General features: G+C 47.8%; 1 protein-coding gene across 2 annotated transcripts; it reads left to right on the top strand.

Annotated features, from left to right (window-relative positions):
- The first annotated feature begins 26,396 nt into the window (after nt 1-26,396).
- Wbp2 (WW domain binding protein 2) lies at nt 26,397-68,187 on the top strand. Of its 2 annotated transcripts, none has more exons than XM_077671081.1 (8): nt 26,397-26,625; nt 33,236-33,338; nt 35,076-35,214; nt 41,227-41,319; nt 43,746-43,895; nt 48,805-49,068; nt 52,339-52,457; nt 67,630-68,187. In XM_077671081.1, the coding sequence occupies exons 1-8, from the start codon at nt 26,570-26,572 to the stop codon at nt 67,678-67,680; spliced, it is 975 nt and encodes a 324-aa protein (XP_077527207.1). In that variant the 5' UTR covers nt 26,397-26,569; the 3' UTR covers nt 67,681-68,187. The 2 variants fall into 2 exon arrangements, with proteins under 2 accessions (XP_077527207.1, XP_077527206.1); XM_077671080.1 differs by having other exon boundaries at nt 26,399-26,625; nt 67,627-68,187.
- The last annotated feature ends 3,425 nt before the right edge of the window (nt 68,188-71,612 follow it).

Below are 71,612 nucleotides of genomic sequence, written 5' to 3'. Positions count from 1 at the left end.
GGCTGCTTTGAAGAGGGGATGGAAGTAGTGTGAGTGTTCTTTGGGGGCGCTATAAATATTGAGGATGTACAGAATGGGCTGTGGGGATTTTGGGTGGATAAACGGCGATTAGCACAAGCGGAATAGGAGAGGTGGGAAGGGTGATGAGAGCTGTGCGGAGGTTGCGGTGTACCAGAGTGCCAATAGATGGGAAATCGGGTGATTGAAATGACTGAAACCCAGGAAGTTTGACTTTAGCAGAAGGACCTGTTTCTTGGAGCGCGATGACTACTGGGGGCATAGGCAGGGTGGCTATGACGGTCTGTAGGACTGCTCTTTTGGGGGCGAAGCCCCTGCAGTTCCATTGCCATATGTGGCACGCTTCACATATCTTCTTCCAAGTCATCGTCGCCAGGGAGAAGGGCGGAGTGCGTGGGGTCAGAGAGTGATGGAGCGAATTTAGAAGGTTGTAGTTCCTTCATGCATATAAGCAATTCCGTATGGAGGGCAGTAATTGAGTCTTGCATTGCTGTTTGGGTGGCTAGGATGGTTTGGAGGAGGTTTAGGTACTCTTGCCGTTGTGTCTCAAAAGCTTGTGCTAGATGGAACGGGGGATTTTGTCTTATTTGTGATAACCCTCTTCTGACGAAGGGGCTTTGCGTTTGACAGGTGGCGTTTGGGTCAGGATGGTGGTTGGATTGAGGTTGGGCTGGTGGTGGGGGGGAGGGAGAGTGGAGTGGGTTGCGATTGGCTGTGTTGCTGCTGGTGGAGTTGTGGGTTTTCTTGTCGAAGGCGGGCTACCTCTGCTCGAAGTGACTGGATTTCCTTAACGTGATGGTGGGTGTTGTAGCTGTGTTTGCGTCAGGGAGGGTTGAGGGAGGGAGCAGACCCCGGGAGCTCACCTGAGTTGAAGTGCAGCTGCTGGTGGGTCCTGCTGTTGACGTGAGGACTTGGCTGTAGGTATTCGATGAGTGGTAAGGGGGAAATGGTTTCGTGCCGGATGCAGTTGGGGTTTTTTTTACCCGGTCCGACATGGAGTTCCGGACAGGAGGTGGTGTCTGGGTGCGTCGCGGCTGGAACCTTTTGGCGCAGCCTGCTGTTCCCGTGATGTGGCCTTCTCCGCAGAGAACGCATGATGGCTTGCAGGGGTGTTGTTCGGCCGGGTTTGTGGTGCCGCAAGTGGTGCAGCGTGTGGTAGGTGGCAGGTTTGGACAAACGTCTCTCCTTTGCCCGGGGGTCCAGCGGTTGAAACATGCTTCAGAATCGCGTTTGAAGGGGTAGCAGCGGTGGAGAGCGGCTCTGTAGCGTACCCAGTAAGGAACCAGGTTGCCGTTGGAAAGTATTTGAACAAGTTTAGTGTTGTGCGGGCGTTTGACGTCGAGAATTCGCAGAGCCGGCTTGTAGTCTACAAGACCGCGTAGGGTGGTGTCGGGTTCGTCAGAAGGCGCTACGTTAAAGAGTACGCCGACGGTGGTGTTGGCGGGGTGAGGTATATGGTTGGCCAGGGCGTACGAGGCGTCTTGATAGCGCAGGGAGGAGAAGGCAAGGTATTTATGGGCTATTTCTTCTGAAGGGGTGCTGAGTATGATGAAGTTGGAACGGTGGTGTATTCGGAGTTGGTCTTCCGGTGTACAGGGTACCTGCGCCTGTTCTTGGATTAGGTCAGCGAGGTATGGTGTGGAGCGCCAGGCCTCCTTGAGGGCGGAGTATGATCTTTATGTCGTCTGCAGGAAGGGACTCAGCTGGTTGCGGGTTGCTTTGGGGCGGGTCGGCGTTTGCGGGGACGTGGCGGCGGCACAGTGCCGCTAGTGACGTTGGGGCTTTGCGTGGTGGGGAGTTAGGGGCGGGCTGGCATTGGTGCGCGAGCTGTTTTGCGGCGGATGCGTACCCAGCCCAGCTCGTCGAGGACGGCGGGGTCGATGGGCTGGCCTTCTACGACGCATTCCATAGCGGATGTCATGGCTGCGCTTGTCGGGGAGACGAGCGGGTGCGCCAGGCGACGCGGGGCGATTAGGTGTTTGGCGAGCGCAGCTGACGCGGCAGACGCCGCCGCTGCGAGCGAGCCGGGGTCTTTCCAGGGAGTGTTTGGCTGAGCGTCCGGCGAAAATGTGGTCCCACAAGAATCGGCTCGAATCTTGGACGTGGGTGATCGGCGCTCACCTTGAATGGTATATCTGAGGTGAAAGTGGACGTCTACAATAAGGTCATGGGGAAGGATTTGGGTGGCTGGCACGCTGCCGTAGGCTCATAGAGCTTCCGAAGCAGGAGCGTAGCGAAACCGAGTCCGCACAGGTTGGCCACCTGGTGGCCAGCACGCCGCGAGAACGCGCCGTTGCCACGCCGCCAGGCAGGGCAACGCATTCGAAGGTGCCCATTCAAAATTCAAATGCAATTATCTCGATCACGGCTTCGGCGTGAGTTGCGAAGTGTGCGATAGACTCTGGTTCGGCGACGACGTCCGCATAATCGGAAATGTTAAAGATTCGGACGGAAAGGAGGCCGCGCTTCGGGTGCTCGCCGCAAACGCCCCGCAGGGGGCTTTGAATGTTCAGGAGTTTATGGAGTGCGGAACGTGCAAGGAGTCCCTACTAAAGAGTGTCATGCCCAAGTACGTGACCACCTTCGGCTACGTATACCCGCTGCACCTGTCTTATCTCCATCGCCAGAACGCGGTCGAGGAGCGCCTAAACACACCCCGTTTGCCGTTAATGCGCACAACGCGGCTCTCTCACTACTGCGGTCACTACAGCATCCGAGGCCAGATAGTGAACGTTCCAATATATGTGCAGGGAGCCCTGCGGTCCCGACCTCGCCACAGCTTAGACGACAGAACGGTGGATGTTCACATCAAGAGCCGGCGCATGCACAAGCCGACTTACAATCCGGAGTGCATGGGTTGAGAGTGGAAAGAGGCGGTAGGGGGCGCCCTTACTGTTGACATATCCGTTGTGCTGGCGGGAGGTTGAAACGAGGAGGTCAAACGGCCTAACGCGGCCAGCACGGATTCGGTTGGCGTGTTACACAGACATAAGATGCCTATAAGACGCGGAACGGAAGCTGTCAGCCCCATGTTTGTCCTCTAGAATAAAGCTCGTCCTTCTAAGTTGCATTCAGCTAACTGGCTTGGAAGTACGCTCTATAGCAAATTACAAACAAACGTGTTTTATTTCATCCACTTGGTGGGCTCCGTCCAGCTTCGCATGTCATCTTTGTTCACAGAGTGGAAGGGCGCTAATTTTTTAGTACGCATTACGTTCTAGCTCGAGGCGTAAACTGGTTTACCGGTGTTTTAGTACCGTGGCTACGTGAGACGATCAACGATTCCGGCGACGAGGACGACGACAGGAGACACCAACAGCCTCAGCCCTGAGGGCCTTCGCCCATAAAAAAATGGAGCAAACAATTTTAACCGCGCAGTCCCCTACACTTACTTGTTTGGCACCTCGACACAGCCGTGCGCAAGACCGACGCGACACAAAAGCATGCTGAGTGCCTTTGCTAAGTACTAGCCCGGGTCCTACCAGAGCAAACCTGGTGGCGTCGGTTGCATTGGTAGCAAAAGAAGGTTACACGCTGGTCCTAAGTGTACTACTACTAGCAGTAGTAGTAGCAGTAGTAGTGGTAGTAGTTGCTATTGTTGTTGTACTGTGCCCAATGGAAAAGGGCGCGAATAGCAAGTGACACGGCGGAGAGTAGTCTCACTCGAGTAACGGCGAAACAAGGGACCCTTAACTGGAGGAATGCACAACACCACCCCCTCACCTGGCTGCAGCAAGCATGATCCTTTCTTTGCGGGAGTTCGATGCCGAGGCAGACCTGACCGGACAAGTGTGAGGGCGATCCCACGCCCCTTCATGTTTCCCCTTTTCCTCAAATAGGCTGCTAAGCCTCCTAAATCACGAATTAAGTTTCATTCATTCGTTGGCTGTCGTGGGGTTTTATCATGGATGAATGAAAATTATAAACAGTGGGCGCGGGGTTAGTTGTACAAAATCGAAAAAGTAAGGTTTCCAGCCCGCAATCGCAACCCGCTAGCTATGATAGATAGCTTCCAACTATGATAGACTAATAATTTTGCAGAAAAAAGTATCACGCATGTGCGAGAACTATCGGGGGATAAGCGCAAACTCCGAACGCAGCCTCTTTTCAATAAATATAATATGCTGAAGGCGGACCAAATATACTACTTTAAACTTTTGCAGTGGATCCAAAAATCTGGAATTTATAACAAACCACCCCACGATGGCTCTAGGGCGGAAAATATAAGATATCATAAGCACAGGCTCCCGGCAACACGAACAAATTACCGCAGGCAGACGCTATACTTTCATACCTTTAGCATGTTGAACACACCTGATATTTGCATTGATTTTAATCAGTCTTTTCAAAGTTTCAAACGTGCAGGCAGGAGGTTTATGGTTGGAAATGGTGTTGTGTATTCCCCGGCATAGAACTGTGAAATTAATTTGCTTTGTTTGCAATGTTCCTGTATCTACACAAATTTCCGCATTGTGTGACATGTGTGAATTTTAAAGGTATATTTTAAAGGCTATGTAACGCGCACCTTTTGTTATGTACTTGGAATGTACTCTTTGTATTTGTGCATGACATGGCATCGTTTGGGTGTTTTCAATTATATTTTGAGTTCTATTCAACTTTATGTTAAAAGTTTGGATGTTCTATTTTAAGCACTATTTATCACGTATCTTTTGTTGCGTGCTTGAGAACACGTTTTTCTGTGTTACCTGCTACGCTGAACTGTAGGTGGCAGAGGCTTTGTCAGGCATTCCGCCTTTACCTCTGCCCCCTCACGGATACCATCCCTGGAAACAATTCTGAACAAAAAAAGGATGTGTAGTAGAACGTGTGGGAGGGGGGGGGGCGTGTCACGGTACACGGCCAAGTACTCCACAATAGTAGGCTGGATGGATCGGCCTTCCAAGGCAGAAAACTGGAGGAAGTCCTTCAGGCTTCGATTGAACCATTCAATCGATCCATTTGCCTAGAGGTTATACATCGAGGAGCCACAGTGCTTAATGCCCCTCTCCTTCAAAAACATTTCAAAGACTTCAAATTTATACTATAGGGTTCATTTTCCAAAACGAGTTGTCAGGGTAGCCTTCACGGCAGAAGACATCAAGCATCAGTCGATGACAACTACACACGTAATCATATTGACGAAGTGATACTCTGTGAATGTCATTATGTTACTCCGGAATGATACTCTGTGAGAGTCATTATGAACTTCAGTCAGGCCTGGTGTAAGTTCAGAGGGCCTACAATGTCCATAGCCAGCTTTTGCTACGGTAACTCCGGGAATGTTACATTTCACAAAGGCGCAATAGCTGGTTTGGCCTACCTATCAGCTGCCTAGCACATGTGGCAACTTCTCACTGTCTGTTCAGCCTTCACATTCATTCTTATCCACCAAAATTTCCTTCGAAGCCTTTGCTTCGTACTCGAAATTCCTGGGTGTCTGTTATGCGCGAACAACACCAACTCAGATATCAGGGTCGTGGGCAACACAATTTTGTCCCCTCTAAGGACAATGTTGGCCCGTCCTCAGCGGCCGCGGCTTAAACTGTTCATTGTTATGGGTAGTACCATAGGCACTACTTCTTAGTGCAACTGAGGGTCAAATGCAGATGCGACTGCTAGCCTGGATAAGGCATCCGCAACGACGTTATCACTCCCCTTCTGGTATACAATGTCAAAGTTGTAGCACAAAAGTCTGGCAGGCCCCCTTGCACTTCTACCGACTCGTACCGACGACAGCAATACCACCAATGCCTGATGGTTTTGTTTGTAGAAGGAGCCGTTTCTCCACAAGTAACTATACCAGTGTTTACGCACAAAAAGGCACGCGAGGGCCTTTTTCTCCGCGTATACTCGCGTTCAGCAGCTGTCAATGACTGGGATGCAATTGCCACTATTCTTAACTGGTTCCCAGCCTGATGCTACAGCACAGCTCCTTGCTTTGTATCGGACGCGTCTGTAGTCATGTTATCCGGCAGTTCTGGACCAGACATGGGAATTTACGCTGCATGACCCCAGCGTTACTTTGACTGCTCAAAGCTATGTTCTGCTGTTTTGTCCCAGACAAATGCCTGATCTTCGCGCAAGAGGTTTCTCGGTGGTTCTACAACTTCCGCATAGTTCCGCACGAAACGTGAGTAATATCCCGCAAGTCCCGAAAACGGCTCTATCTCTGACGCACCACTTGGGACTTCTGTCGAGTAACGGTTTCCAGCTTTGAGTTCATGGGTACAACGTCTTCACTACTGGCCCCGTGTTCCAAAAAGGAGATTAGGACCACATAAAAAGTACACTTCTCATTCAATGTATAAGGGCAGCCTCAGAGAGCCTTTACAGAACTTTTTGCAAGTTCTTGTCGTGATCCCTGGTCTTTCCCTAGAAAATTACATCATCTATGCAACTCAGTGCAACTTGGCACTTCTTCAGTATGGCCGACATCAACTTCCAAGAAGCTACAGGTGCAGATTCAAGGCTCACCAATCTCTTCTAACCCTTAAGAGGCCTTCCTGCGTCCCACATGTTATCAGCTCACGGCTTTCAGTTATCATTTCCAGCTGATGGTACGCGTTGTTCAAGTCCAGTTTTAAAAATCTGGTCGCACCTATCAGCTGATGCTGCATTTTTTCAGTGTGGAGAAGGAGGAATCCATCCACTACGACGGCCTTGTTCACCTCTCGGAGGAGACGTATCTTCCCATTGGTTTTTGGCAGAATGATGACAGGAGACACCCATTCTGCCGCATCCACTCGTTCTATGATGCACGACGTAGCTCAGCCGACACACGCTTCCGCAGAGCAAGCGGCAACCTTCGAAGCTTGTCAGCCACGGGTTCTACCGAAAAACGAAAATTAACTTGGTGCACAAAACCCTTGGCTGGCCATGTTCACCGGAAAACAGGCGAAAACTCCCGACGCAGGCGAGCTGGTAGCAGCGACAAACGCCGTGAATCTGCACATACGACAGTGCATCCCATTCAATGCAGAGCTGGGGATTTTGTATGGCATTTAGTCCTAGAAGTGATGTCCAACGTACCACGACATGAAAGAGAGCACATGTTCGGACTTGCTTGTATGATACGTTCGCCAGGAAGCAACCTTCACGGCGATCCGTTGCTTCGAGTAGTCAAACAGCCTTACTTTCGCATCCGTCAGTGGTCAGGCGGAGAAAGTTCTTGAAATCTTGCTTCGCTCAGCAGGGAGACAGATGATCCGGTGTCAACGAGCAGGCTCAATGTGGCATTATTGACATCGACATTGATGTAAATACCTTTCGCCGTATGCCGTCAGGACTAAGGTTTAGAACGGAAATTTTATTCGTATCTCCAGAGCTTCAGACATGTCCTTGTTCTCCCGGCTACTTGGAGACTCCCTTTTGCCTTGTGACCGGAACACACGCAAAGTATCTTGCTGTGTCGCAGTTTCGAGATTTAGCCTTCCTAGCACGAAATTCCTTTGCATTTGCCCGATGACCAGTTGACCCGCAACAATAGCACACCGAAAATCCAGTAACGCTCTCACGCGCAGGCTTGTCAACTACTCTTTGTATGAATGAGTGAGCTTAGAACTCGATGAGTTCCTGTCGAGACTATTCAACATGTTTTCCCAACTCCATAGCTCGGCTCATAAAGGCGTGTTCCTTCGAAATGCAGACGCTCATGTATGCTTTGCGACGCTTCCCTTTCAAGAGCTGGTCCCATGCGGTTTTCGCAGCTTGCTGCCTGAAACCACCTTAAAGTGCGAGCTTGCTGTCGGCGAGCTCGTGCAGCGCAGCGGCAAACGCCTCGAAGGGCTTCCCCGGTAGCTGTTGACGCTGACAAAAGTGGTGTCGCTCCACCAGCTCGTTCACGCTTGTAGCGAAATAGAAAATCGGATTTTGTCGCTTGTCGCTGTCGCTTGTCGCATCGCTAGCAAAAATCGCTCCATGTGGTTACGCCTTAAGTGCAAATGCCTCGTCGAAAACAGCGGTGTCGACCTCAGTTTCGACATTTACGTTGATGAGTACCGACGCAGTAAGTGGCGACAAACTGTGGTATATTCGCTTTCTCTCAAAGCCAAGCACATTCATTAGGACAACTTTCTTTCGACGCTGCAAGAGGTATTCGCCTCCGATAGCCTCGAAGTAGTTGAAGAACGCAAGCTTTCACGCTTCCACGGTATCGACGCATCGACGCAAGACCCGGCGTGGCAAGAAACGGGGGCGGCGGCGGATTACAGTTGACACAGGGCATGCCATGGCTTACTGGTGTAGGTTGAAGCGCAAATATCCAGCGAGCGGCGGATACAGACAGCGTAGCGAGGTTTCTTGCGGCGCCGCGTCCCGAACGACGGAAATTCCCGTAAAGGAAAACGTAATTCGAGCTGTATTACGAAGTTAAAGATGAAACGTCTCGGTGTAACGGCAGGCGTTCGCCCTGAACGCTCGTGCTTACCTCGTCGCCATGTTACGTTGTGTGGAGCCCAAAGAAAAATGGCGCAAACAGAAAGAGACATGTGGAACTCTCCATGGAACTAAAAACGTTTCCACTCCGAAATGTGAGCACAGAACATGAAAATTATAGGAACATATGCGGTGGCATTACCTATTTTAACTCTCGTAATCATTTGCGTGGTTATTTGGTGGGGCGACCATTAGTCTTCTGAAAAACCCTAAAAAGGACAACAGACACCTCTCGCGGCTAATTTGATTGATTGTATATGGTTTAACGCACCGACGCCACGCAGGCGATGAGGCGCGCCGTAGTGCAGAGCTCCGGATTAATTTTGGCCACCTGAAGATCTTTAACGTGCGCTGAAATCTCGCACACACGGGCGTTTTTTGCTTTTCGCCTCCATCAGAAAAGCGGCCGCCGCAGCCGGGTATCGAAACCGCGACCTCATTCTCAGCAGCGGCCTTAGCCACTGAGCCACCGCGGCGGGTACGGCTAATTTGGCAACTACCATAGTTACTACGCAGTGAGATATAGTTCCCGAAACCGGCTGCTTCCACGCGAAGACGTCTCATATATTTATAATATAAGCAGTGTCAAAGAGTTAATTTGAAAATGTTTTTTGGATGTCTTGGAGAGGACTTACTTGATAATGTGGACTATGATGTCCTGACTACGTCCTAAACCCTGTTGTTTGAGTTCTTATATCTTTTTTTCTACCGGAGACATTTACTATGCCTTTATCGCGAGCACCTTACTTGAATTGCATTTAAAACACATTCCTTAAGCACGTGCACTGTGCTGAATTTAGGGGCACCAATGGCCCTAAATTGTGGTTAGACATAAAATTAGTATTAATATTCGCTTGTTGATGGTTAATGTTGGATTTGTGTTTCTTAATGCATACAGGTCAAACGTGCTCAGCACTTAAAAGTGAATATAGCGCTTCCGAATTGCATCTGTGTCGCCGCGGCCAACATCACTGTTGTATTGGGAGTGCAGGGGTTCTAGGACAGGCCCTGACGACAGTACCCGCTGGTATTATGTCACGCTCTTTCTGGAGCAGGTTTTTCCGCCCAGAAAGACCGGCTCCCAGCATACAAGACAATTATAAAAAAGCTCCTTGCCTTCAAGAGAGGATATATATAGTCCCTGAAAAAACGGATTTCTGTTTAGAGGTGACACCTACTCTGAGAAGATCGGTGTACTCTTGGTCTCTGTAAGCTGGCTTTCCGCAATTGTGTGTGGAAAAGTGAAGCATGGCCATGTGTCGCGAAATTCATGTCCCTCCTTGACGGGTTTTCTTGCCGCTCGCCATTTTTGGGCCGAGAGGAGGCATTCCGTGCAGCGAGGGAATGTTTTCGCCGCCATTGTCGCACCCGGGTCGGCTGGCCATGTGTTTCGGGGAGAGAGGTGGCCAGAGTGCCGCGGGCTACGGAAGACTGCGCCCCGCGAATTCTTGGAAGACGCGCGGCCCAGTGGACTGTGTGCGTGGTGCAGCGCGGGGTTTGCGGGGAGAATGGGCTGAGAACTGGCGATGGCCGTACGGGCGGCCGGGACGCGGCGTCGGCCTTGAGGGCTGTGCTGGGGAGGCCGAGCGACGACGGCGGTGAACCCGGGGTCCCCGAAGATCCCCTCGAGGAGGTGAAAGTACGCGGCCGAGGTTCGCCCAAATTGCGTCGCTGATCAGCGGTGCCCCACCACAGACGACCGACAGCCTCCGCCACCCCGGCGAGACCATCAGCCGGACTGCAGCTAAGATGTTCTCCCCTTCTCCACCCTTCTTCGGACTCTTTCTACTCGTCTTCGCTGTTGTATTTCTCTAAGTTGACTGCACGGGCTTCTTATCCGCCTCCTTCAGTGCACCACGCTGTATGTGTTCTTCGCGGGCCTTTGTTAGCAGTTGGGGGAAGCCTCCAACCCCGCCTATTGTACGCTCTACTATCCCCTTCATTTACTATCGCCTCCTTCTTGGGCTCGTAACGGCGAATACCGTTTCGTCCATTCTCATCAATGTGTTCAATGTCGGTCTCTTGGCAGCTCTGACCCCGACGGGGTGTCAACTGCAGTATGTTATTAAGTTGTCAAACCTTCTGTCTGCTCTGGAATTCCTGTCTATTTGGATAAAGTAAATCTGCCTTGTTTTGAGGCTGTTATCCCGTGCCCTGTATCGTGCCTCATGCCTGCGGCCAATCAGGCGTGGACCTATCGCCGGTTAACAGGTCCGAACCACATTCTCGAATTCGCACGTAAGGGGGAGTTGTTTGTCGCTCCTCCCGTCCGAGACATCGGCCACTAAATTACTTTTCAATTCTGTGACACCATGTACGGAAGGACTATGATATATGCAGAAAACGAATTCAACTCCTATGTTATCGAAATTATCCCTAAACAAATTACATCACAATTAGCCGCCGAGACGACTCTGCCATTAGCGCGAGTTTCATTTACTTGTCATAATTACTTCACAGTGAAGTTGTGAAAGTTACAGAACTACTGCCTGCTGCCAATACATGGCCATGTAACGTAAGGAGTATGGTTGCAGAAAACGGCTGCAACTGTTGTTTTACCGGAACTATCCCGAAACAAAATATATAGCAATTAGCCGAAGGCGCCCGAGAAAAAAGCCGGAGCTAAACGAAATCTTCGTTAAAAGAACCCACAGCTTCGTTGTTTCAGGAGATGTCGCACTGGGTGGAACTGGGTTTTCTTTTGTTGTTATTGTGAACAGTGAGGTAGCACGAACGCCAAAAAGTGGGAATCATCGGCGCCTTACGTAAACAGATTCAACCTGCCTTTACTTTATGCACCACGTCAGGAGGCCGTTTCCTGTCAGCCGACACTTTGCGATCACCGTGAGTGCCTTTAGTGAAAGTGGTTGTTTTACCCTGAAGGCAGCGAAGCTACAGTGTTTACGAGCCGTGACGTGCGGGGTCGTTGCATTCTGTTGTGTGTTAAATATTTCCTTTTAGTAAGAGAAACCACTTTTATTTGGAACTCCGGTTCTAGGATTAGGGAGTAGCGGTGAACCCAGCGGGGCGCCGCGACGTCGAGGCTGTTACGAGTCAGCTGGCCGCAATGCTTTGGGCTTTGTGCAACACTCATAGGCTGTGTGGCGAAGCCTCCACTACGTGCGCCTTTCGAGCAGGCCTCCCTGTCGGTGACTCACGCTTGCAGCCGACGGATTCAAACAAGCTGCTAGATGTCTGGATAGCTGGCGCCTCGCTATTGGCGTGATTCGAACTTCGGCGGTGGTAGACGAGGCATGCTTGAACTTATCCGAAGGACGCGTAAGCCGCTGCGGTGACCTGCTCTCTCCCCTCTCTCAGACTCAGCGTACGCCGCTACTACCGACAGCTCACGAACTCTGGAAAGAGCGTTGTGTGTGTCTGTGCCGTCCGTGCCGTGTGCACAATCTAGAGGGAACGCTTGTTTGACTGTTAGCGCTTTGGGTATAAATAAGGCCCACCCAAGCGCCGTAGTTCATTCCTGTTTGAGCAGTGAATCAATGCTGTCACTCTGCTCGAGTCCTGTAATGTAACCTCGCCCGTCGGGGCATTGTTCTTTGACATTGGCTCATCTCTCCCAATGAAGTAAACAAGTTAAGTTTGCCTTCGACTTCTGGTCTTCTTCAAGGCAGCAACATTGGCTGGCCGCTCGCTTCACCGCGCTACCACGCGCATGCCGGAGGCGACGGAGCTCGACTCGGGTACACCTTGCCGTATGCAACAACGTGTCAGCGGTGGGATGACAACGTCTCAACAACTGGTTGGCAGCGGTCGGATGGCAACTTCGTAACACCTGGAGCCAGCGATGTGAGATCCAACACCACGGACGTCAAGGCGGCTTCAGACTTCGCAGAATTCACGGCGGTCAATGGTGAATGCGGGACATTTCTCCAGTGCGTTTTACCAGGCTTCTGAGGATAGCTGGTAGGGCGTGTGTTTTTGTCGCGTGGGTTATTCGCGAAAAACAATTTTGGAGCTGTGGGAAAGCAGTACTCTAGACCGGCCATGAATTTGAAGGTGTTGAAAAAACCGCAGTTATTAAAGCTTGCAAAACAGTTGCGCTTGGATGTCTCGGGCGCGCTGAGGAAGCCAGAGCTGTTACAGGCCATACTCGCTGTTAGGGCTGACGATGATGAGCTGTCAGATAGCATTGAGCTAATCAATGACAGGGAGACCGCGAAACGTCAGGCTGCAGAGGCAAAGGCTGAGCGCAAGCGACAACAGGAGCTCGAGAGTCAGAAACAGGAACAATAGGAGGAAAAGGGACGAGAGCATGAGAAACTCCTACTCGAGCAAGAGGAGAGCAAGCGACAGCACGAGCTGGAAATGAAGCGTCGAGAGATAGAGGCATCTTGCTTTAGGCGTGAGAGTGACAGCAGCGAGCAGTCTGCGGCGACTGAGCGACCTACGCTGCAAATGAGTGACCTAATGTGACCCTACAAGGTAGGAGAAAACATCGGTCTTTTTTTGGTCAATATCGAGCGTACGTGCGAGAGGGCCCAGTTTAGCCGAGACTGATGGCCGCACAAGCTGCTTACGCTTTTGCCAGGTGAGGCATCCGACGCGATGGCCCGCTTGCCAATAGAGGAGGCGTAGGACTAACAGAAAGTCAAGTCGAGCCTCCTGCATAAGCACAGGCTGTCAGCAGAGGCGTTTCGCCAGAAGTTCCCTGAAGCCGAGAAAGCTAAGGGCGAGTCGTACTCGGAGTTCGCCTACAAGCTGAGGGCAACCATGGAAGAGTGGCTCAAAGAGGCAAAGACTTTCGGAAAGCACGATAAGGTAGTTGAGTGCTTCGGTCTTGAGCAGTTTTACTGCCAACTACCGGAGAACCTGAGACTCTGGGTGCAAGATAGGCCAAGGGTAAATGCTGTGGGTCATGCAGCTCAGCTAGCCGACGAGTTCGTCGCACGTCGAGGTGCGCAGAGGCCGAAAGACGGCCAAAAAGAGTTCAGGCCAAGGCCTGATAAGTCAGGGACAAAAGGCAGAGCTCCCCAGGAAGACGGTGGAGCTAACAAAGTCGTTTTCTCGGATAGTTAAACTGGCCGCAAAACGAAAAGAGCGCAGACGCCGAGGAGCAGCGGCGAATGAAAGCTTTTGAAGCGCGCAAACAGGCTGCGGGTTACAACTGCGGCGAGACGGGGCATTTCGCTGCGAGTTGCAAGAAGGGAAAACTCGTCTTTCACGTGCTAGATCAGAGTGAGGACAGCAGGCAGTTTCTGGAGCCGTACGCACGTGAGCTCGTGGTCAACGGTAAACCGTGCCGAGTTCTTCGCGACTCCGCGGCGACGGTAGACATGGTCCCCCCTTCGTACGTCGAACCAGATCAGCTGACAGGACAGAGTGCTTGGGTGAAGCAGTCCGTAGCAGCACGGAACGTGCGCCTGCCGATTGCTAAAGTCAGCATCGCAGGTCCGTTTGGTGAACATGTCACGGAGGCGGTATCCCGACAACTTCTTCCGAAATACAGGTACCTATTCTCGAACAGGTCTGATCAGCTGTTACGCGAACAGGGTCAGATTTTCGAAGCGCTTTCACGCAAACTATCAGCTGAGCTCGCTGCGAAGGGCTCAAGTAAGGATAGTATCGCCACCTGCAGGAGAGGAACGCCGAGACTCAGAGAGATAGCAAAGATGGGGCATTTCCGGAGGCTCACGACAGACGGCAGCGTAAGTACACTGTAAGACCCCTGCTGAGAGCGGACATGTTTCAACGTCGTGTTCGGAGTGCTCAGGTTCACAGGAGGCCTTGAAAAAGGTTGCTGACCCGAACGCGCACAGTTCGCAGGCTAACGACGTTCCACGGGAAAGCCTAAATCGTGACGTTAGCGAAAGGAGGCAACAAGAGTCCATTGAAACGAATGGTGTTTCTCCGGACGTGAGTTCAGAACCGAGCTACGCTAGGGAAGAGCCGGCAGTCGAGACACTGAACAGTTTTCACGGTGGAGTTAAAGGAGCCATGAAGACAAAACACAAGTTAGGTTTATTAAAACGACGGTTTAGTCCCGGTAACAATGATACCAATATCATCGCAATATTCGAGAAAATAACGGAGATATTAAAGAAAACATGTGAAGCAGTCACGACCCCTTAGCTAATTTCCCGCAACTTTTCTATGACGTCACGGAACCTTGTTTGTGCGATTGGCGGCCGCCTAACTGACCTGTCGCGACGACACATGACTGGACGTCTGTAATGGGGCCTCTAGTTCCATTTGACTGCATCACTTGAATGCTAACGTGCAGTTAACGCATTGAAAATTATGTTTTATTGTTGGCCCGTATGACGTCATTCTTGCTCATAACACGTCACTGTGGCGCAAAATTTGAAAGATTTTAAATACTTCTTGCTTTTTTTTCGTTAAAAAAACATCTTTTGTGGCTGTAATGGAGCTGAGTGAGATACTGAATCCTAGTTCTTTCAAATTAGACAAAGTTGTATTTTCTCTAGCTAGCGACGGAGCAAGTCGCTAGCGTTCCACCTGCAACTCAGATACTCGATGTCGAGCAACGGCCAGCCGAGCACGTAGCGATTCCGGTGTCATCTGGGGTTGACCCGTCTGTTGAGACCGGGCCGCCCGTACCTAGATTGGCCTTGACAGCCGGAAACGAGAGCGAGACCACCCTTCGGTGTTCACTTGCCGACGGTGTCAAAAAAAAGTGTGGCAAGAGCTCCTACGCGGGCCTGCCGACTGGCAGCGCCGCACGCACGCTTTGCGCTGGGTCTCAGCGGACCTCGGAGCGCCCAAGAACGAAAGCGCACGCCTTGCTCGAGCGGCGGAAATTAGAGCAGTTTTCTCGGCGCGCTTGAGATTCGTCTAGGAAGAAGGCCGATGTCCTCTCGACCAGTGGCAGCAGCTTTCAGAGAACGGGCGCACCTAAGGTGCGATTCAAAAAGGGGAAAGCTCAGGGAAATGACGAGAGCTAAAATCGCGGCTTTCAGCGCGAGAAGTGGCCTGTAGACGCCCGACTTTCTCAATTTCATTGTTTTTCCTGGAGCAAGTTTCGCCCTTTACAATGACATTTCTTTTTGTGTGGGACATTTCCAATCACGCGAAATGTCACCTTTCAAGTTTTTGTGCTTGGCTAAAGTACTGCTGGGCTAAAACATAACTAGTGTAGTTAGTTTTTCGCGTATTTTATCGCAACTAAAAGCCTGGTGGAGCTTCAGTGTGGATTTGTCTTTGCACTTCCGGCGATGCGGTTGTGTCTTCCTGTGTTGTTCTCTTGCTTGCCTGACCAAGCCAGAGACGTTCTTGGCGAGCCACTATTCGTCCAGTGACCGGCCCGGTGAAGCTCCAGCACGGTGTCGTACAGCCCAGGCCTGGAGTCCAACATCTGCCGAGCACTTCTTTTTGAAAGCATCCCTCTGGACAACGGTTGAAGACCCTTATTCATCGGGATCTCGGACCCGCCGCGGAGAAGCTGTTACGAATCAGCGGGCCGCAATGCTGTGGGCTTTGTGCAACACTCGTCTGCGGTGCGGCGAAGCCTCTACTACGTGCGCCTTTCGAGCATACCTCCCTGTTTGTGACTCACGCTTGCAGCCGACGGATTCAAACAAGCTGCTACATGACTGTATGGCTGGCGTGATTCAAACTTCGGCGGTGGCAGATGAGGCAAGCATCAACTTGTCCGAAGGACGCGGAAGCCGCTGCGGAGTCCTCTCTCCCTTCTCGGACTCAGCGTGCGCCGCTACTACCGATCGCTCACTAACTCTGGAAAGAGTGTTGTGTGTGTCTGTGCCGTTCGTGTCGTGTGCACAGTCTAGAGTGAACGCTTGTTTGACCGTTAGCGCTTTGGGTATAAATAAGACCTTCCCCACGCGCTGTAGTTCATTCCTGTTTGAGGAGTGAATCAATTCTGTCACTCTGCTCGAGTCGTGTACTGTAAGCTCGCCCGTCGGGGCATTGTTCTTGTCTGGCTTCGTCCATCTCTCGCCATGAAGTAAACAAGTTTGCCTTCGGCTTCTGGTTTCAAGACAGGAACATTGGCTGCAAGCTCGCTTCACCACGCTACCACACGCATGTCGGAGGCGACGGAGCTCGTCTCGAGTACGCCTCCCCGTATGCAGCAAGGAGTTGTCAGCGGTGGGATGACAACGTCGCAACAAGGCCCAGCCGGTGCCCAGATCTTGGCGGTCGTGGTCCGATCACCCCAGAGCCTGGTCCCAGACGGTGGAGGAGGAGAAGGTGGAGACGGGTTTGCTTGGACATTCACAAAGGGGATGATAGAGCGTCTCCGGCGCGTTGAAGTACAGTAGGGAGAAGAAAAGAGGTGAGGGTACGTATATGCACTAATAGAGTTCGATGAGGAAACGTATATGCGCTTGAAGAAGGCGCCGTATGTGGGAAGACTCGGCTGTGAGGAAGGGTTGCGGAAAGAAAGTTGTCTGCGAAGGAAGCGGTAATATTTGGCAATGCCCTGGTGCGTGAGAAGTACCGAATGTGACATCTCGGGAACGCCATGTTTAGATGTAAAGGAAGCGCCTGCCCGGGGTGTTAGAGTTTGGGCTTGTTAGTGGTCACCCTCATTAGCACTTATTCCCGTGTGAGCCGGGATCCAGAGCAGCGCCACCGTTTCTTAAGGGCCTCGAGTTGGACCTGTGAAAGTTGAAAAGTTAACACGACTCTTTCTCTCTACGCGCTCCAAATGAGCACTTTGCTCGTGACTGGTTGCCCGCACCAGCCTTTCCCTGTTGCTTTCCTGTGTACTTTTTTCCCCTTCTTTCTAGACCAGGGGTTCTCAAGCATGTTGGTCCCAGGGAACCCTGCTAAGTTCCGTTAAGTGCCAAGGAACCCCCCCCCCCTCCCGCCATTTTTCATTCCGTTCATGCTACATTAACGTGCAATAAATTCAAAAGCAAGCAAGGGTATCATTTTTTCCCCCGGCGACTTTACGCGAATGCGTACGCTAGCGGCACCCATCTCCAAACAGGAGAAATGCGCACGGGGGTAGTAGTTTAACCGCGTGGCCCGTTTTCGGAGTCTGGCTGGCTACAAGCTGCTGGCGAGATTTATTGCGCAGCTCGTGCGTTTCTGTTATGCGCCGATATGTGCTTACTGACACTCGGGCGTGAGTAATGGAGGTTCCTTAGATCGATCGCACCTCAAGTTCACCATATAAGACTTTGCGACTGCGGAACCAGGGAAAATTTATCAGTGGCTCGCGGAACCCTGAGGAGGGGCCTGCGGAACCCCTAGGTTCCGCGGAACCCACTTTGAGAAACCATGTTCTAGACACATGTAAAGTCAGTCTGAAAACATAATTATAAGCATATTCAGTTCAAAGCTTCTGCATGCGTGTCCTTGCCACCCGTGCCGACAAGTCGCGCGTAGCTTATTTGCAGCGAATGTATGCCGTAAAACAAGTTATCCTTACGTTTGTAATTTAAAAGAAGACCTATACTCGAGATAATTCCCCCCCCCCCTTCCTTCAAAAATATCGTCCACAAGAGCACCAGACACAGCCTTACAACTATTACATGTACAATCAACGTTATGTGATTGGGCAATCGTTCCCTGCTCGAGAGGCGTAGCGAAGCACTTGATTCTGGAACGTTGTGGTGTGAGCTTGTGCACGAAGTAACGGCGGCAGCATTGTCCTTGGCCGCCGGGCGCGCCCACTCGCGTCTCTGTCAATTAAACAGAGCAGTTAATGTGGCTTGACCTTGCTTGCGGGATATTACTTCATGAGCCAGTCGGCGCACCAATGAGTGATCCACACGCACAATTATTTTAAAGCGCTTGCGTCAAGTATCGCCCCGATGAGTTTATGGCTCTGTCCTGCTGCTAGCAACTTTGCGGCCACTTCGCCTAATTGCCCTCATTGAGCTAATATTAATGTATCTGGAACAGACTGGAAGAGACTGTCCCTTCTTGTTTGCACGACACGGTATTGCTGCGATATATATGCAGTAAGACCTCTATCATCGTAAACCGATTTAACTGAACAACCGGTTAAGGGGAACAAACGCCTTTCAGATGATTGGTTTTGCATTAAGGCAATATATGCAAAACGGTATCATTAATAGTACTCAATTTTTCAGACCCCGCTTAAATGTAACCGGTAGTAAACGGTGCAATCTCAGTGCCATTACGGTACGCATCGCTCCCTGGATTGATGCCGGTTTGCGTCTTGAGTTTGCGTCTCCGGCAGTTAGTCGCGCACTACGCGCACTGCAGCCGTATCATTTGCTTGCAACCGCAATTCGCTTGCCATTCTGTCCAACAAATTTGGATTTAGAGCCTTAGAGCCAATATGCATGGTTTGAGCCTGATGTCCACCGATCTCCATTTGGTGCCACTTGCGCAGGTGGAATCGCCATACCAAATGCTGAGAAGTTTCCTCAAACGAGAAGGTTCTGAACTTTTTATGCAACCTTGTCTTTTAGTGGAACTTGCAGTGTAATGGAACGATAAAAAATCATGCTCCCCCCCTCCCCCATCTAGCGACGACGATAGTTGAACGCGAACATTTCTCGTGAGCTATTGGTTGCTGTCTGAGTTTGGACATTGACTCGCAGACGGTTTGTATTTTCACTCATTGAGCTTTGACTTTGACTCGAACCCTATTTACACTTTTGATCGCTGCGCTTTCACTTCGACCTTCCATCATTTGATTTTTCACGAAGAGAACTTCGCGTTCAACCACTGTCGTCGTAAGACGGAGGGGCACATGATTTTTGTCTGGTTTTGCACGTCAATCCACCCCTCTCTAAATACAAGCTGCTCTACGATGCCGGTGTGGCAGAATCGAATGCAGTTAAACCCAGATGTAACAAACCTCTATGTAACGAATTCCTGGATTTAACGGAATTTTGCAATTCCCCATTGCCAGCCCCATTGAAGCCCATCTTTTTGCGACCTCTATGTAACGAAGGCGTTGTGATGGTTAACTTTGATGTAACGAATTCCCTACGCTGATGAACCATTCTTTTTGTAATTTTTCAGAAAAATTAGCTGGAGGAAGGCACTAAATTAGCGAATTCTACCCGCACCGCCAACTACCGTGCGTTTCCACGTGTGAGTGCGGTGCACGTTAGATGCTATTATAGGCCCGCTTGTCAGCGTTGAGTCGCGCGTCTCCACTGTTATCTACATGTGATGTCGGTTCGTAGGTGATGATTTCTGCTGCCCGAAAAGGCAGAGTTTTGTCTTTCCAAGCCAGGCTCTCAATTTTAACGGCCGTCTCCCCCGGCGAGAAAGAAGAATCTCGCCGCCCGGTACAGTATCCCAGCTGGCACCCTCTCACCAATTTCGATCGAATGCGGTAAAGAGCATCAAGCTCGCGAAAAGGCGTCCTTTCAGCATGTTTAGTCCTTCAAACACGTTAGGGCATCAAAAGCACAAGTGATGCTTAAGTTACGCTTGTGATTACGGGGGTAAGGGACGTTGCTTCCTCGAAGCGCCGTGTAGTGACTAAGCTCGTGAGAAAGTAGCAGAAGGAAAACTCAGTTTTTCCCTGTGGAATAAATACTTTAAGGGTGAGTTCACCGTCACTTATGTGCAGCATTTTTGGTTTCGTTTCTCCTTCATTCACGCAACCTATATACATCTAACGAAAACCTTCATGTAACGAAAAATTGCGAACTTTTGTCGACTTCGTTATATCCAGGTTTAACTGTATAGGCGTCGGCTTCATAACACCACGGGAAGCGTTTTAATTTTTCTGCACTTCACCAATATTTCGCCTGAAGATATTCGGCTCTTGCCTTACGTCTGCCTTCGTGAAATATCGGGTTCGTATTCTTTGGTAGCCATGTACACAGGCACAGCAAAATGCAGAGCGGCGTACGTAACAGTAGCGGAAACGAAGATGGTTCCCCGGTGGCGGGCTGCACGATCGGTGGCGTCACAGCAGTGGAAGCTGAAGAGATGTCCATAGCGCTTGCGGCTAGCCAGAAAGGGGCCAAGGGGGTCATCAGTGACTCTAAAAATGCGGTGAAAAATTACTAATCGGGAAGGGTGGACAGAGGCTGTCGCCCAAATATTGAATGGGACCGAAGGAACCAAAGATCAGGTTGTGCTTGTCTGAACCCCGATCCACCAAGGAATTACAGGAAATTAGGATGTTAAATCGGTCGCCCGAGATCTCTACACCGGTCAACCCCCGGAACTTTTCAACCAACGGAAGAAATTAACCCTATGCGCTAATATCAAGGAGTTACGCAGTGCAACAGACTAAGTAGACAAATCTACCCAGAAGCGGACAGGATGCTAAGTAAAAAGGCAGAAGTCACGGTAGTTTCTCCGAACCCTGCGCTGTACAGTAAGCTACACCAGGAAATATTCTGAGTATTGTTCAAATTTTGCGATGATGTAACAACTATGGTCCACATGGTGTGGACATGTTCGGTATTGCGCGAATGCACGAATAATTTCGAATCGTGGAAGGCCTTGCTACGCAAACGGGGCCCCACGAAGCGGAGATAGATCATCGGTCAATTCATGATGGAAAAGGTATACAGCTGAAGGTATACAGCTTTGGTATACAGATGAAGGTATACAGCTTTGCTGTAAAAGTCTCTTGTCTTCGATGTCTTCGAAGCACAAAGCGTTCTAGCTCGAGGCGTAAACGAGTGTCTCGGTGTTTTTCTTTTTTTTTTTTTTTTTTTTTTACTACGCGTTACGAAGCGCTCCAGCGCAAGGCGTAAACGAGTGTCCGGGTGTTGTAGTACCGTGACATGAGACGACGATTACGACGACGGGAGATGCCAACAGCCCCGGCCCCTAAGCGGCTTGGCCCCTAAAAAGAAGTAGGTGCCGACAGAAGTAATTGGAGCACGGGAGCTGTGGCCGAACCGCATAGGAGCGCCGTGTATCTGCACCGGTGGTAAACGAAAGGAGCACAACACGCATGCGCGCCTGCCGACGGTGATGGCATTAAGAATTTTTCGGTTTTTCTTCATTAGGATGCTTGGTTTTATTAATAGCTTTTTAGGAAGAGATTTCCTCCTCCTCCTTACAGTTGTTCATTTTGTAAAGGACATAAGTATGTGCCCCATGCACGATGCATGTGCTCAGCCATCTCACAAGCATCAGCTGCTTAAGTGGGCTGGGAAATTATATGTACTGTTCCTGTAAATAAAGATTATTATTATTATTATCCGCTCGTACAGCCGGCTGTGAGGTAGGTCGGTGCGCCAAGACAGCACATGAAAGAAAACAGCGTGTTTAGGGAGTCGCGAAACATTTTCGTCCGCGGCCGTACAACCGAATGCACTGAAGAGGCAAGGTTCTCGCACAAGGGTAAAGACAAACGCAAGCGAAAAGAAGAAACTTGTAGAGCAGACACGCAACTACACACCGCCCAGCGGACCGGCGCACGCCGTCAACGCTGCCGCCTAAAGTCCCTCCAACTCGCGACCAGAGCGCCCACCCGGGAAGGCAAGGCACCGTCGGCGCAGTTCTGAGAGAGAATTTGGTGGAAGAAAGGAAAGAAAAGTGCACTGGGGATATTATTGAGCTCAGTAGGGAGCTCACCTGCATACAACCCAGTGTGGTGGGGAGGGGAAGAGGGGATAAAAGACTTGGGAGGAGGTTAGGAGTGGAATAGAAAAGGCGTGAAAGAGAAAGACAGGCAGAAAAGAGACAGGGAGAAGAGAGAAGAAAAGAAAAAAAGAAAAGAGGGGGGGGGGGGCGGCATTACATAGGCGACAGCGACATGAGTGTTCGGCGCGAGTGTTTGTTCAGTAGCCTCAGCTACAGGCGCTGGGTTAGTCCAGTGGCCTCGAGGAATGCCAGGAGGTGGCTGAACACTTGACGACGGGAGCTGGCAGGACCCGTCGGGAACAGCAGGTCCTGCAGGTTGTGTCTGGGCCGTCCGAGACGCTGGAGTGCAGCCTGCAGCACTGCTCTGTGTGCTGCGTGCTCGGGGCAGGACAGGAGCAGGTTCCAGCGTCTCGGGTTCGGGGCAGTCGGCACAGGCGGGGGAGGCGCGTCGTCCTTGGTGGTGCAGCAGGGCCGCCACCTCGCAACAGTTGAGGCGCATCTGTAGCAGCATGCTCCGGACGTCCCTGGTGAGGCGCCCTGGCAGAACAGGCGGGGCCTGGCCAGAAACTACTCGGGGGTCCGGGTGTCTGGTCAGGGCCATTCGGGCCAAAATTTGGCGTGGGGCGTCAAACGCCGTCACGTCCTGGGAGGCGGCGGTACCTGGCTGGTGGGCACCCTTGGCCAGAGCGTCGGCCGCCTCATTGCCCGGGATGCCCATGTGGGCCGGCAGCCAGTGGCAGGACAGGAAAAACACGACCGCGCCGAACAGCACCGCCAGGCGCCGCCTCAAATGGTCCATAAAATAATGCTGAGCATTATCCTGTGGTCTGGTCCACAAAATAAAGCTGAACACTGTCCTGTTGTCTGATCCAGTTTCCTAAACGACATACACAACCAGTGAGACATATAAGGCTTCGCTTTAAACAAATGGCTTCAAAAGCTCAGACAAAAAATGGCCGCGTATCTACTCATTTCGTTGCAAATGTGGACAAGAGACGATATCTGTCTTTGTCGACATTTGCCAACTAAATGCCTTCCTTCAGCTTTCCCGTTCGCCTCTCATGCTGTTCCTTTCCCGTCGCACTCCTCCCAAAGTAAAGACGCCAAAGGTTTGCTCAAGTCAATTTAAATTTACTGCGTTCCACTGCTTCAGGCCAGGTGCCTCGGTGCCAGCGCTGCCGTTCGGCTGAGACGAGCGTGAATCGAGGCGCCTTACTTCAACGTTTATAGAACCACGTTGCCCTGCTCCACGTGCGTTCCAAGCAGAACGTGGAACCTATTTTAGCGGAACCTTTCGTAACTGTTGCCGCTTGATTTCTTAAAATGCCACCAGAAGCTATAGTGACGCCGGTGACAGCAGGCGGCGGAGTGATTTCTTTTTCGGCAGTGGACGTAGTATTTCATTTCGCAAAAATCAAGCATCTATATTTTTTTATAAAAAAACACTGTAAATATCGATTATGTATTGTTTTTCTGTCTTACATTTGCGTAATGTCTTGTTCTTGTTCAACAATGTTGACAAGTATGAACATTGACACTGGACTTACACGTTTGGATTCGGCTGTGGGTATAAAAGACTATTGCGCACCTTCTGTTTCACTTTGGCCGGGCGGCTTAATCGAGTCACAGACAGGCAGACAGACAGAGAGACAGACAAACCACAATTTCCGGATTTAAGTAGCCCAAGAAAGACTGCCCACGCATTCCATGGAGATGGTTAACCGGAGAAGTTGTAACGTGCGCCCGGTGTTTACTCGTGGGTTACTCCTCATGGTTCGATCATCTGTTTTTTTTTTTTATTATTATTTATACGTTCCGAGGTTGCAGCCTTTTCTTTCGTTCCAGCCCGTGCTCACGGCGTTTCTCATTGTTAGCTTCCTGCTCCTCTGGGGGTATCTAAGACGCGTGGCCTTCCCATTTCGGAGTTATGTGCGGCCGGTGCTTGCCATTGCCACGTGGACACTGCCCCACCCACACTAACTGCCCCTGCCCACGTTAGCGCTTGATCTGTGCTTCACGCAGTAGCTCGGCGCCCGCGCCCTGCTGCTGCAGAGATAATCCCAGTTCCACTCTCTCTCCTTACTTCTAAGTACTTTCCAACATGTTTTTTTTTTCACCCATGCTTATCGTGTTTCGTAGGAGGAGTATACTGCGTACTCAGGACCACCGGTATTTCCTTTCCCCTAGCCCCATATTGATATATCTAGCCAATGCAACATTGTCACTGCACTTCACAGACGGAATAGACAATTCAGATTTTTAAAAACTTACCTAGTACCCGGGGATAAAACCATTCACTCTGTGAACAAAGTTTCTGCTCGTGCACTCGTGTGCGTGCGTGCCGGCCACGGTGGCTGGTTGTAATCTAAAAACAAAAATTTGCTTGGCATAGGTTTTTTTTCTGAACCTAATTCCTCGAGTGGTTCCCGCAGTGCAGTGCTTATCGTTTCTGAATAAATAAATAAAAATGTAATAAAAATATAACACTGAGTTTTCTGTTCCACTAAACAAAGTATTTAGTTTGACGCTTTCACACATTTAATAATAAGCTGTAACCGAGACGAGAGAGAGAGAGAATTAACTTTTATCCCGTATAAAATGACGAGGGAGAGGGCATTAGCCTAGACCCCCGTTCACCCCCTAACCGTCGGCCGGAATCTCTTGGGATTCGGCGGCGGTCAGGGCCAGACCGATGACTTTGCGTTGCTCTTCTGCTTTATGGTTGAGTAATAAGATCTCACAGGATTCCACAGTTCTGTTCGGGTCGTTATAGAAAGGGCATGTCCAGACCATGTGGACTGGGTCCGCAATGGTATTGCAGTGAGTGCACTTAGGAGTAAAGACTTCTGGATGACATTTGCTGTATAGTTGAGGGTTCGGAAACACCCCGGTTTGCAATTTCCTCCACATAACTTCCTCTTTTTTGCTGAGCTGTTTATCCACCGCTGGATAGGTCTTGCGACCGAGCTTATAATGAGAAATTATTTCTTGGAATGTCCTTAGTTGGTCACCTGAAGGAAGGGGTTCCTCGCGTGGAGGCGGTGAGTCAGCTGCGATCGACCGGTAAGTGAGGCCTGGGGCGGTCGCATGCGCCTTCTCGTTCCCCCGCAGACCCTGGTGGGCCGGGCACCATATCAGTGAAATTTGATCTGCTGGTACTTGACCTTCTCTGAGTCACTGGTTTGTGCAACTTCTTCTGCCTCAGTTGCATTTGTGTTTTTGACGGTACAGCACGAGACCGGGTCTCCACTCTCACGAACTACTACCGCTGTGTGTGCGGTCTTGTTAGTGTCGTATTCAGCAGCGTCCGTGTACAGCACATCAGACCTCCCTTCAAATTTGGCCTGCAATGCGATAGCCCTATTTTTTCGTCTGCCTTCGTGAAATACCGGGTGCATGTTTTTAGGCAGCGGTATAATCATGAGCCTATTCCTAGTTGGTCTAGGTACGATATCAGTCTGCTTGGATGGTTCGAATCCCAGGCGCTCCATGATGTTCCTTCAGTTTTACATCTCAAAAGTCTCTGATGCTGAGACACCGTGGCGGCTTCTATGAGCTCATCCAGAGTGCAATTGATACACCTATTCTTAGAAGCTTTACCATCGGGGTGTTCGGAGGAAGACCTAGTGCGGTTTTGATCCCTTTCCTGAGTATGATTTCAATTTTATCTTTCTCCAATCTCAAGAGATTGGCCTCCTTCATCCCCACATGCTTGTTAGAAATGCGCTTAAGTAACCGACACGTCTGACTGGTACTCGCTTCAAGTCTCCCGATAGTTTCAGTGTTTTTGCCATTTGTTTGTATGCGCAGCCCTAGGACTCTAATACTGTCTACGGTCGGAATGGCATTTCCATTCACTCGTAAAGCAATGTCGTAGCGGGACTGTTCCTTTTCCTCTTTGGAGATGGTAGAAAAAGAGCCTCTGATTTTTCTGCCGAGCATTTCAACCCGATCGGCTCAAGATATTTCTCTATTGTATCTATGGTCTTCTGAAGTGTACTTTCAATTTGACCGTCGCTACCCCTAGCTGTTCACCCACAGCGTCAAGTCGTCCGCATATGTGGTGTTATTCAGGTTTGTTATTTCGTCCAGCCGCCCTGGAAGCCTGATCATCGCTACATTAAACAAGGTCGGAGAGAGGACGGACCCTTGCGGTGTCCCTCTATTCCCCAATTTAATATTTTCGAGCGACTCTCCTCCCAAGCTGATGGTTTCAGTCCGACTTTAGAGAAAATCCCTTACGTAGTTATACGTCTTCACGCCTACGTTTAGCACGCTAAAGTTCTTGAGTATTGCTGCGTGTTTTACATTATCAAAAGCTTTAGAGACGTCCAGGCCAAACTTTTTTCATTAATGCACGCAGCGCTCAAATGGGGCTGCATATAAGCCGCATAAATGTTCCTCCACATCTGCCACTTGTTTACGTTTGAGGTTTTACCACAGAAGGGGGCGTAGTCATCGCTGGGTACGCCATCGCCATTGCGCGACGCAACGCAAGCGGCCGAGCTGTCGCATTTCGTTATCGGCCCGACACTTCGTATTTCCGTGCAGTCATCTCAGGGACAGCTGCCTTCGTCTAGTGGTGCGACGAAAACGGCCGGACTGTGTGTGTGACGGTTCCCAGTGCTGCAAGATGTCTTTGAACACCGCTCACGCACCGGGCGGAGTTTTGATCTTCAAAGGCGAGTTGTAAGTGGCCCGTAGTCACCGTTTCGTTCATGTGACAGCAGCCATATCACGCTCGAGTCGTGCGATGGCTGTTTCGTAGCCGTCCGAGCACTTACCGTGCAAAGAGAGTGCGGTCGGCGGCACGCCGTGTTGAACTCCGTAGCGGAGTCATACGCGCAGCTTGCAGTGTAACCGTACTGCGCAGGATTCACTGATGGACAGCTGCTGTGCCACTTGCGTCAGCCCGAATTCGTACTGATCACTCCTGACTCGTGTCACGGAGGTTAGGTATAAGCGACGGCTACGAGGGTTTCTTGGCTTTTCCTTTGAATAATTCGACGCACTGTCAATAGTTGGGGTCTTGCACGACGGTTGCGTTATCACTAGAATACGTCGTCCCCGCTTACTTCCTGTCTTGCGATCAGCTCGGGCGTTTCGCAGGCCGCAGTCTTGAATACGGCTTAACTTTATTCGGGAAATTTACCACCGGTTCTCAGGTGCGTGGTGAAGCGAGGCTAGAAATCTCCGTGGAAGTCCGTAGCGCGGATTTTGATGGGCGCGCTGTCTCACGTATTTGTTGTTATCGGCTACCACGTCACTGTGTCAGCAATTGAGCTAGCGTTGGCGTTGGAAGGGTTTAAAATGCAGGTTCATAGCTCTAAAACAAAATGTGCAGGGATGCGTTTAGGGCCTAACGTAGCCTGCAGTTGTCTCTCGAAAGAGCAAAATGAACACATATGCCCGTCATTTTTTCCCCCCATAGTTTCGCTTCCTATATTTTGCTCGTACTGATTTGCTTGTATTTTTTTAATGGAATGCGCTTGAAGTGTTCGCTCCTCCGTGGTTTAGGGTGCAACTGATTCAAGTCGGCCCGCATTTTAGATTGAGCTACCGTTTGCCGTCGAAAAACTCACAAAGAAAACAAAAGCACCGAAAACATTCCTTAGAGCAAGGCAGCAGTCCCACCCACTTTAGTTTTCTGGAATTGTAAACAAACTCATTATTTGGTATTTAGAACATATAGTATAGTACTTGAACTACTTATAATAGTTATAGTACTTATAATCAGGGGCGGATCCAGGTTTTTTCTGAGAGGGGGGTCAGCTTCAATCAGTGATGATGATGATGATCATGAGGAGGAGGAGGAGGAGTATTTTTTATTTGCAAATATTTCGGAAAAGGAAAAATTTTAGAAATATCAAAAATCGTTAACTAGACTTTTTCTACTACCTGAGGGGTCATCGTATTGGGGGTATAAGTTCAAAAATTAAGGGAGGGGTCAGGACATCCGGACCCCCCCTCTGGATCCGCCAATGCTTATAATATTTATATAGTACCTTAACCATGCCATCTTATTGGATTTTCTTTTCTGCATGTTGAGTAGGCATTGGAGCTTTAGTGTTCTGGTTGGTTAAAAATGTCCATCCACATGAAGTTGAGCTTGAAACCAGTCGCTGAGCTTGAACTAGATGTCATACGAAGGCTTTTTGCTTTTTACACAGTTCTACGGTTTTGCCTAGTCACCGGTTGGCTGCTTGGATGAAAGAACTGCTTCGTGTGCTTCCACGAAATGCACTTTTGCATAGCTTATTGCCAGTAAAACCACATTTCCTGTAATGGAAAGCTGCCAATCTCAAAATAAATGCATCCTTTGAGCGCACTCAAACCAAGGATGGAAAAATATTTTGTGAATGGATACTCAACTTATGAACTTCTTGCCTCTCAGATGAGTGTTGTGGTCATTTTTTGCTGTGTATTTTAACCAGCTTCCTTAACCCTTCACCTGCTATGGAAACAATCGTGTTCGGTGTTTGTGGTGCTGGAATTTGCCATTATCAGCTAGCTTTTGGTTCCCATTGCAAGCTGAACACCTCTCCTCTGGCTTGCAATGAATTGTACTCTCTGTCATCCGAATCCATTCTTGTAGAGCAAGTTTTTTTATTTAGTTCCTCTACAAAGCCTTCGGGTTGGTCCGACTTCTCGTTCCAACTTTCGGTTGTCACTCTGTTTATGCGTACACAAACAGCATGTACAGTCATAAACAGATGAAACGCGAATGCCAAAATATGAACCAGAACACACAGAGTGATTTCTTTCCATACTAGTCAAAACGACGCATGGCTTAGTTGCCAAAACAAAGGGGGTGATGTGGCTTTCCATATATACCAATAGCGACATTACTGTGTGTGAACAGTATTTTTCAATTTTGAGTGTCCCGGTTCATATGTTTGGGTATGGCTGTACAATGGCACAAACAAGGGGAAATTAACCCAGCGTTCAACATTTGTCACTCAATTGCCCAGCCGCTCCACGTGTTGTTCTTGGATCTCCACATTGCATGGCTGTTCCAACTCCAGTTCTTCTTCCTTTTCTTTGTGATTGTATGTCTTCTGCACGAGTTCCTTGTAATCTAATCCTTGACATTTTTTTCCCTCCATTACCCACTGTAGTGGCGAATGCATTGTGTTGCTGAGCCCAAGGACGTGGGGTCGATCTTGGCCGCGGTGGCCACTTTTTTGATGAAGGCGAAAAGCGAAAATGCCAGTGTGTTTGAGAATTGTTGGCGCACGTTATAGGTCCCCGATTGGTCAAAGTTAATCCTGAGCCCTCCACTCCGGCATCCCTTAGAGTCCAGGTATAGCTTCAGTGTATTTAAAACCCCATATTAACCCCCCCCCCATATATGGGGCTGTGCTTATCCTCTTGCTTTCTTTCTCACGTTTATTTGAGCTCACAAAAGTTATCTTGGACGAGGCAACTGCTGAGCCCAGTGTAAAGAGTAAAGAGAGGCTGGAAGTGACAGCACATCGAGAGGCTCGATGTGAACTTCTCATCACGGTGTCCAAGCAGTGCTCAGTGAAAGGATTGGCCGCGGCGGCCGCTTTTCTGATGGAGGCGAAAAGCAAAAACGCCCGTGTGTACGAGATTTCGGCGCACGATAAAGATCCCCAGGTGGTCAAAATTAATCCGGAGCCCTCCACTACGGCGCGCCTCATCGCCTGCGTTGCGTCGGCGCGTTAAACTCTACAATCAATCAATCAATCAGTGAAAGGATTACAGTGTTGTGAATGAGACGCGTGCACTGATGTAGCTTTGCTGCGAAATGGTGCTTGGTATTTTTGGTCGGTGATGCTTTGTCGTGGCGCCATCTTTCTTGTGGGCAACTTGATTCCCCTGGTCTTGTTTGAAACTGTGGTTTGAAACTGTGCTCTTTGGATTTACTTTGCTATCTATTTACACCGGTGTTTTAAACGTGATAGCTGAGGTAGTGCTTGCCAGCCACCAAGGTTTTAGGCTGTAAGAGAGAAACAATTAGGAAAGAGATCCGAACATAGATACTGTATTAAGATAATGTTTATAGTGCATATCCCATGTTTTGGGGTTTTTTTTTTTTTTGTTTGGTCAGTTTACATGCATTTTGTCCCCACCCCCATTTTGTTAGATACCAATGACCTTGTACCACTTTCGAGACCAAAACATGACATCAGCGTGGGCAGATTTGCGCGGTCTCGGCAGTTGGAACACCTCAAATGCCGCAGATTTACCTCTAATAAATTTCCAGCATACTTAGCTGTGTAGACTAGCTGTGAACAAACAGAATATCAGTGTTGTTGACCAAAAAATGGCCAAGTGTTGATATTTTGCCTTTATAGATAACATCAAACTGCATGTTGAAATTGTGGGACATTGTTGAGGTAGTTTGCAGAACCTCTGCATATTCCATCTGTTTTTCTATAATCTGGGGGAACGCACCAAACCTACACATGGACTTTGAGGTGCACCGTAGTGGAGAGCTCCAGATTTTGACCATCTAGCGATCTTTATCAAGGGCGGAAAGGTGAACACAGTTTTTGTTTTTGTTGTTGTTTTTTACTTTTCAAATCCATATCAATAACAACCACCATGGCCAAGATCTTCTCGTCTTCACAGCCTTGGGAAATAGACCAAGGCTGTTGGATAGCTTTGGGTGAGCAGGGAGAGGAGAGAATGCGTGGGGAAATAAATGACCTAATTAAGCAGAAATAGATGGTCCGCCACTTCATTTTGCTTGCTCTTTACACCAGTTTTAGGGTACAATATTTGAGGTGGCGCGCTGTGGCCGCCTTGATCTCGCTGATGTATGTCGCCCATAAACTCAAACTGGGTATTCATGGTCTCCACATGGTTTTGTTGTTGCTAAATTGGAACCAACATAACAGTGCAGTCGAAGATTAAATATGGAGGGAGGAAAACTTCACACTGGCTCTGAAAGTTTGTTATGCACTGAGCTCTCAAATCGTTTTGTCCTTTTACTTTGCGTAGGTGCTGCCTCTTAAGAGCTTATGAAAATGGCAGACAAAAAGGTACTTAAGAGGGAACAGCTGTGGCTGTGGTGGAAATGCCCCCTATATGTTACAAATGTTCAGGGTTGTGTGGGTTGAGGTAGTTATAACCATAGAGTTTCATACGATAACAACTAGAGAGGAGTCTGGCGCTGCAATCGTATGCCGCAATGGGCGTGATGGGTAGTTCTGGATTCGGATTGGCACTCGATGGCTTGCAGAAGTTATTCTGGATTGAATCGTGCAGGCAGTTTCGTTTGCGTTTTGTACTTGCATGCACGCATTTGCCTATGGTGGAAGAAGCATTCAAAAATGCGTTTCTCCTTGAACAGAATGCCGCGCATGCACTGACGCCGCCCTGAGTGGAAATGTTTTGTAACTGTAGTTGTGAATCGGGTGGGTTATCAATTAATTGCTGGCACAGCGAGCACGAAAACACAAATGTTGGCGCTGTATGCGGCGAAGTTGGCGTAGTTGCCTGCTAATTAGGAGTTGTGGCGCTACTTATTCGGCAGAGCAACGCATCTTCGAAGCTGGCGACGGTTGTGAAGTGCTGGGAACAGCCACACTTTTCGTGCGAACGCCGGCTCCTAAGGCGTAGACCAGGCGTACCGGCGGCTGATAGGAATCCAGCTTGATGAATGTCACTAATTCAGGCTAGAATAACTTCTCCAAAGGTAATCGGTTTATTTTCTTTTTTAGGATGACAAACCTTTTCCTAATATTAAGGGCCCAAACTTCTACAAACAGTTTTTAAAGAAGTCCGCGTCCCGCTGTAGTTGGCGGCAAATGGCAAACCTACTCTGCAAGCCTCATCGACTCCACGTCTGCCTTTTATTTAAACACGCCGTTTTATTTCATACAAAACCAGCTTTTGGCCACTAACGTTATTGTTCACAATGTAATTTGTAAACAGCAAACCGGGTAATAGGAGTTTTCATCAAAAAAAAAAAAAACACAATTTGCGCAGCCATAGGTCCGTTTCGATCCTACGCAATCCGGTAATCGGTTTATTTTCTTTTTTAGGATGATAAACCTTTTCCTAATATTAAGGGCCCAAACTTCTACAAACAGTTTTTAAAGAAGTCCGCGTCCCGCTGTAGTTGGCGGCAAATGGCAAACCTACTCTGCAAACCTCCTCGACTCCGTGTTTGCTTTCAATTTAAACGCACCGTTTCATACAAAACCAGCTTTTGGCCACTAACTTATTGTTCACTATGTAATTTGTATACACCAAACCGGGCAATAGAAGTTTTTCGTCAAAAAACAAAAAAAAAACACGATTTGCGCAGCCATAGGCCCGTAATCCGGTTCCAGAACTACCCATCATTCCCATCGAAGTGTAAGTGCCGCCTCGGAGTTCGTGTTGACACTAGCGCCAGTTTCCCCTCTAGTTATTATTGCATGAAACTCTATGGGTGCATGAAACTCTATGGGTATTATTGCATGAAACCCCCACCCCCCTTCCCCAACAAAATATGTGCACCCTCCCACTGCTTTTCCCTCTGTATTAAAATGCACGTCCAAGGCTTTGCATATTTTTGAGGTTTATTGTAGGATTGGCCTTGCAGTTTTATCCAGTTTTATTTTTATAGAGCATGTAGTTTCCTAATCTTAGTTCGTCTACGTTGGCTACATGTGAAGGGGTGCTGGAGCTTATATTGAAATGGGATGAATCAAGATACTGGAGTAGCAATAAGTAAAGCGTTATGTTACTTTTTACTTTCTTTTGCACTTTCTTTTTGCTAATCCAGGCTGCGGGGCCACGGTGGCATGACTTTGGCTTCATGTTAAGCGCTTCGGACGCTTGGTGTTAGTATTTTTCAGTGTTCAGTGCCAAGTTGTCCCATTTAGGTATTCTTTGTACTGCACAACATCTCCTCCCCCTGAAACAAACAAAAAATTGGTTTAAATTAGAAGACAAGCTGTAAACCTGCCATGGTGATGCCTGCCATGGTGATGCCTGCATTGTCAGATTCATGATGCGAGAACTCAGCAGTTTTGTCTGCATGTGTTTATGCATACAGGCAAATGAAGGGGGAATTGAGGGTTAGATATCTATCCTTTGTGCCTCTTCCATACCTCAAGTGATATATTTTCTTCTAGGCAGCTAATTTGCAAATACTTTGCAAGTGGTTGAGGAGGGCCGCAAGCTTCACCTTTGAGAAAGTGGGCAAAGAGGCTGATGTTCTTTTTGTCCCTTGAGATGTTTTGCACTCCAGCAGCCTCACCGGGGATGTTTTTACCGATTGGGAGCGAAGGATGCCGATAACCCTTCACGGTTCTTCTGCCTTTCCCCCTCTTCCCAGCATCCTGCTGTACTGCGATGGGGTGGACCTGACGTTTGAGGGTGCAGATGCCCACCAGTTCCAGGGGACCAAGAAAGGCCGCATCTACCTCACCACACACAGGGTGAGGGCGATTGGTTACTCTCTCTCTCTCTCTCTCTCTCACTTAGTAGTCACTGCCAAGTCATGTTCACTTGCTGCGATATAAGGTGTCTTTGATTTGGCTGCACTCGCTGCACCCATTCAGGTAGTGCAGCACTCGCCTCTTCGATTTACCGACGGGGCAGAGAGTGCAGGACGATTTCACGGCTTTTCCTGCACTCCCAAGAACAGGAGGTGCAGGAGCAGACGAAAAAAGTGCCGGACCGCTTCTGTAGGGACGACACCTGCGCTGAACTGGCTGAACTAATTCTTAATTCCTGCAGAAAGTGCAGGCCAAATTGAAGAGAGCTACAGTGGCCAGGGTTGTAAGATTGTAGTTTTTCAGCTGCTGTGTTTTTCCCCTCACTGGAGTGCAGAACAAACATCTGGTGGAGTCGACACTTGGGGTGCGTTTGGGCTTTTGTTATTTTAGTCCAGAGTCACATCCCATGTGTCACTTCGATGCAAAGGCTGCCTGTTTTGTCAAGTTATCAACGCTTGTATTGTGCAGTGTGCATGGTGACCAGATGTTTTCCTTTTCCTGTGCTCCGGCCTGGAGAGCCTTCTTTTTTCAGGGTTAATTTTGGCCATTCTGTAGTTTTGCCTCAATAAAGCACTCAGTGCTATTCATGGTGAGGGGTAGATATCGGATGTATATATGTCTTTCGGCAGCAGTTTTAATTTTATGACAAATATGTTCTCAACATTTATTTTTCCAAAATACAATTGAAAATTTCTTTCCAGTCATACCGAATGTCGACTTACCAAATTAGCGCTGCTGTGTAGCTTATTAATTAATGGTGCGTGCTTTTTTGACCTGGAACTTGGAAATTGATGCACTGACATTTGAAAGGGGTGGTGGTTACACTATTGTTAGTAGAGAGCTAGGCCATTGGTTATTTTTCATTTGATTCTCGCCCACAATATTTCACAGCCCATTTCCTGCAATGAAGTAGCTGGAAAGGCAGTGTGCAACAGCCTTATCAAGCGCCTCTTCTTAATGAAAAACCTAATGAGAGAATTCAGCAACGTTATGCGTGCATACTGTTAACACCAGCTGACAACTTGGAAAGGAAGTCAGTTGTCAGATCAGTTTTGAAGCACACTGGGAAAATGCATCAAGAATCTCACGGCGTGCACACTGTTTGATAAGGAAGCAGTGACAAAAGAGAAATATGGGAGTAGGAGGGGGGGGGGGGGGGGGAATGAAAAGAGAGAGCCAGGCTTGCCTTGAATGTTGTGGCATGGTCATGCAGATGGGTATCAGAGTGTTGCGAGGCTTATCATCAGCTGGACGCATGCATATGGGCCGAATCGTCACATCTTGGGGGGCATGGTAGAGCTTGTTCATTTGCCAAAGTTCATTTAAGCCATGGGACTTGAAGGAAATGATTAATGTGAATCCGAGAAGAGAGCTCAAGGAAGGAACAATATAGTTTTCTTGAAGGGGAGCTTTCAACCATCTCTTCAGTGTAAAAGCAGTTCACATTCCAGCTAAGCACGCTTTTCGCCTTCTGTGATGTCACCTCGTAAACGTCACACGTGACAGACCCAACATCAACGGAGTGTCCGAAGGGGATGGAAAGTCAAAAGAAAACGGAAGGGTCGTTGCTTTCGAAGGGGCTGTAAACCAAAGCACTCTTGTGCCCATGCGTCGTCTACCTGTGGCTCTCAGGTGGTGTTCATCCCCCTTTCTGTGGTTCCTTTCTTGCATGTGCAGATGGTGTTCACGAACAAGAACACCAAGGACTTCCTGCAGTCGTTCAGCTTCCCCTTCTTCACCATTAGCCAGCTGGAGCTGGAGCAGCCCATCTTCGGCGCAAACTACATCAAGGGCAAGGTCAAGGCCGAGCAGAATGGTGAGCACATCCCTCGTCCTCGCCGAATACGAGAGATAGCACAGTCGACTAGGTTTGCTGTGTCGTGTGAAAATGTAAGGGGCAAGAAAAATCAGCAGGACGTCTGGTCTGTGTTCGCAACATGTTGGTAAAGTTTGTTTTAAGGCGGGAGTTTTAGATCTATGTTTCCTGGAACGTGCAAGGTGCAAAGAATTTTTGGGAGACACACAGAATAATTTAAAATGAAGTTGCGTGAGCCAGGGAATGTGACCTTGGGATCGTGCACCAGGATAGGGAAACAGCAGCGCTTATCTCCTTAACACCAAGACAAGCCGACCCTGCCCTGGTGCTTCTCATGTCACATCCTGATATAAGGTGGTCCCCTTCAAGGTGCCCCAGTCAAATCTGCGTAGCTAAGTAAGCCCACCTTCATATTTTCATAGTTCGGGAGCCCCATTTTCTGGATCCAGTGATGTGCAAATTGATCTTTGCTCAGAGCGACTTGTATCGGGCATAAGAAAAAAACGTGAATTTCTCTAGCTCCATGCTCCTAGATACCGAGGTGAAGCTTTCCGACCAAGTGGCGTGGACACTCGGGAAGCTGGTTTGCCCTGTCCTCGTGCACTTGTTACCACTCACTAGTATCTATTTTGGTCTCGCCTCTTTTTATACCTTTATATTAGGCATAACATACCCTTTGGGAACTCGTACTTAAAATTTGGTTGTGTGCAAAGACATGGAATACAAAACATAAAAGCCAAACATGCAACTTTAGGGAAAAAAATGAGGTTTTGGCCATTTTTCTGAAGCTGAAAGCCGCATCTATCTTTAGAGGGTCCATGCAGACAAAATATGTTTGTTTTATTCGAAAGATTTCGTGTTTTATAGTTCCCCCAGTGCTCGTCCGGCAGCAAATGATGCCGTATTCAGTGTGAAAATAATCAATTTGGGTTAGAATTTTGATTCTCCCACCTAATTGTGTGCTTTCGTGTGACGTCTTCCATGAACTCACAAGGACAGGTATTCAAATGATCTTCCAGTGTGTCATTAGGCTCTGCAGCCCAGTCCTCCCAGACGGCGCTAGCATTCTCATCCACGCACCGTTGTCCGCCTTTGCTTTGCTTTTGACCATATTTGCACCTGGCTTGTTTTTGTTACGGTAGAAAGTAATCGTTTCATGAAACGTGGGGTATGCTCGACAAACAGGGTCACGAAAGACAATGCTGCTTATGCCAATCGGCCAGTGTCGTGAGACAACTCCAAAACGGTGGACTGCTGTGCAGCTAAAACAAGCATAGTGCGGCCAGTACCAGTGGCAGTGTGCATCGGGACTTCTACGTTTACGTGTATTTCGTAACTTTCATTGTTTACCCCACCATTCTCACTGCTCTAAAATGATTATGCATTACGTTTAAGCGCAAATAGCTCGTTCAGCAAGCTTATAAGCCCTGCCTAATTTGCATTTGCTTTTGCCGGCCTCCGCCAATCGCAGAGCTGTCGCATATGGCTGTCACAGAATTGTGTGAGGTAATTTAGGGGCCGATGTCTCGGACGGGAGGGGCGACAAACAACTCCCCCCTACATGCGAATTCGAGAATGTGTTTCAGACCTGCTAACCGGCGATAGGTCCACGCCTGATTGGCCGGTGGCGTGAGGCACGAGACGGGGCACGCAATAACAGTTTCAAAACCAAGGACGTTTACTTTCTTCACATTCTCAGGAAATACAAAACAGACAGACAGAGAGGGCAATACAGACAAAGAAAACGAAGCTCGGCTTAAGAAACAGGCGACCGTAACACGAGGGGAGGAGTAAGGCACACAATAGGCGGGCTGGGGAGCCTCCCCCAACTACTCTAGCACTAGGCCCGCTAGACACACACACACACCCGTACACACAACACAGTACACTAAGAAAGGAAGATAATCAAGTCCGCGTAGTCTACGTGAAGGAGGACGATAATAGAGAGGGCGATTTTGGAGTCTGCAGAAGAGCGGAGAAGGGGAGGATGTCTTAGCTCGGTTTTGGTCGGTGGTCTCGTCGGGGAAGATGCCCGGCTCGCCGGTCGTTTGCGATGAGTCCCGTTGATCGGCGACGCAATTCGGGTACACCTGGGCCGCGCACAGTCCCCTCCTCGAGGGGAATTCTCGGAAGCCGAGGTCGCCGCTGTCGTCGCACTCGGGGCTACAGCGCAGCCCACAGAACCGGCCGCCGCGTCACAACCGCATGACCTTGCACCGCCACTTCTTGCTTCCTTCTCCCCGCGAGTCGTGAACCCGGTGCTGCACCGAGCACAGTCTTTCGGACCGCGCCTCTTCCGAGAACCAAGCGGGTGGGACCTCCGTTGGCCGCGGCACTGTCGCCCCTCTCTCGCCGAAACACATGGCCCACTGCCCCGTGGGCCGAAATGGCGGCGAATACATTCCTCCTCCGCCGGCATCCCCCCGCTGGGTCGCAATATGGCGAGCAAAAAAAAAAGACAGCCTTGGAGGGACCCGAATTTCGCGACAATGACATCATAGGCTCTGTTGCGGGAAATGACCTAGTGGGCCACATGGCCATTCTCTTTTTTCCCCATTATACAGGTTATTTGAGCAAAGTGTGTGTTTAAAGTGGTTTCAGTATGATTCCAACGCGGCCATCTTTCAAATGAACCAAACTTGTGTTTTGTATGCATGGCCCTTTTAAGAGGATCATGAAAACAAAATACAACTTTGTACAATTCAAAAGAAGTATCCAATGATGACTCATTCAGCTCCATTCCAGCAACAACAACACCCGCCGCGGTGGCTCAGTGGCTAAGGCGTTGCGCTGCTGAGCACGAGGTCGCGGGTTCGATTCCCGGCCGCGGCGGTCGCTTTTCTGATGGAGGCGAAAAGCAAAAACGCCCGTGTGTACGAGATTTCGGCGCACGATAAAGATCCCCGGGTGGTCAAAATTAATCCGGAGCCCTCCACTACGGCGCGCCTCATCGCCTGCGTTGCGTCGGCGCGTTAAACCCCACAATCGATCAATCAAATAATTCCAGCAACAAATGACGTTTAAGAAATATAAAAGTTTCAAACTTTGTGCTACAGTGACTCATTATGGACAGAAGGGGTGTAATATGGGCCGGAACCAAAAACAATTCTCTGCGTGTTTTAGCACCCAACTGCACTTTAGCACCCAAGGATGCGATTAAACAATACAGTCTACGCCCGTTACAACGGACCCTCTGAATCCGGAAAAAAACGTCCGCTGTAGCCGAAGTATGCAGTATCCGACCGGGGGGGGGGGGGGGGGGCTATGAGCCCTACAGTGGGCACTTTGACCGATATTGCATGCATAGTACATACACTTTGTTCTTTCTACACGCCTGCAGCACCTCTGCACAGTGTTCGCGCGAGGGCAAAGAATCACGTAAACACCGTTTCCAAAACTTAGCACCGGCACTTCGAAAAGGCCTAGCACATGTGGTCAAGCGTGTAAAGACGCAAGATGAGCTGAGCAAATAACGGAAGAATATAACTAGGCGCAATTATAACCCAGCTATAAAACATCAGTCGTGCCCATCAGCATTAGCTAGGCTCTTTTAAATCACCTCACGACGAGGCAGGTTTTCCCCAAACCGTTCGTCAAACAAATCGGATCGCTGCCCGACGTTCCCTCAAGGCAGATTCCACATTTTTAGCGATTTTATTCTGGTCATTGAAACAGATGTAATGAAATAATCTGATGACAGTCAGCTGTAAAATTTAAAGTTAGACCAGTTGGACTGCGCACGGTTACCGGCAGATTGCACACAATGGATGGGGAACAACCCCTACTTGAGGCATTTCTTACCTTTTTCACCGAACGGAACGGGAACGATGCATGCGTGGGACTAATAAAAGCCGAACTTCACTGAACCCGAGTTTTTTATTACATAAAAAAACTGACGAGGTCAGACTCGCCTCCGAGTGCACCACTTCGAGTATTCGATTGCCCTGTTTTCAATCTCACCGGAGTCGCGTTTATCGGCAGCGGCCTTGTTCTTGACGGTACAGCGGACACTGTGCTTAGACAGGCCTGTACTTCTGGCGATGTCAGCCTGTTTTTCCTGGTGTTCAACAGCGTTAATTACGCTTAATTTATCCGACAGTGAAATCAGCTACCTTGCCGCTCATGCCGCTGGTCGCACAAAAAAAAGCCACTGGCTTGGCTTGGCTGCGCCAACGACCCGGCTGCCAGCAATGTTGCCAGACATAATAGTTTTCTTGCCAAAATAAACGAAAAAGCACACCGGGCGCCGGCCCCGCGGAAGTCCGCTATAAACGTTCAGTCGAAACAATTTTCGCCTAAAATTTAGTCTGTTGTAGCCGATAGTCTGCTCTAGCCGGGTCCGTTGTGAGCGGAGTGGACTCCATTTAAAATGCATGGGTACCAGACAAACCAACAGAAATGGTCTGTTGTAACCGAAAGTCTGTTGTTGCTGGATCCGCTGTAACGAGCGTAGACTGTACTAGAGGCCGTGGTATACACTTGCCCAGCTGTGTTTCTTGGTGGTGGCTTAGCTCGGCGGCCTATTGGCACGAACGAGATTGTTTGATGTCATGGAATAGTTGCCAGAAAGTGGCTGAGGAGTCGCCACTGCTTCACGTGTTTTCTTTAATATCACTATTATTTGTTGGAAGCGATAAAATTAGTTTCATTGTCGCAGGGACCAAGCAGTTTTTTTTGGTGAACTAAACTTGTATTTTGTCTTTATGGCCCCTTTAATAGCTAAGCTAGCACTGTATTTATTTGTTAGACTCAGTGTCTAAGATTCCAGAGGCTGGTGTGCGCGGAGCAGGAAAGGTTGAAAATGGTCTGACGATAGGTCGTACAAACCATGTGGGATTTGATTTAAAAACTTTTTTTAATGTGTAGCATTCCTTGCTACACATTAACATCCTGCAGTTCAGCAAAAATGCATAACTTGAGGAAGTAACAGATTTAGTCATTATTTTAGATTACGTGAAAGTAGTTATTCGAATATAACATTGAAACTAAAGAGTTTTAAATAGGTAAAAAAACATTATTATGTAAAAATATTACGGAAACACACAAGCCATTATGCCTTGCATTTGCAAAAAAATAAACAATTGGCAATGTTTAGGCTGTTAGTGTTATTTCAATAGGGTAAATGTACATAATGGACAGAAATAACAATGGAAAAACTTGAAGCAATAAGACAACCCAAACTATTTGAATTATCATAGCCCAATATGAATAAGAAATCACAATGTAGATAAGTGGTGTAAAAATTCTACACCTTAGTAGACAATTCTCTGAATTTCCGCACATTTGTTCGGTGAAAGTAAGCCTGATAATCTGATTTCACTGCTTGAACTCATCACTGTGCGCACCGAACAGAATTTTGCTCTTCATCATTTATTGTGAGTTACAATAGAATAGCGGAGTAATCAGTCCCCTAGACCATGCGGCATCTAAGTGCACCGTCAGACGGGATAACTGCACTAGCTGTTCTGTTCATCTTTCATCACAGTCGCTTTCTACATGTGGCTTCTTTCTTCGTAGTGGCATTCTCAGAACACAACTGTTGTGTAGTATACTGGTAATTGTTTGACCCTCCTTGTTCTATTGAGCAGCTAGAGAAGCTATGAGCTATATACGGGCAACAATGAGCCTCCGAGATAAAAGTGGAATGGCACGAAGTTTTAAGAGAGAGGCATGTAATATTCTTTTTTGTGTGTGTCCGTCTTCACAAGATGAGTGCAGTCGCTTTGGCAAATTAACATGGAGACTGTGCTTAGACCTAGAATCGTGGGTGTTGCATGCCTACTTGTGCAACCGGAGGTGGAACTAATTTCACACTTTGCAGCCATTAACACCACCCAACCCTAGAATCGGAAGTGTTTCATGAGAGCGAACTTTTGGGCCCTGTACCTGTAATGCTCATGTATCAAAGTTGAGCGTGATTTTCTTTTTTTTAGTCCACTTGCGCGATTTGTGTTGTGTTCTTTGCACACCTTGCCCTTATTTTTTGCCTCTTTCTTTTTCCAATGGCTGCAGGCAACTGGACGGGCCAGTGCGTCTTCAAGCTGAAGTTCATGAAGGGAGGGGCCATCGAGTTTGGACAGGCCATGATGGAAGCCGGCAAGGCTGGTATGCTGCTACTTTTTCAAATGTGTGGAATGTACATGTCTAGAATGTGTAGGGAGATGTTACATGATCGTGTGTACATGCGTAGAATGTGCGGGGAGGTGAGATAGTCGGGCTTCTGGAAACCAGAGCCGTCTCTGAAAAAAGGGCGAAATTGTTGCTGGGTGTTCTTCTGTTAATCTATGAAATTTTGACCCATTGTTTTTTAATTCAGTGATTATTAGGGTGTTTCCACAAGTCCAAGCTTCCCATATTCCAGAACATAGGACAGATTGGCACTACCAGACCTGATTCAACACCCAGCGTTTATTCCAAGGAGCATAAGTTTGTTTCGTTCGGGATTTCATAACAGCAGACACTTGTTACATTTGACACGTGCATGTGCTGTGGAACGTCTGTTCAATTTCTCTTAAGGGGTGCTGAGCTAAGTTCTGGCACTCATATATTTAATCCGCATAAGGTTTAAGGCTGGTAAAACGTGTCCTGGGCATTGTTTTTGTGTCTGGTCTATTTGTACACTATCACAAAGAAAAGTCGTCATAGGTGGAAGTCTCCTTCATAATGCTTTTCACCACTGGTGATATGGGCAGTGACTGCACACCTTCATATCAGGAAAGGATTTAAACAATATAAACTGTGGGAACAAGCAAAAATTGTGCGAATTGCACACTGGGCTACAATGAAATTTCAGAGACTGCCATAACATTAATCGCACCATAAAGCAATGAGATGTCATGGTAATTTACCAGGCAGCTGCAATGAATGCCTGGTTGTTTGCCTCCTTCTGGTCTTTCTAAATTAATATTCAAATAGAGTATTGGACGAGTTGAACACACGGAGCAGTCACAAATAGCATTTTGTCACGTTAACTGCTGTAACCCTTTTAATCTGGGGGCTGCTTAAAGAGGTTGCATAGGTGGGGGTTGTATAATACGAAAAAGCATGGTTAGAGGTGTTAGTGGAGCACTCGTTTTAGGGGGACGTAAATACTTGGAGTAATAAAACAGGTGATCCGTAGTGGTGCACTTGCTGTGACAAAACCGGAATATTCAAATGAATGGAGAGTGGGACAAACCAAACACCTTCTTACTTCAGAACAGCATGAATAAAGCTTGAGGCATGGCTGAGAGCGTTACGTTTGCACATCGAAAAAAATTTACACGGAGGTGTTTCAAGTGTGTGATGTCAATTATCACTGGTCACTAACACAGCTGCTGGGAAGATATTTTAGGGCAAAGGAGTAATTTTTAAATGCGAGTGAAGAAAAATCTATATTTTAAAAGTATGACATTTATCTGGACGTCCTTTGACGTGGAGCATTTTCATCCATTTGCGGCACAATGTGGAAGGTTTCTTTTTCATTTCCATGGCATTGTCTCGAATTCACAGTAGTGCTGCCCAATTTCTCAGTGTTGCAAATGGGCATGATAGGAAGGCAAAAAAAGAGCCTTTGTATCATATTTGCCTTCACGGCATGACCTTTAGAGTGCAGCCATTTCCCTCTCTTGGAGACGCAGTAAATCGGAATAGCGCTTGCGGCGTAGCAGAGTAGGCACAGTTGTAAGCAAAGTCGCAAAAGTTGCGGAGAGTTTTTCTTGTAGTTTTCCTGACAAGCTAATGTGTGTGCTTCCATGGTAAATTAGGGGTCAAACTACTGGTGCAGTGTGCATGAAAGCTGGAGTGAGGAAGAAAAATTTGCCTGAACTGGTCAACGTGTGGTCTGTTAACTTTTGCTGATGGCCATCCTGCTGCCAAGTGGTGGGGTATTTTTTTTTTAAGCAAAATCTAGCAGTGACGCATAAAGTCATGCATATAACTTGGCTGCCACAGATCTCCAGTGACGAAGTCCTGTGAAGTTTGTTCTTTATTCGTTCAATTATTTTATTCTACATGAATTAATGGGGTGTTGTTGTATGAGGTTTGTCTAACCTGAGGCTAGTGAGGGTAAACTAGGTATTGTTCCCTAGGTGAACTAGACACCTAGGTAAACTAGATACTGGAATCTTTGCAACCGAAGGATCTATTTATACATTCATACCACAGAAAGATTCGTGTGCTGTACAAAATTTAAAACCTAAACATCAAAGGCAAACACAACCGCAAGTGTCTCTAGTGTAGTGTGGAGTTGGCTGCTGAAACGGGTATCCCAGAGTACTCCACTAAGCAGTCTTGATAAACTATAACACATGGACTGTATAAGTATAGGCATCTTTTGTATATAGCCATTCTTCCATCTTTCATTTCTCCACCATCTTCATCTCTCTCAGCCTCTATCCATGCTCTTTTATCTCCTTTTCTTTCCCACACTCAGAATAGCTGGCTATTAGGCCTTTTTTTTATATTGATAAATTTTCTATCTTTCTGAGTTGGTGTGTTGTGCAAGTGGTGGATGCTGTGGTTACTTATTTCTCCCTTCCGGTTCCTTGTAGCCTCTCAGTTTGGGGCAGGAATGGCTCCCCCTCCGTACTGCCCGCCACCGGGACCGTACTACGCCCCACCGCCGCCAGAATACATGCCGGGACAGAACGTCAACTACGGCTTCAACATTCCCTACAACGTGTTCCCCGACGCTCCGCCCGGTGAGGGTTCCTTCATTTTTTCCAGGTGAAAGTTTGAGGTGCATCATCATGTGAAAAACTGCCGTTGACGTTTTAACCTCGCATTAGAGGAAGCTTGTACTATTTTGAATTGCTTGTGGCCTATTAACTTTTGGCAAGAACCAGAAACTTTTGATGAAGATTTAAAAGATTGGCGTCGCATCAAATTGGCGTCAAGCAACTGACATCTGGGGATGGAATTGAGTTTTGGGAGCAACCAAAGGCCAGTTCTTTCAAAAATAATCCAGTTTCTGGACAGTCCAAAACATCTTTTGCAATAGAAATTCTGCGGGCAAATTATTACTATAATTATTATAAAAACATGGAGTTTCCCTGGAGCAGTCTTGAGCAGTCCGAAATAACAAATGGAAGAGACATATTTTATGTCAGAAAGAAAGGCTGGCGCTTCTATCATTCAAGAATTAGCCTGTATTTTTTATTCTTTGTGGCCTTAATAGGCCAGGCCATATTAATAGCCTTAATATGGCATTGGCCAGAAACTTTTGACAGCCTGCACATTAAAAGCTTAGTGGCGCGTTGAATTGGGGCTAACACGTAAGACGTCAAGGGGAGAAGAAGGTCTTAGATCAAAAACTTTATTACTGCAGTTACGATAATGAAAATTAGGTGCGCATACAGTTAAAATTCGTTATAATGAGACTGGCTATAACAAAATAACGGCTATAACGAGCAAATTGTAATTCCCCTTGAAAGTCCCCGTAGAAATGAATGTATTTAAAACCGTGTTTTAACGAGGTGAAATTTGCCTGTTGCTGGGTTTTAACAAGCAAATTTCGTTCAAAAATAAAATTTTGAGACAATTTCACGGCAGTGCGCAATGCGGATTTGAGACGGTGCACAAGGCGACAACTGCCTGTTTAGCAGTTTAAAACTCCCGCCACGGACACTCCCGCAATACGTTCGCAAAGCTGGACTAGATTGTACTAGAAGAACCTGAGTGGGACGAATGGAGCACTGCACCTGGAGTAGCACTTGCAGACTGAATAGAGGGTGCAGTGGGTGAAGTGGATTCTTACCGACCGTGCTTTCCCAGGCGCGTGGCATCGCGTGGGCAGCGTTTCTTTCGTGTTTCGCTCAATTTTTATGTTAACAGCGATACTAAAGCGACAGTGGGGCAGAAAACATCTCATAATAAATTAAAGGAAACTTTTACAGGCTTTGCGGCAAAAGTGTGCCCTGTTTTTTGTTTTCAACGAAGTGCTTTCAAGGCGGGAAAAATAACAGACGGTTGCAAGTGACAGGGGCTTTTTTGTTTACTTCGTATTTTTGTCGTGCGGCATGTGATAAAGATGTGAAGATGAGAAGAGAGGACAAGTGTTGGAGTACCAACTTTCATGTTAATGAGTGATTTTGTTTTATTTTCGTGTTCTCTCGTAAATACCCCAGCGTAAAATACAGTGAATAGAAAAACACAGGCAGTGATGTGTTTGCTGTGTCTCTGTAATGACATAGGGCCATTTTATTGCAGCGTCAATGAAGCCAGTCGGTGAATCTGACTATATTTTCATTTTACACTAACGTTCTAGCACATTTGCTATGAAATAATGATTTTAAAAAATTTTGCGGTCGTAATCCTTCAATCGAAGCCTATACTTCTAATGAGAGTGCCAGTTATTCAGAAATGATTGCCGTATCAGCGTGCGACTTTCTATTAAACATATTCCCAGTTGTGCCCTTCAAGTTTACTGTAAGCACGTGAGCAATGCATAGCTTTTCACACACACCCGTATTCTATTTCATTTCTATTTGACCATGCTCTTCCCAGCACACCGGGACTCGATGCGCTGGTGGAATATGCCATACAGACCCGTCCTGATATTTTATTAGAGCAATTAATGCTGTTATTTGGGCTTTGAATAAATATAAAGCTTCTGTCTAGCGTACTTACAGTTGGGAGTGCAGATACTAGAACAAATTATTGGGAAGAATGCTTCGGTGGAATTAAAGATATAAAACCCGAGATGGCTAGCAAATGTGTCCATCCAGATTTGAAAAACACAAGCCCGTTGCCCATACATTGGCACTGGACCGATCCTGCCAATTAACTTTTTAATCATTAACAGCATCCCGTGATACAGAAGAGCCACCGCGTCAACATAACCAGCTGCAGCAGCAGGTCAGCATGTTTGTTCGTGGCAATTGAATGGTATGCCACTTGGAAACTGATGTGATGAGTTGTGACTCCTGCGAGTGATGCATTTAGGCGGGATTTCCGCGCTCAAATATTTCTACATCAGACGTCAGCCCAGGCACATTATGGGCGGTTCTCATTTTACCGTAACGTGCGTGCAGTCACGCTAGCTGTGTGTAATGGTACTCGAAGTGCAGCTCACACACCGCACAGTTGTCTTCCTTACGTTTATATTCGAGTTTCTCTCTCAGAACGCTGATGGGAGAGAGAATGCTTTCAGCTTTGACACCTGCGTAGTCGGTGCGGCATCCCAGTGCGTAACAGTAGCGAAGCCTGGCTGCAGGCGTGCCGAGGACGTTGAAATTGGGCACTGAAGGCTCATCACGTCGCAGCACTCAATACCGTGAAATAAACAGCAGCAGTGGTTCTGCGCAGTTTTAAAACAAATGACTGAATATGACTGTGGGAACTCCGTTCTGTGGCCACCCTATGCCGCCGCTTGCAGTTCTCACTGGTACAACCCAATCCACTGCGACCTCAGCAGTGGATTGGGTTGTACCTTGCAGTACCTTGTACCTTGGATTGGGTTGCCTCAGCAGTGGATTGGGCGACCTCAACTTTCAACAAAATGCGCTTCGTGCCTGCGAAACCATTCCCCCCTTCCTCTTTCTGCGCACGGCACGCAGCCAATGTACGTGTCACGCACGGCCAGGTGCACTCGCCTGCAATTGTTGTCACTCGCCGACGCGCACTGCGGGAGCTGCATTGGTGAAGTTGCGTGCGTTTCCCCCCCCCCCCTTTTTTTTTATTGCTTCAGCCTTATTTTTTTATGGCACTGCGTGCGCGATTCGGGCAGCATGAATGTGCAAGGCGGGAAGCGAATGACGCCAGACGTGAAGGCGGCTGTGATAAGAGCTGTCACATCAGGCGCGAAGTTGAGCGAGCCATCGTTTGCATCAGAATGATGCATCAACGTCCAATTACCAACTTCTTTGCAGCTAAGCCTGTTCGACATACGAGTTGCGTATTTTGAGTTGCAATAAAGTATGGACGCGAAAGTTCCTTTTTATCTCCCAAATGCAGTTACATTGTTGTGTACTGCCGTGCGGCGCGATGCAATGTTCTCTGTTTTGGGCAAGTACAGTGCCCAATACAGTCGAACACGGATATATCGAACTCCAAGGGGATCGCGAAAGAATTCGATATATCGATAATTCGATATATAAAATACGCCTATCTGAAGATTATCTGACAACTCCGCACATCACTGAGAGTTTTCTGAAGTCGGGGAAAACGGTAGTTTACCATTTTGACCCTCAAAGCACGGAAAATCCGAACCGCAGCATGATGACCACCGCACTTTATTTATCATTGAAATGTCTTTGAGCTTCGCTTGTTTTGTTTTTTTTCTGCGTCGTAAAGTTCGCCAAATTGTCTTCAAGATTACAAACACGCACAAATGCGAAAATCAATGCTGTGTACTATGCCATAACAGAGGCGAATAACGCTGACGTAACCTCGGCTGCAGTAGGCGGTTGGGGACGTTGTCAGGCACTGAGTGCCGTTATCTTCAGTATCCGAACCGAACACCTCCCCCATCTGGAGGCGTGCAACGAAGTCGCTTTGCACCCGACACGCTCCGGAATGGCCGGGGCGGGTTGTGCTGCATTCGCCTTTACGTCAATGTTGATGCGTGCATCGCCATCAAAACTACTGCGAGGAATTCCGAACGCCTTATCAACCAACATCTTTTCAGCAGCCTGCACCCGACGAATTCCCGCCTTCGTTGCTCCGAAATGGATGCCTTGACAAAGCAAACATACAAAGCCGCATCGGTCCCCCTACACGAGCCACCAAACAGCTCAAACACAGAAAAAGAGTGCCTCCGGTCAATTTCTTTTGCTCCTTTATGTCCTTTCGCCCCAACCACTATCGGCGTTCTAGCTATCATGGAGCTGCCCCTCGTGCTAGCGTGAATACAGCTGTTGAAGGCCATCGAAGCGACATAATGCCGCGGACGCCGCCTCTGTCTCACCAAGCCAGGCAGCTCCTGCGATGAGTCAACATTATCATCAACTCCACCCCATCAGAGGAAGCAAACTTTCAGGGGCACCTTCTGCGCGGAATTCGATATATCGAATTTGCCCATGATCAGGAGTTCGATATACGCGTACAACAGTCCTATACTTTTGCATGGGATTTTCAAGGGGATGTTTGCACTGTTCGATATAGACAATAATTCGATATATCCGTGTTCGATATATGCGTGTTCAACTGTATTTGCATACATGCCCCCCGGTGCTCTACCAAAATATTAGTTATAACGAGCAAATCGCGGTACCCCTTCAATTTTGTTATGATGAGGTTTAAGTGTATGTGGTTTCTTGTTGTGATTGTAAAATTTTCTTTTTGCGTAGAGCAACTATTTTAATCGTCACAGCGCAGAGAAAAAAACGCAAGACAAGCAGTGGGTTTCTGGGTTTTGTTCGCCCTTTGACCTGTCGGTTTGATGCTGTGAAGATGAACATTTACCTACTTGCCCGTTTTTCAACCTTACTGTGATTTTCAAGTGTATTGAGATTTTAATTTCAATTTTGTGTTAGCTTCTGTAAAAGTACCGGTGAAGAGATGCAGTAAGATTAACATCATCATACTACCTGCTGAAGTTCTGAAGTTTAGGCTTGAAAGACAAACCACTGGTTCCCTGAGTGACCAGTCCATCTGTGTGTGTGGTTGCAGCGAACACGGTGTTCATGAGCGACATGCCCCCGCCGTACCCGGGCGTCACTGGGCCTGCCCAGTACTACCCTGGGGCGACACCAGGGGCTGCACCCCCGGCCTACCCCGGTGGCGCAGCCGCACCCCAGCAGCAGCCTAATGGGCCCGCCCCTTCACCGGGCTTCAACGTGGGGGCCCCACAGCAGCCGGGATCGGCGGGATACTACCCACCCCCTGGGGGACCCTTCCAGGCACAGCCCCAGCAGCCCTCGGGGCCCTACCAGTGTGCGTATCATTGATTGACACCGGTGTAGTGGGTGTTAAAGGGGGGCCGTTAAAACAAAATACACACTTGGTTCGCTACAAAGACTGCTTTGTATTGATAACAATGACGCCAATCGTATTACAAATGTAAAATAGATAATCTAGATATTAAAGGGGCCATTCAGACAGAACACGTTTGGTTCATTTGAAAGATTGCCTCGTTAGAATCATACTGACACCACTTTTGACTCACACTTTTCTCAAATAAGCAATACATAAAAAAAAGGGAATGGCCATGTGACCCACTAGCTCATTTCCCACAACAGAACCTATGATGCCATAAGCCCTGCTGTGTGATTTGCCAAGGCCGGCAAACGCAAATTAGGCAAGGTTTATAAGCATTCCGAACAAGCTATTTGGGCTTAAATGTAAGGCACATTCTTTACATTCTTTTTATAGCTGTAAGAATTGGGGGGCGATCAATTAAAGTTGTTAACGAACACGTAAACACCGAAGCAGTTAGTGTGGCACTTTGCGGGTGACACCGCCAACACAGCCGTCGAACGCGCTGTACTTGTTTGACCAACGGACACAAGCGCCACGGTTGCTAACGTGACCATGTTCGTCGAAGTCATAGCTTAAGTTTCTAGAAACGATTAGTATGAACTGTTATAGAAATACAGCAGGTGCAGAAGTCCGGCCAGAAGCAAAGCGCAAGTTCAGCAGTATTGTGTGCCACCTATGAACGTGAGCAATAAACAAGATAATCAAACGGGAGCCTGTGAGATGGGAGCAGCCGTGGTCAGCAGGCTATACAGTCATGGGCCGTTTATTTGGACGCCGAAAATTCAGACACGCTTGTTTATTCGGACACCTCCGCGGCACGGCCACTTGTCCCGTTGAAGTACCTGTTTATCCACGACCGATAGTTTGGACGCCGCACAGCCTGCCATTCGAGTTTTTGTACTCCAGCTTCGATGCTCTTGAAATTTTTGCCGTCAAACACCACCAGTGGCCCAAGGTGCCATCAAGAACTTGAAGCTACACTACCTATCGCACCTTCTGAATCGTGTGCTGTTGTGTGTGTACAGTGACAAAATATACGTTGTGGATGTGCTATCGGCTATCAGCATCCTGTGTGATGCTTGGATGGCAGTGACGCAGGACACGATCCGCAACTGCTTTCAGCATGCGGGATTTGTGGCTAGCAGTAAGGACGAGGATATTGGCACCGTCCAGGACACCACAGTTGAGATGCCACCTGCCGCAGCATCCGACATTTTTGATGACGTCCATGCTGGCCGTGTCATGTTGGAGTGGCCACTTTTGAAGATTTCACCAACATCGATAGTGCCGTCCTGCCGTGGCCGAAGTCGGATGATGACAAAATCGTACGCCAGGTCCTTGAACCAGCGCAGGTGGACTGTGACTCCAATGATGACGTGCCACCAATGCCAGAGGTATCAAATGCTGGTTTAGCACGAGCCCTTACAGTGCTATTGTCTGCCTACAGTGTTGAACAAACGCTGGTAGAAATACAGGCGGACTCAGTTGCTCATAGACATGCATGTGTATAGACGCACATACTTGCGTTTTTTCAGCCGTTAAGCGAGTGAAGGTTTTCTTTTTTCTTTTTTTCAGTAAACCATTTTTTTTTTTTTTTTTTTTTGGACTCCCGATTATTCAGTTTTATCGGTAGTTCCTGTCGAGTCCGAAAAAATGGTCGGCGACTGTATTTAGTTTTTTAAGGCCGTGCTGTAGGTACATCATTGTGGACGTCGCGAAAGCGCAATTTAGTGGGAGAATTGAAATTTTGACTTAAATTTAATTTCGCAGTGAATAAAGCATCATTTGCTGCTGAACAAGCGCTGAGGGCCGTATAAAACACTAAGTCTTTCAAAAAATTACGCCCACCTCCCCTCGCGGGAACCCTGGTGTGATGCGACGCTGAGGGGGGTTCAAGCACAAGCGGAGAGCAACCGTCGACCGAAAGGCCGCCGGTGAGCGGCACACCGGTTATATGCGCAGCGCGCCCGAAGGAGAGGAGACCGCGGAGAGAAAGAGAGTACTGCACATGCGCAGCACCGCGCGCAGCGCCGCCCACCGGCGGAGGGAGAGCGCGCTGGGCCGCACAGCTGCAGATGTTGAGAGAGTGTGTTCGCTCTCACCTGGGCACGCGCCGGCGCCAGTGCGTCTGTTGCGGCTATGACGCAACACAATCCACTTTAATCCAATCCAATCCAAGTCAAGCCAATCCAGTCCAATAATGCCCCTCGCGAGAGAGTGTTCGCAATCGGAGAGGGGAGGGGGAGGGTGGAAAGGCTGCGGACAACAACGGACGCACACAGGAAGGACAGGGCCGCCGACAAGAGATGCTCTCAGCGTCGCATCTAATAAAACAAACTTGTATTTTGTCTCCATGGGCCTTAAGCGAACTGATCAAGCAGTGGCCACTCTCCAGTCACTTGTGGTGATGCCTCTATGATGTTGGAGAATCTTGTTTGTGCGATTGGTGGCTGCTGACCTAAGCTACCACCAAGAAACGTGACTTGGGTGTAGTGGTGCCTCTAGTGCAGCTTTGTGGCATCGCTAGAATGCCTAGTTGCAGCTAACACACCGGTTACAATGTCCTTAGTGCTGGCGTTTATTGGATCAGTCCTCATATTACGTCACTGTATTGCGAAATTTAGAGGTTTGTCAATATATCTTGCATTTTTTCAGTTAATCTTTGAAATGGGAACGCTGGGATCAGATGGCAAAAGGTGATTAAAAAATTGTTTTTTTTCAGAAGTCCCATTTTTGGATTGCACGTTTTCTGTTCTATGTGTTTCCAAAAATTCCCTCATCGAAAACCATTGCAAAGTGCTAAAGAAAAATATTTGTTGGCTGAGGTGGCCAAATGTTTCTGCAAAACGACGAAAGCACAGCAATTTTCGCAACACTGTATCGCCAGAATGACGCCAGCGGGCTCTGCCATTTTGGTATTGTTAGATCGGCCGAGTCTTCAACTTCTGCTTGCAGAAAAAGGAAGACAGTGAAACCAAGCAACCGACAGATTCTAGCACACGATTTTAACGGGCACTTTGCTGTGGTGCTCATCGTGTGTCCCTGTCTTGAGGAAATGTGATCGTTGTGGGAGGCATACTGCCTGCTGTGCACATTACAGTATTCTGTGACGTGCTCCTGACAGCATGAAGTTGTTTGCTGCACCAAAGCCTGTATCTCCTTGGGTGGTTTGCCCTAACTGTTGAGGTGTCTCTCTCTCTCTCTCTCTCTGCTCTCTATACACAGCGGCTTCGGCGATGGCCAAGGAAGCGGAGGCGGCCCAGAACTCTGCCTACTACAACCCGGCGAACCCCAGCTACATGTACGCGCCAGCCGCCCCTCCCTATGGACAGCCCAGCGCTCCGGTGAGACACTGCCTCTCTCCTCACTCGATTTCTTTTATCGTAGTTTATGTTGTTTACAGAACTTGTCGAATGGGCTTGGCAGCCATGGGCTGCCTGTTTCACGGTCCTGTCTGCATATGTCACTGGCATCTGTCATTTATTTATTGTAGATTTCATTTTTTCGGCAATAATTTATTGTTGAGTATCTGTGGTGGTATTAGTGGCTAGTCCTCGAAATTGGCATTGCAAAAAGGAGACGGGTGCTTGAGAGGTACTTGGAAGACTGGGACGGACATTTATCTAGAAAGAATGAGTTAACGAGAAGGACGTTACAGGAAAAACAGGAATGGTATAATAGGATGCACCCTAAACACACACAAAGTTTGGCAAGGGCTGAAAAAATAACAACAGTTCCTAGTTCACCTTGGAAACCTGCCCGTGATAGATAAGACATCTCACGTGGTATGACGCACTCAATGCGGATGCGTTGGACAGTCTTAGTTGTTGACGGCGGTTGGTAGATCGGCACAAGAAAACCATGTTACACAGTCGATGCCAGTGATTTAATTTAATTGTGAGAATGGAAACTAAGGTTGCTACAATTCTCAGTTGGCACTCTATAACAAGTGGCACTACATAGAACAAGCGTGTAAGCTCAACTTGCTTCGTAGTTTGTTTTTGTTAATTTTTTTTGTCAGTGTTCTATTCATGCAGATAATGTCTGCAGCCATATTACAAAATTCTCCTGGTGGAATCATTACAGAACATGCATTGTCTTCTACTCCATAGTTGAGTCACAGCTTCGAAGGGAGTTCTGCAGGAAAGAGCTTGGCAAAATAAGCGCTACTTTCCACTCAAATCAGATCCATAACCTCCACTACTCTTTACTAAACAGTTCGAAGCTTGCTAAATATTCCAGTTTCTAAAGACATGTTCCTGTTGTATCATGTTTGAACCAGTAACATAAGCTGAAACAAGCCGGGATAGTCATCTTTAATGCTGTCCGCTTGACTATGGGAGAGAGTGCTTGGCAGGGTTAACTCTGAATGTTCAGCACCGTCTCTATAACCCTCGGACTGGGTGTCTTATAAAATTTTTGGAAAGGATATACAGTGGAAACTCGCAATAATGAAATTGCCAAGGAAAGCCCAAAAATTCGGTTTTGCAGGAATTTCGTTGCCGCGAGAACGAAACATAAACGACAGAAAAATCGACCAAAAGCCAAAAACTTATTTCCGAAAGTCTGTTATATTACTTTGCGAGCCTTACCTTGCCACAGCTTCACAGCTCAGCTCTCGCACTACAACAAGCGGTTATTTGCTGGTCGTCGTGCGCGCCTAAGAACGACAGGATTGTGTCAAACTTATCTGAAACTCTCCGCAAGTTCGCCTTCTCTCCACGTTTTAATCCTTGGCCCTCGGCACCGAGTATGTTAGAGCATACAAGTGAAGTCCAGCTTCTTCCATTGATGAACTTTTCAAGAGAGTGGCACCTCGTTGTTCCAATGCTGTTCACAAAACTACGTGTACATCGCTTTGTTGACGTCCAGAAAAGCCACAGCCGTCACCGTCTTGTTCTGCGTCTGTGCGCCATCAAAGAGTGGCGTGCTCCTTTTTCAAAATGGTAGCGTAAGCTGCAGGCAGTTTTAAGCTTGCTGGCACTATTTTTCGTTGCTTCACTTGGGCCACTGACTTAGCGATGATCGTTGCCTTATCTTGTAATGATGAAAACTTCAGAGGCATCTTATCAAGAGCAAACGTCCCGATTGGTGCACACACAACATACCATACTTAACTGATTCTAACGTGCACTTTTTTTCCGGAAAAATAGGTCGAAAAATCGCATGCGCGTTAGAATCTGATACGAAACCGAAATTGCCGAAACAGCGGAAATTTCATCCCACCCATCGCCATCTCAAGATGGTGCCAAAGCTTTTAGCAACGATTTTTCGGACGCAGGAAGCATAGGTGCTTAGGCTTTTCTATCGGCGTTCACACAAATCGTCAAATCGTTCCACTTGCGCGCTTGATAACAGCAATGGCAGCAGCGGCTCTCACGCGTTCAAAACAAGCGGTCGGCTGAAGCGTGCGCCTCTGGAGAAGCCCGCGGGGTGGGCGTGCGAGGTGTGGGCCACGATCCCATCAACCATGGTTGAACGTTCATTCAGAAGTGTGGCATCGCGAACGCGCTTGACAGCACCGAGGATGAGATGTTGTGGTCAGCGGGGAGCGACGAGGAGTGAGATGAGTGAGATTACTTCGAGACTTAAATCGCCGGTTTCTCTCGCATTCGTTTTTCTTGCTCTCAAAGTTCCGTGCGCGTTACAATCGGAGGTGCACATTTTTTCGGGTTTTTTTTTCCAGGAAAATCGGGTGCGCGTTAGAATCGGGTAATTACGGTACTCACGTGCTTTGTTCAGCGGTAGCGGACTAGCGTAGCCCAAGCCAAAGCCACGTTGTGAGTCACGATGCGATGCCCCCTAGTGATGTCGCTGCGAGGCTGCCTCCACGGCCGCCTACTGCATGGTCTTTTTTGTAAACAAATACGGCGGCAGTCATGCAAATGTGCTGTGGCAAAAGTTTACGCACTGCGAGTCCGAAAAAAATGCATTTGATCACTTCTTGTTCACTGTTGGCCTCCAATGGGTAGGTGAAATGCCAACCGGACTTGAAGCGAATTTCGATAATGTGGGATCGCTACCCAAAACCATTTCATTGCCGCGAGATATGAAATACATGGGCGTCTATGGACATTCTCTGGGGATCCGAAAATATTTCATTGCGGCGGGAATTTCGTACTGGCGAGATTTCGTTATTGTGGGGTTCGAGTGTACTACACTGGTAAAATGTGCACTTCGAACAACTCAGTAGCCTAATCCAGTTCCCAGGCTATTTCAAGCTATTTTGGCTCATAGAAAGCAAGTTCCAGGAATGGGTATTTGTAATGTGCAAAAGTTTGGTGTCATCTGATTGGTGGAAAGGTGATTCCCTCAGCAGAACAAGGCCACACAAGCTTCTGGCTATTGTGCCAGTTAGCTTGTGAACACAAGTCCGAGCATTCTGTTCAAAAGCAGAAGGAGAGAGGGCAGTTGAATAGTACTTCCCTCATGCCTTCCGTGCTTCTTATGGAAGTTTTCGGTTCAAGCTGGTTTACAAGAACAATCTTTGAAAGCTAGAAGGGAATACAAGAAGCACGCATGCATGAGGTGTCGGTTGCAAATTAAATAACTTACATTTGTTTAAATTAGTTTGTACCGATAAGTTACGGGGCTTCTCTCATGGTGTTACGGTGTGCCAGGCACAGGATTTGGAAAGGGAATGACCTGTGAACACTTTTTCCCCTTTGGCATTGTTCTAGCATGAGGACTTTCGTTTACATTAGTTTTGACGAGTGCCAAGAAAACTGGTCCACCCTGACAATCCGGTGAATTTCCGAACTTTAAGAAAAGAGTTAACCATATGTAATTGAATTTTGTGGTCTGTATACTGTGCAGCTTGTCTTTTGAAGTAGGCATGTGTTATCATTCTGCTCAACCAGGGCAAGAAACAGTGCGCCAAGATTAAAGGCATTTGTGGTTATCACATAACTTCATTCCTGTAACAAAAAGGAGGGAATAAAAGGGTGCCTCTTTTATTTTTTCGCAGCCAAGTTAGAGGGTTGGGAAGAACACAGTGCTGACCGAATGGCTGGATCTCTTAGGTCGTTTCTCTTTTATTGGTGACATGCTTGCTGCACCTGTCAATAAGTGGACTCGCTAAAGAAACTGCATTTTAACTTTTGTCATGTTTGCGGGACTGCGCTTCACTGGTGGGCAGGTGTTCTTTTTTGGAGCTGATAAATGGTTAAAAAAGGTGTTGCAATTTTGATAAATACAGCTGCTTTACTTCCGAAATCTGTTTCTGCACCCATGGGTGCGTATTGGAGCTATAATATCAATTTATGGCAGTGCTTACAGCCAAAAAAAGTCAGAAATTTCTGAAGGAAACACCATTTTTTGGATTTTTCATAGCTCTGGTCAACGTGCGCAATCACGGCAATTTTCGTCTATTGAAACAGGAAAGTTTTTGTCTTTAATTTGCCGCTAAAACTGCTTCGTTTTGCTGAATGGCTGCGGGTTATGCTTGCAACAGGAGTGAAAAAAAAAATGTCGGAGTGTGCAATGCAATTGACTATATTCCATGCGCATGGCGACATGGCCCTCTTGAATTGGTAGTGTGGCACAAGTCGTCTGCTCAGGCCCATCACAACTAAGCCTGGCAGCACATAAAGCCAATGTCAGTGTCGGCGTGATCTCTCTGGCAATTGGGAGTGTGCAATTAGGAGTGTGAACTGGCCATTAGGAGTGTGCAAATATTCAAACTTTCAAATAATGAAATGAATTACACAATAGCATTCGATCGGACATTCATCAAAGCGCATTGTTCAAAAAGTTTGAATATAGAGCATTTAGAGTTGTTTCAGTGAACCCAGATGTGTAAAATTATGCCTTGTTGGTAGAAGTGCTTGGGTGAGCACACATCTGAAATTTATTCTTTGCAGTGAGTTAAAAGTGCTAGTTGGGCACTGGATGTATTGCGCTTTGAGTGCCTGCGATCGACTGCCATAAACATGGCTTCCTCTGCTAGCAGCAACAGGCTTTCTTGCACTGCTCTGTTGGCGTGGAGGTAAACTCGAGAAAACAAATTGGTGCAGCTTGCATTAGTGATGCACGGCTGGAGAAGCAGCAGAGCTGGCGGCCCCTCTCTCTTCGTCGGAGCCTCGGCTGTTGCACCCCACACATGGATTTCCCTATTTGCTGCTGAAAGTTCTCCATGACTGGCAGGCCCGGATCGTTTTGTCCCCAGCCTTTCACATCTCTCCCAAAGTAAACCGCGCTAGCATGCGCTAGGACCTGCAGCAAGCGAGTTCGCGAACTTGGTGTCTGTGTTCCCCACTTCAGGTGCGAACACATTCGTGAACTGGAGAGGAGAACAGCATGCGAGAGATCACGCCAGTGTTGCAGAATGGGCAGTCCCATTCTATTCTGATTCCATTCCAAGGAATCAGAACTTCCTGCTATTCCATTCCTTTCGATTCTGGGGAAGGACAGAATATCCCAACTCCCGGAAAGTTCGGCAAGTTCGGTTCCATTCCTCTAGTTCCTCAACGTAGAAAGTATTTCTTGGTGCCTGTATTCATCATCATCATCATCACCACCACCATCACCAGCCTATCTACGCCCACTGCAGGGCAAAGGCATCTCCCATTATTTTCCAATTACCCCGGTCCTGTGCCAACTGTGACCACTTTATCCCCGCAAATTTCTTGATCTCATCCGCCCATCTAACTTTCTGCCGTCCCCTGCAACGCTTGCCTTCTCTAGGGATCCACTCTGTTATCCTTAATGACCAACAGTTATCTTGCCTTCGCATTACATGCCCTGCCCACGTCCACTTCTTCTCCTTAATTTCTACTAGTTTGTCCTTAACACGCGTATGTTCCCTGACCCACTCCTCTCTCTTCTTGTCCCTTAATGTTACACCTATCATCTTCCGCTCCATTGCCCGCTGAGTCATCCTCAGTTTAAGTTGAACCCTTTTAGTGAGCCTCCAAGTTTCTGCCCCGTAGGTGAGTACCGGTAACATGCAGCTGTCATACACTTTCTTCTTCAGGGACAATGGTAGGCTGCTATTCATTATCTGAGAATGCCTGCCGAATGCTCATTATCTCTGCCTCATGGTTGGGATCTGGGGTCACAACTTGGCCTAAGTAGGTAGATATATTCTTTTACCACTTCTACTACCTCTTCCCCTATCTCAAACTGCTGTGCTGTCACGAGGTTATTGATCATTACTTTAGTTTTCTGCATATAATTTTCAGGCCCACGGTTCTATGTACTCTGTTCGTCTAGTGCAGAAAGCATGCTTTGCAATTCGTCCCCCGAGTTACTTATTACCTGTATTAGTTACCTGTATTGGTTACCTATGAACGCAACGTAAAGCTAACATTACCAGACGCGTCTGGAACTGCAAAAATATGTATGCGCTCTTTGCCAAAGTTGAGGGATGGTGGCAGCTCGGTGACATTGCGTGCAGAATGACTACCCTTCGAATGCACGAAGTGCCAGTATCCCCGATCTCTGTTATACTATTTGCATGATCAGCAGGTTGCAATGGCCTGCTCCTGCACGATGCGAGAGAGGGATACCTTGCTGTCTGCCTTTTTTGTTTTCCACAACCTGTGGCATGTTACCTTGCTATGCACTGCGCTTGTAATCACAGTGGCGGCATTACACTGCTGAAGCTAACTCGCAGGAACACCGTTCGTACCTTGCTCACACCTGCATGCACTCGTAATCCTTAGCTTAATTATTTCCAGTGTAGGTAGTTGCTCTCAGCACAAGCAAGGATTGCGTGAGCTTTCAACCCTGGGCACCGCTGAAAATCATTTGAGTAAGAAAAGGAAAAGTTTAGTCGCACAAATGAGAAGAGGAGAAAGATGCATAAAAACTATTGAGGCCCCCATGCTTTCTCTTCTGATGTGAAAATGCGTGAGCATCGCTGCTCTGAGTTATGTCACCGAGTTACCGTGTTTGCACGTAAATAATGCGACCTCGAATATAACACGAGGGGGGCACTTTTGGTCCCACGAAAAAGAAAAAAAGGATATATTACGCATGTAACACGAAGTAATGCAAGTGAAAACAGCAATCAAAATGTGGTTGCCAGCAGTGAACATGGACCTCTTTGGTACCGCATTCATCAATGACATACCCAGGCAGAATGTCCAGAAAGATTGGAGTCTCTATCCGCATTTGCAATCTCACCTTCGGGGTACCTGTGTTCCATTCTCAGCTTTTAAGGACGTAGTGCTGAAACTTGACCAGTTTTTCTTCATACTCTGCCTGGAGCCTCTGGGAGATCAACGTCCGTCGGCAAAGCGAGAATCCCTCGCAACTAATGAATTTTTGTACCCAAGAGCGACTGGCATTGAAGTTGTCATAAGGCGCACCGACCTTATGTGCAAGGTCTCTGGCTTTAAGTTGCACAACCTCAGCATTTACAGACAAAAACTGGCCGCAGCGTTCGCGGATGAATTCTGCCAGGTCATTCTCAAGTTTAGGTTAGCGGCCATTCTTCAATCCACGGAACGCTTTACGAGTCGGTGCGGCTTGAAAGATGCGATCACGGTGCTTCCTCCAACCTTGAATGCTTGACTTGCTTAGTCCGAGATGCCACGCCGCACTTGAATTCCCCTGTTCTTCAGGCAGCAGGACCGCCTGTTCCTTATTAATTGCGGCAGTATACTGACTTTGCTTGTTCATTGCAGCAGCTCAGAACGTAGAAGGAAGTACGAGCAAAATAATAAAAACAAACCACAATGAGGACCCAATGCTGCGCAGCGCGCAGCATTGGGTCCTCGTTGTGGTTTGTTTTTATTGGGTGCGCCCAATACTGCGCCCAATTGCGCAGCATTGGGCGTGCAGCACCGAACCGCCTGGTCGTTATCGGGAGAAGCCGGTGCCAAAGTTGCCGCCAAGAGCAGCGAGCTCTCGCTGGAAAAAATCCCAGGGTAGGGCAGCGGGTTCGCAGTTCACCTTCCAGGCATAATGGTACGAGGCGCGTGGCAGGCAGGAAGGTATTTGAAAAAAAAAAAATAAATAAATAAATAAATAAAAAGGCGAGAAAAAGCTCCCGCTTTGTTCGAGCCCGAATATAAAGCGAGGCACAAATCGCGGGAAAAAAATTCGCGTTATATTCGTGCAAATACGGTATGTCACTAGCCTCAGTGGCGCAAAGTTTTTGTGGTGCTGAGCTTATAGTTGCTGAGTGTGTGATGTCGCAAAACATGAAGAATAGACAATATTTCAACCTTTTTATCGTTACCATTTTTTGCCGAGCATCTTTTCCTTCCGCATATATTGCCTATATGGCCAATCACTGAGCATTGGCCAGTCACTGTTTTTGGGCGTACATTCAGGCTTAATGTTCGGTAACTTTAAATTTCAGCTTAATGTTGTGCCAAGCTACGCCAAAGTTATTCTGCTTTGTCGGTGAGCGCTGGTTGATGACGGTAGACTTCAAAGTGTGACGCTATAGGATTAAAGTAGGGCCATGGCATAGCCGCTCTGTGGAGCCAGCAGTTTGGCTGGTTATTGGCCGCGAGGCCCACCACTGTAGAAGCCGGCGCTACAATCGTTTTGACGTCACTTGTAGGATCAGCATTCCCATCTTGCTCCGTAGTTGGCTTGCAGTGATCGAGTGGCACTTCACTTAGGAAGCGCATTCTTAAAGTATTTTCGTGTTAATTTTCGTCGTTTTAAGTCATTTCTCAGTGTGTCAAGCGCAGTTTGACCCCATGGGGACTTTATAACCGTATCAACTGTGGTACATTCTCCGCAAACATGAGCGCGGTAGTGTATGACGCATGCGACCGAAGCGTAAGCAGCGGCTTGTTTCCCCGATCAACAATGTGGACTACGACGATCGCAGAGTGAAGTTTCTAGATTTCCCTTGTTTGGAAGAAATGTATAAAGCAGGAAATCACGAAGCGTTTACTGCTCGCAGAAGCGCACACAACCGCCGTGCCTGCCCACGTGGCCGACGGAGCAGCTCGAACCAACGCAGGTCGCGGCAGCAACTTGTCGCCGCTTTTTAAAATCACGCTAGTTGCGGAAAATAAGTTTCAGATTGGTGAAGGTAGATGTTAGTGTGATAAAAAGTTGTGCTAGGTAGTGTCATCAGCTGTGCTTTTCCAAGCGATGCTCAAATATCTGCCGCGATTTACGCCGACCGGCCGCGGAGGTCGGTCCTGGTAGCGCCGGCCCGTTCACGCACGGTGTGGCGTGTGGCCGAAGGGCGACGATACCTGCGCGCAAGTATCGGCCGAGGTCGCGGCAGGCATCTTGATCATCGATCGCTTAAACGGCAATCACCATGGTTACAGAGTTCCACATACGAGAAGGGGGGTGGCAGTGCGGTGAAAAGTTTTGTTAGCGACTATCATTCCCAACTGTAGCGATAGCGGCGAAGAAATATCTGCCGCGACTCTAAGCCTAAAGTTCCCAGCATTCGATTACGTGCATCCGAAGCCGGCTGCGAGCTGTTGGAGAAGACCCTCCTGTCGCACGCGTGTGTGTTGGGTTTGGGTTCCCCTAACTTTTTGGGGGCATCCCAACGTTCAGTTCTCCTATTTTAAAATTCCCCATTACCCCAAATCATTAACGACGTGTTTCGCCTCGTACACAGCCCCGCTCTCTCTCTGTGAACAGTCGTGAGTTTCGAAATTGATGCTTGAGAAAGGCCGGTCATTGTAAACAAAGTCCATGTTGCAATTATAAATTCCCATGCCGAGCTCCTAATGAAAACTAAATATATAGCCATGTCCAAACCTGCTCGAAGGCGTTAAAAACTCACGGGCATACCGTTCCTACATTGTGGACAAGTTGTCGCGAAAAGTAAACTTATCAGCCGTGCAGAGCACGGCAGTGATTGTTAATCAAATACGGGCATAACTATAAAAACATTGTAGGAGAAATAGGCACTGATGAAGCCAAACTGCAGAACATAACAACACTTTTAAAGGAGCCATGAAGAGAAAATACAAGTTGGGTTTGTTAGAAAGACTGCTTAGTCCCGATAACAATGATACCAATATCATCGCAATCTTCGAATAAATAACAGAGATATTAAAGAAAACGTGTGAAGCAGTCGCGACCCCCTAGCCCATGGTTTCTCAAAGTGGGTTCCGCGGAACCTAGGGGTTCCGCAGGCCCCTCCTCAGGGTTCCGCGAGCCACTGATAAATTTTCCCTGGTTCCGCAGTCGCAAAGTCTTATATGGTGAACTTGAGGTGCGATCGATCTAAGGAACCTCCATTACTCACGCCCGAGTGTCAGTAAGCACATATCGGCGCATAACAGAAACGCACGAGCTGCGCAATAAATCTCGCCAGCAGCTTGTAGCCAGCCAGACTCCGAAAACGGGCCACGCGGTTAAACTACTACCCCCGTGCGCATTTCTCCTGTTTGGAGATGGGTGCCGCTAGCGTACGCATTCGCGTAAAGTCGCCGGGGGAAAAAATGATACCCTTGCTTGCTTTTGAATTTATTGCACGTTAATGTAGCATGAACGGAATGAAAAATGGCGGGAGGGGGGGGGGGTTCCTTGGCACTTAACGGAACTTAGCAGGGTTCCCTGGGACCAACATGCTTGAGAACCCCTGCCCTAGCCAATTTCCCGCAACTTTTCTATGACGTCACGGAACCTTGTTTGTGTGATTGGCGGCCACCTAACTCACCTGTCGCGACGACACATGACTGGACGTCTGTAATGGGGCCTCTAGTTCCATTTGACCGCATCACTTGAATGCTAACGCGCATTTAAGGCACTGAAAATTATGTTTTATTGTTGGCCCGTATGACGTCATTCTTGCTCATAACACGTCACCGTGGCGCGAAATTTGAAAGTTTTTAAATACTTCTTGCTTTTTTTTCGTTAAAAAACATCTTTTGTGGCTGTAATGGAGCTGAGTGAGATACTGATTCCTGGTTCTTTCAAATTAAATGAAGTTGTATTTTCTCTTCATGGCTCCTTTAAGCATTTGCGGCGAAGCAATCCGATCACCGCGTTCTCGCGTAGTCATTCATTTACCAGGCAATGCGAGCAGTACGCGCGATGAGATCACAAGTGAGCGACGCGTTTCTTTCGCTCTTACAAGGTGTTTCCTTGCACACATAGTCTCGTACATGTCCCGTCACAAGTATTTCATAATTAATTTACAGCGTACTTTTCTCGGCATCAGTTCCATTGTCCTTGGCGTTAGCTGGCTGTGTACGGGCTGTGGGTCGTGATTGTAGCAACTACCTAAACGCGGCGGTGTCGCCGGGAAAAAGCAAGTGGCTGATTGCTTGACCGGGTTATTTGGTCTGCAGACAACTTGTTTGGCACAAAAAACAGCGCTCAAGACGGGACAGAAGGAAGAAGGCTACACACACAGCGCTGTGTGTGTAACCTTCTTCCTTCTGTCCCGTCTTGAGCGCTGTTTTTTGGGTGAAGTATGAACCAACAGGCCCAAACACTTCCATTGCTTAACTTGTTTGGGTAGTTTGCATCAAATCGACAAGGAGGGGGGAGATGGTGGCCACAAGAACAACAAAAAACGCGTCCGCATACGCACAGGAAATGCGTTGTAGCAGACGACAACACGACTGGACGTCCTACAAGTGACATCACTTGTAGGCGGCGCCACGCTATGTCCTCGAGGCCAATAGTTCGCCATTTTCACCTCTATTTTAGGCCACTCTCCACCCGTTGCGAAATAAATATTTATACACGCATGTACTATATTCATTCTTCACCTTTTTTCGTTCAGACGCATCTCGTGTGCCTTTTAATGGGGGACGTCTAAGCAACACATTCTTGCATCCACAACCAATGGAAATGTCAGGCCAACACATACCTGCTTTCTGAGCCAATGCATACCCATAATTGTACACAGCCAATCTTATTCTTTTATTCTTTTATGCCCGTGCCACTTGCCTGGGAGAGCATGCCCCGTACGGGATTCTTAAACTGCAATGTTGAAGTGTAAAGGGGTGACAAATACAATCATAACACAATCGGGTTAACATTGTGAAATAACGAGACTGCAATGTAATTGAGAGTGTAACCATGCCGTAATTGCTCCCATTCCCTTCAAGGATGTGGTATTATATTCAAAGAATGTTGTAATATATTTGGGTGCATTACGTTTTGTTTGTTTTGCCTAATCAGAGGACGACAGTAAGCATTTTAAAATATTGCTTATTTACGAAACTGAGAAAAATGAGGTCCACAGCAGCTGAAGTTAGAATTTTCATGGTGGGGAAGAATGGCCGCCCTTACTGTTGTAGGTTTTGGCGATTTCACGGCTGGAAGTTACGATGGTAGTTGCGTGGTGAAGGTGCTCTGGCACATGTGATGTTGCAGGAACACCTGACCTGTCTAGAGCTTCTCTTTTCATGGTCTCGCTGTGAATCACCGTTTTGATCTGCAAGTTTGCATTGGCCGCCAAGACACTAAAGACAACGATTGGCCGCCCTGGTTGCAGTTATGTTGTCTCAAGAGCTTGCTTGGCTGCAGATTCCAGCTGAAGGTCGACACAGCTCGCCTAAATATCCAACTTACTATTTCATTCCCATTCCAGTCAAGGCAGAAGGTGCCTAATTCCATTCCCATTACATTTGTCCAAGCGCATGGGCGTCGTCAGGATTTTGTCTTGAGGGGGCAAACCTGTTGCATCGCTGGGGAAGGGAGAGGGCAAGGAGAGGGGGGCAAGTGCTCTTGCTGGAAGGGGGGGGGGGGGGGGGCAAGTACCCCTTTGCACCCCCCTGCACCCCCCTGCCGACAGCCATGTCCAAGCAGTCGCCATTCCATTCCAATTCCATTCCGAGGCCCTGAAAACGTGGAATGAACCCCGAGCCATTCCAATAGAGTCAATAGAGTGGTAACTCTGCCACACTGAATCACGCCACAAACACTGGGCAGAATGTTCTCAAAGGTCAAGCTGGCTGACAGAGGGTGCTCCTCGGGAGGCGGACACTGACATGCAGTTGGTATTTTTGTCTTGGTATTTTTTTTCTAGCAACACTGGACGGCCGATGTAAGAGCTTAGACAGCTCTGCTGTTGAAAGATTTGTGAAGCACCTCTATTACCAATGGCATTGGGCCAGCTCCCCCTCTCCTGCTCTTCTTCTGGCATCCCAATAACAACCTCAAGGTGCCCCTGTTGTGACAGCATTAGAATGGGTCCACTTTGAAGCAATTGTTTTTTAATTAAGGGTGCCAAGCAACTGGTGTTTTGCAGTTTTAACCAGTGTGTCTTCTCCTTTTTTTTAACTATGTATTGGTCTCCTGACCCTAAGGTCTAAATACAAATTTTATGATGAATTGTGGGATGCAGGCGGGAACCTCATGTTTAACGATTAAGTGAGGAGACTCAGTTAGGTTTTTGGATAATTGAAATTAGGGGGTTTAGTGTAGTTACTTGGAGTGGTTAGTGTAACCAGCGATGTTACAAAAACAAGTGCTAAGAAAAGAACCGGCCACTGCGATTCCTGGCCAAGTGCTCGCTAGAAGTAGTCGTTACTGGGAATGCCATCTGATATTGAAACTCCTCATGTACAGTCCATTTACCACGCATGTTTTAATCGTGTGAGTGGCACAGCAGTCATTCGCTGTGCATTCGATTCGCGGCTGTTGTGGCTGTATCTCAAATGGAGGCCAGAAGCAAGAGCGCCTGTGTGTATGACGTTTTGATGCATGTTAAAGATCTCCAGGTGGTCGAAATTAACCCGGAGCCGTTCACTACGGTGCGCCTCATCGCCTGTGCAGCTCGGCGCGTTAAAAAACAAAACAAAAAGGTCGCAGTACAGATTCTGGCAGTGGGAGTTTATTGGGCAGTAATTGCGATTAGAATATGAAACAGGTACATGATTACCAGGCGAGCCAGATTGTGTAGCATTCATTAACTTTCTTCTCTTTGTGCTGCAGCTGTCTTTGCTTAGAAGGTAATAAGTAGGCTGCCATTGAGATGAACTCGGTTAAGCCGAATTCTCAGATATGCTGAACAGCATGGGTACATTTGTTTGGATTGCCACATACTCGGTGCAAAAAAACGTCTGCCGAAGATGTACCGCCTCACACGTACTCTTCTGGTAGGGCGAACTTTTGCAGTGACTGCCATTGCTGACACCTGGTGGAGCATTCACATTACCTAAAATAAAACAGAAAGCAACAAAAAAAAGACAGGAAGTGCAGCAGTGGTACGAAGTGAATCTGCATCTCCATGCCTTAGAACGAGATGACAAGAGAAGTGACAAAGAAAAACCCGTGGGTAAAGCCGCCACCTCTGCCACCGCCACTTCTCCCCCCCTGCGGCGCCAGCAGTATAGCAAAAGAAATGAAAATAAAATAAGGAAGGAAGGCTGTGGCCGGTCACGCCTACATTAGTCCAGCAAAAAAACAGGAGAGGAGAAAAGAAAAAGAAGGGAAAAGAACGCGACGATGGGGACTGTCCTATTTGTGAACAGAGAAGTCCCATAACCAATGCTGTTTTCTCAGTGGGAGCATGCGAGCTCGCGTCAACACCACCTACCACACTACTGCCACCACAGCTATCGGCTGTGGAGTCAGCGGATTAAGGGGCCTCACATGTCACAATCCTATGTTAGTTACCACTTCATGATCCATGGGCTCAAAAAGCATCGCATACCAATAAGGTAATTTTAACGTATCCGTAAAAATGTACCCAGTGGGCTAGTTTCCTTAATTTAAAAATATATCACTCCTTTACTGAAATCAAAAACAAACACACATTTTGGTTTACCTAGTTTTCACAAAATGGCGCAAGCTGTCCAGCAAGCGAGAGTTATTATTCCGGTGCAGAAGTGACATATTTTTAAAATAAGCTAACTAGGCCGTTGTGCACATTCCTATGTATTTGTAAAACATTTCGTATTGGTACATGATGGTTTTTGAGCCCGTGGTTCATGAAGTAGGAAGTTCCTTAGGAATGTTGGCAGGTCTTGCGAGGCAAACTCTTTTGTGTCTTCCTCACAATGAAAGCTACCTGCCATGTCTAGCAAGCCATGCATTTAGCGAAAGCCAATTGTACTTTCACACTTCTGTTAAGGTGAACTTCTGATAAAACAAGTCTTCATAGTCCGTTCTAGTTCGTCTTAACGGAGTCTACTGGCGTCTACTAAGCTATCTCTATGTTGCAGGCATTGTGCTACACGTGTATTCAAGAATGTTTTTTCTTTCTGTAGACTTATTGGCATCAAGGAATTTAGGGGGAGCGGGGGGACATGACCAGTAAGACTGTTTTTGTTTATGGATGGAATCCAATCAGTTGTGCAGCAGTTTTGTAGTTAACCATCCTGATAGCCAAACTGAAGTTGGTTTCAGGATATCTTCTACAATTTTTAATTACAAGACTGTTAGCCTTCACAAAGTCTCGCCAATAATAATTATTTAAGTAATAACTTTTAAGAGATTTTATGTAAGGGTGACCACAAAGGTCTGTTCTGTGCAAGGAAGCTGCCACGTTATTTTTTTTTTTTAGGCGGCAAAAAATAAAGAGAACCACTTTCCTTTTAAAATCAGAAATACTTTCCATTTTTGCAGCTGCTTTCAACAGTGGATGTTTGCATTTTTTTGTTTTGCTTACAGCAGTTTGATGGACCGCCGCCTCCGTACTCGGAAAGCTCCAAGAAAGACAACTGAGGATTGACCAAGCTCGGAGGAGAGACCTGCCCGGCATGCCTATCTCCCAATGGCTCCTACCCGCTTAACCCGCCTGAACGGATAACTAGATCAAGTAGACCAACCACATATGCATGCCCCCTCCCACCCCCCTTTCACAGTAGGCCTAAGTGCGACATTTTGCACAAGTCAAATCTGTACAAGCACTGTCCATTAAGCTGTGATCCCTGTCCCGGAAGCATGTTGTACCCAAGAGGCAGCGTCTTTTCTTTGGCCCTCCAAAGAGGTGAAAATAAAGGCCGGTGTGGCGGGCATCCTATTTTTGATTCCGGTTAACAGACACCAGGGGAACATGTTTATCGATCACCGGTGCTCTGCCTGTCTGCATCCAGTATGCTGTAGATCATCTTTGACGGTGACTGTTGCGTTTTGCATCAACGCACTAGCTGGTTCTGGTCGTGTTTGAATCTTGTACATGGTTGTATTGTTTCGAGGAACAAAAATAAAATGTTTATTGTAGTTCCACAAGCCGTTCCCTGCTGACTGATTTTGAGTGTGGTGGGGCCACGAAATGCTATCTAAAGGTAATAGTGTATTTTCTGAAGTGGGTGCCTTTTTCACAATGTCCACAACCTTATACAAATTCTCACGGTGAGGAGTGAGGTTTTTATCTCAATGGGGAATTGGTTTAAAGGGGGGACACTGGTCTTGAGGCCATTTTTGTTATTTTTTAACCTATGTGCTTGAGATTTACACATTGAGTGCATTTCAACATCCCGAGCACAAATATGCAGCCATTTTTCGTCTATGGGGTGTAAGTTTAGAGTTGTGCATCATGTTATGTTACTCTGTTTCGGGCAATTTTTTCATTATGTACCTATGAAATACTCAAATAGCTTTTATCCCTTTGTGCTCTAAAAGGACCAGGGAGTGCAACTATACTGCTGCAGTAATTTAGCATAGTTTCTGCAAGCGATGTAAAATTCGTAAATGTCAGGTCATCAATTTGCAATGTTTTTGTAAAACTAACTGCATAAAATCTTGTGCCAGCAAAAAGACATTCTATATTATTGTGGTTTTGTTGCACTGTTCAGTTCATAAGCTTTCGAAAGCAGCAAAAATGCAAAAATGAATCGAACCAGTACATCCCAATATATTGTACCCGACAACTGACCATGTGGGAAAAAAATTGGTTCTGAGAAAACGGCACAAAGTTTGCAAACATAGGCAAAAATGATCATTTAGGCGACTTCAAAGGGCGACAGCTTTGTGAATACTTATGATACAGCTATGATATTTTTCAGGTACATTATTTAGGACCTGTAGACTGCAAATAAAATTAATACAGAAAATTGATTTTTTGGCAAATTTTCGGTTCTCAAGACCAGTGTCCCCCCTTAAAGTTGTTTTATCAATACAATAGTGAAGCTGCAAAAGCTTTACTTGTAAAGAATTACTCAGAAGCTTCATGCTATACAAGCAAGGAAAAGACCCCTTTTTGGTTCATTTTGGCTTCGGGAAGGGAAAAGAAGGCACGAGGCAAGCCAAAACAAGTAGCAGAGGGATGTTTTAAGCTCCTATAGTGGCGACCACAATGGCACGCGATTGCAGCGACAGATTTTTTGGCAGTGTATATTACAATGAACCTCCATATTCAGGGAGTGCCCTGTCTGTACACCCTGCTATGCTTGTGTTTAAGCACAGTATCCCAGGTTTTTGGCCGTTTTAAAGCGAAATCGTTGTAAGTGGGACGATGGTGTCGTGTCAAAAAACCAATGCATTTCCCCGTAGACTGGTAGGCCGACCGAAAAGTTCTGATAAGGTCCCTGGACACACGGCCCGTGCGTGAAACTGGGCTTCCACTTTGTCAAAGTGGTTACTTGCAAATCAGGAAAGAGGAACGGTTCTAGATAAGTCAATACGTGCACCCAGTACAATGGTATACTTTTATCTCATACACCACGGATCAGTATACATTTAGATCGTTCATGGATGTTTACTTGGTGCAAGAAAAATTGTCCCATGGAGTAAAGATTGTTTGTGGTTCGTTTCCCCGAAGTCCGGTGTCGATGAGGAACCCAATCGCCCGGGCTCCGGTTGTTTTGGCAGGAGGCTGGCAGGGCTATGGTGTTTAAGTTCTTGGAGATGGCGGTCGAATTGACGAACTCGAGGCGTTGAGGTTGATTAAATGAAACGAAGAGTTTATATACAGCTATTTACAGTAGGAAAACTGGGTACATGAGTAGAAAAAGGAAAAACTTTAACCTTCAGCTAGACGCTAGCTCCGAGTGCGCACAAATCACTCAAGCTCCTCAACTTCGTCTAACTGTCCTATTCTCGGAGCGTACACAAACCGCTCGTGAAACGACGGCCGAGACTCTGTCTCGCCGCAAGGTCCGTCTAGTTGACCGGTACGGCGCTGTACCCTAAACCTCCGACGCGATCCTAACTTCTAGCCTAGGGGTCTCACAAATCCCAACCTAGCTTTAACGGTCGAGACTCCTTCTCCCGCTGGGAACTGCCCAGCTCGGCGCTCAGACAAGAACGATTTACAACGGCCAAGTTCGGCCTTCTCGAGATCACCCTCTCTCGGGAACGCCGCTGTAGCTTTCGTACACGCGTAAGGGAGTGTCGAAATTCACGTAGACAGCTGTCACTCAGCACGCCACGGAATATTCAATGAGGCGCCGCCATCTTTGGGTCAATGGCACGTTTCAGACGAGCAGGTGCGTGCGACCCCGCGGGGTGAGAGCGAAAGGCGGCGACAGTGCACTGTGCCGCCCGGGGCGCGTTAACAAGGTGTTTCGCGCGGCGCGCGCTTCGACGCCGGTAATTCCACCACCTCCGCGCGTCACGTCGACGGTTCTTGGAATCCGGCGGCGCCGTCTGCTTTCTCAATGGGGGATTATCCCCGTGGCATTCGGTGGGCCAGACAATCCGTCTCCCGTGCGCGCCGTGACGAATTGGCGACGGCTGGGGCGTAGAGTCCCCAGTGCTGGGCCCCCAGACAGAGTGGTGGGTTCTCACGCGCAGCCCGGGCGCCTGGCCGCTGATCTCATAAGTGGACCTTACACATGTGTTCATTAGTTTGGGAATTGGGCTTTTGAAGGTTTAACGATCGATTGGGTGCGAAGGTTGGACATACTTTTAGCTTTCGCGTTTCTTTCAACTTTCTTTAGTAAGGGTTAAGGCTTGGGCGAGTTGGTGCGTGATTACAAAGAGGGGAACAGCGCAACACAGACGAAACAGAAGAAGAAGAAAGTGACAATTACGAGCGCTCGTGGTTGTCACTTTCTTCTTCTTCTGTTTCGTCTGTGTTGCGCTGTTCCCCTCTTTGTTTCTTTAGTAAGGGGTGGTAAATTTTTTTTATCTGCTGGAACATATCACCTATCTGAATTAGAGCTACCTTTTTAAAGGAGCAAGGTCCTTCGTTCATTTTTTTCTTGGTGGTCTAGTTCGGTTTAGTGTGTGGTCCCTATGTTAAACACAAACGACGATAGAAATACAAATTGTGTCATAAAATTGTCATGCCCGAGGAAACAGAGAGCCAGGAGACTGGCATCAATCCCAGTTTGCTATTGCTACCTCCAAAACGTCTTCTGTGCTGCGGTTTTGGTGGACTAAAATTTATCCAAGTGACTGAAAACCTTCCTTGTTATTCAAGTTTATTTCACCTCATCATTCATGCATACAGCCTAGCTCTTAAAGGCCAACTGCACTAAAAATTTCGACCGCACGAAATAACTGTTCCTGCATAGTATGAGTAAAAAGACAGCGATGTACGAAGTATGACGCCTAAAATGTGCGTAATTATGGCGCAAGCGACCAGCAAAAATCGACGATTTTGAAAACGAAACTGGGCAAAACGCGGCCATTACGGGCAGGCGGAAGTGACGTATCAGCCGTTGGCGCGAGCGGCCAGACGGCCGCTCATTGTTTACTTACGTATAGAT

The sequence above is a fragment of the Haemaphysalis longicornis genome, unplaced genomic scaffold (assembly GCF_048455015.1).
Source record: "Haemaphysalis longicornis isolate Haplotype H1 unplaced genomic scaffold, Haemaphysalis longicornis Haplotype H1 scaffold_5, whole genome shotgun sequence".
In the NCBI taxonomy this organism is placed as follows: Eukaryota; Metazoa; Arthropoda; class Arachnida; order Ixodida; family Ixodidae; genus Haemaphysalis; species Haemaphysalis longicornis.
Note: the sequence above shows the minus strand (reverse complement) of the source record. Positions and strands in the feature narration are given on the sequence as shown.

Bases quoted from the DNA above. Each gene is read 5' to 3' on its own strand.
- Wbp2 (XM_077671080.1), top strand. From the start codon at position 26,570: ATGTCTTTGAACACCGCTCACGCACCGGGCGGAGTTTTGATCTTCAAA. The intron at 41,320-43,745 runs GTATGCTGCTAC...GGTTCCTTGTAG, and splicing joins GATGGAAGCCGGCAAGGCTG to CCTCTCAGTTTGGGGCAGGA. The intron at 43,896-48,804 runs GTGAGGGTTCCT...GTGTGGTTGCAG, and splicing joins GTTCCCCGACGCTCCGCCCG to CGAACACGGTGTTCATGAGC.